The sequence below is a fragment of the Prionailurus bengalensis genome, chromosome F2 (assembly GCF_016509475.1).
Source record: "Prionailurus bengalensis isolate Pbe53 chromosome F2, Fcat_Pben_1.1_paternal_pri, whole genome shotgun sequence".
Classification (NCBI taxonomy): Eukaryota; Metazoa; Chordata; class Mammalia; order Carnivora; family Felidae; genus Prionailurus; species Prionailurus bengalensis.
This window is the reverse complement of record NC_057353.1, coordinates 48,835,284-48,907,372: the sequence shown is the minus strand read 5'-3', so window position 1 is coordinate 48,907,372 and position 72,089 is coordinate 48,835,284. Positions and strand designations below refer to the sequence as shown.

Genomic DNA, 72,089 nt, shown 5'->3' with positions numbered 1-72,089 from the left:
AGCCCGCAGCTGCCGCCCACATGCCCAAGAGAAAGGCCCAAGGAGACAAATGCCAAGGGAGAAAAGCACCAGGGCTCTGGTTAAATCTGCTCCTCTGAGAGGGAGGGGGGAGAGTCACCGAAAGGGAAACTCCTGTGGGTAACAGAGCAGCCATATCACTGCCCAGAGCGTGGAAGGTGCTGGAGAGCCCAAGCGATGTGATGCACTTTTAAAATAACTGATGATCGATGGGTAGTTTTTTTAAGTTTTTACTTTTAAAGTTATTTGAGAGAGAGAGAGAGCACGTGCATGGGAAAGGGGGCAGAGAGACAGAGGGAGAGAGAGAATCCCAAGCAGGTCCTATTACTCTGTCGGCGCAGAGCCCAACACGGGGCTTGATCTCACACACCGTGAGATCATGACCCAAGCTGAAATCAAGAGTCAGACGTTCACCGACTAAGCCACCCAGGCACCCCTAATAATAAATGTATGGTTTTGATGAAATAGTATTTTCCCAAGTTTTTAAAATGCAAATTTGTCATTAAGAACCCAGGCTCTCTCTTCTGCTATCTCAGAGGACTGGGTTTTTTCTAGGCTTCTCATCTCATTGATGCAGGATGGCTGCCACAGCTCCAAGCATCACATCCTCATGCAACTGCATCCAAACACATAATGAAAGGAGACAGGGAAGAAGGGCTCTTGTGCATATTTCTTTTTAGTAGGGAGGAAAATCTTTCCTACATGCTCTTCAGCAGATTTCCCTTTATATCTCATTGGTTAGACTGGGTCATATACCATCCCCTAGCTACAGTGGAGGCCAGAAATATCTGACATATTTAGTCTCTACTGTGGGTGGTGAGCCCTTCTAACAGGGTATGAAAGGAAAAGGAATCTGGACTACGCTGAGAGACAACCAACAGTGTATCCACAACCCTGTCTCTCTAATACCAGGATGCCCATCATCCATTGACCATCTTCCACCCACCATTAGACAGGGGGCACCTGTCTGTGCCCGAGAGTCAGTCTGTTTCCGACTTATGTTTTAATGTTCCAAACACACATAAAGCCTCTTCAAGGAGAGGAGGTCCCTAGACACCTCGAGGTGATGGCATTGGGGGAAGGACATATTTGACATTGTACACAGGCAGGGCTAACTGGAGGGTTTGCTTGGGACTCGACTCTTTGCTACCCCTTCAAGCCAAGACACAAGGGCACTCCCTAGCCACCCCCGCCCCCCATTATATTAGAACATGAAGGCTTTTAGCCACGCCAGGCCCTGCTCTCAGAATGGTCACTAGCAAAATACCATGAGAAGTGTGAATTCAAACCCACAGTTTTTCCAATCACCAGTCTAAGTGGAATATTCCAAGGAATAATATGGATTGGAAACAGAACTTGGGTCTGAGCATGCTGGCAGGTGGGACTTCTTTCAGTAGTAAATAAGGCAAGACTGGCTGCTGTTTTTCTATTTAGGACTCACCGCTTCTTAAAGCCAAACAGCAGAAGCACTGCTTCGTTGAGTAAAAATAGAAACAAATAACATGATCATCTATATCTAGGTCTATTTCCTTTTCTATTAAAGGGAAATACCCCAAACACTTGCAGCAAAATCAATAGTAGATAATTAGGCACACTAAGTAAGAATGCAATAGGTAAGTGAAAACAGAATACCAAACAGGACACTAAAAATTATTGTATTACACCACATGCGGGTGCACGTGCATGCACACACGTGCAAACACACACACACACACACACACACACACGCAGAGTAATGTGTTATAAAAATAACACAGTTATGTGGGATCATGAATTATTTAAGATCTTCTCTTTTTAGAAAACAGATAGGAAAGATAACTGAATTAATTTGGCTTTCGACATATTGGAGCAAGATCTTGTTCCCTCCCTCACACTGAGGCTCTCCCACACCCCAGTTATAAGTCACACAGTGCAGTGGATGCATCAAAGGCTAACTCGGGGTGCCCGGGTGGCTCAGTCGGTTAAGTGTGACTTTGGCTCAGGTCATGATCTCACAGCTCATGGGTTCGAGCCCCGTATAGGGCTCTGCACTGATGGTGCAGAACCCGCTTGGGATTCTCTCTCCCTCCCTCTCTCTCCCTGCCCCTCACCCACATGCACTCCCTCTCTCAAAAAAACAAATAAACAAATAAAACTTAAAAAAAAAAAAAAAGAGAGAGAAAAAAGAAAAGAGCTACCTTAGCTCCAAAAGCGGATGAGCAAAATGAGCTGGTTGGGATCAGGGAGACAAGCGAGAGGGGATAGTTAAGTCTCCATGTATAAATGTAGGTCATGTGCGTTGAGTTCAGAAATTTCTCTTATTAAACGTATTCTGTGTGTGTGCTTAATACCATGCGTTAGGTTTATAAGAACAAATATAACTATACTGTTGCACAGCAAAGACAAATTGTGTATCTATCCTAGACCCGTGACTTCAGAAAATTCACCTTCCAAATTCTTCCATGTGTGTGATAGGACTTCTTGATCCTTTATTCACAAATCTGAAATACTCATGATTCTAAATGTCTCTTTTTGATGTTTGGTAACAGGAAATCCAGGCTGACAGAGCAGTTATTTAGCTGCTGGTTAGTTTCCTCGTTAAGTTACAAAGGAATGCTGCGATTCGGAAGCCAGAAGCCTCTTGAACCTCATTTGGAAAGGCTCTTTACCCGTGCTAATGAGCACTTAGAAGGAGCAGACTACGTTTCTCTGTCACTTACAACTGCTCTCGGTTCTGCTCTTCCAAAAACTGAACTTAGTGAGAAAATGGCAAGAATGAATCTGCCGTGCCTGCTTCTCTTTTTCTTTAGTGTTTAATAATTCAAGACAACATACTCTGCAAATACACCAAAGGGGAAAAAAAATATTCAGGTTTGTTTAGCAGCCTCCCAAGAAGAAAATGGGTTAGTGATTTTTCAAACTTTTGAGGCCACAGGCCACAGCGAGAAATACATTTCACGTGACAAAGCTTCACAAAACAGTATTTAACCTTAACGCTTGTGAAGCACACAGTTTTGTTTTATTCGATTCTGTTCTGCTCTGTTGTCTCCTATTTTCTTTCTTTCCTTTTTTTTTTTTTTTTTTTAAGAAAGTGCTGATGGAAACCCTCTACCTGGGGTTCACCACCCTTGGATGAATCCTGGCCCACATCTTAAAAACACTGGATTAAATGGTGATTATAAATTAACAAGGATTAATACAAAGGATATTTTAAAAGTCACGTATAATACCGGGGCTGAGGGAATAAAACAAATCCCCATGTTACAGACCAGACTATAATAGCAGGCTTTTGTGGGATTTTATTACTTCTTCCTCTACTTAAGCCCCCTCCCCCCAAAAAAGAAAAAAAATCTGTTAATTAAAATAATACTGGGCTTGAATACAGTCTCACTGTAAAATTTGCACAACATAGAGCTAAAGTAAAAATCTTTGTGGGGCCCCTGGGTGGCTCAATCGGTTTGAGCATCCAACTTTGGCTCAGGTCATGATCTCATGGTTTGTGGGTTCAAGCCCCGCGTCAGGCCCCCTGCTGACAGCTTGGAGCCTGGAGCCTGTTTCAGATTCTGTGTCTCCTTCTTTCTCCGCCCCTTCCTGGCTGGCACGCTCTCTCTCTCTCTCTCAAAAATATTTTTTAAAAATAATAAAAAATAAAGTAAAAATCTTTGCAGGCCATTCCTCACTCCCCACCCTGAGCCTCCCCAGCAATAACTCTTTCCAGGCCTTTCCTAAGCATTTACTATATAGGTCTATATAAAAAAGTGGAGTTTTGCTTTCTGTTTTAATAATATAGTCACATATTATAATACTGTTCAACTTGCTTTTTTTCTCATTAGAATAGCTAATATCTATTTCATGTGTGTGCAAACTACTATACTAGGCACATTATATTAACATGCTTTTGGAGGATTTATTTTATTTTTATTTATTTTTTTAATATGTGAAATTTATTGTCAAATTGGTTTCCATACAACACCCAGCGCTCATCCCAAAAGATGCCCTCTTCAATGCCCATCACCTACCCCCCACTCCGTCCCACCCCCCATCACCCCTCAGTTTGTTCTCAGTTTTTAAGAGTCTCTTATGCTTTGGCTCTCTCCCACTCTAACTTCATTTTTTTTTTTCCTTCTCCTTGGAGGATTTATTAAAATGCTAAATTAAATTGAGGTAAATCATTTCTTAGAAACCAACCGACACCTTTTAGTGTTTAACCATACCTAAGATACCTAGCTTTTTGTCTATAAACATGAATCTTCGTATTATTTTTTCAAAAAGCCTTACTCCACTTGTCAGATTCATGTTTTCTTCCATGTTATTTTTTTCATTTGCTGGGTTTAGCGCCTCCCCGTTCAGCATGTTGGGTTTTCCTCAAATACTGGGGGATTCCTGGACGTACGCATGTGTTAGCGCTTGAGTGGCCTTCTAGGTCTGGCTGTGAGCGCTGCGTCTGTTGAGCAGACTGCCTCAGGGACAGGCCAGAGGGGAGCAGAGCAGACAGGGCTCCTTCCTTCCCTGGCTGGGTGTTATAGCCCCTCAAAGCCTGGCTGGCCTCATGGGTGCAAGTATTCACGGTCTTGCCAACATCTCCCTAGAAGCAGACATGCCTTCCTACTGCAGCTATATAGGCACAGAACTACTTACAATTTTTTAAACGAATAAGCAGCCACTGACACTAGATGTGTAACTAAAGAGAGCTTCTTCCACGAATTTGTGGGAGCAGTTGACCTTCACATAAATTCCAGAGAAACAGTAACAGGTCCCACAAGTAGTATAAGGTCTTTCAACAAAATCTCCATGAAGACCCAGAAGACAGAGCTACATTATCGGAACACATAAACCCTGTGATTCCACCTTCACTCACTGCCCGAGTCACGACACACGGTCATCACAAACCCAACCTGACCCCGCTAAGGCAAGGAAGAGAATTTATTGCTACATTAGAACTTAAAAGTTCAGGTGCACATCAGGCTTCAGAAAATTCTAAATCCAGGGGCTCAAACTAGGTCAGCACAAATCTATTGGTCTCCATTTTTTAGGTCTGCTTTGATTTTTCAGGTTGGCCTCATTCTCTGGCAGGCTCTTTCTTAGCCTGGTGAGGTCAAGAAAGCCACCTCCATCTCTGGGCTGCCATTCTATCCAGCAGTCTGTCCCACTGAAAGGAGAAAGGCCTCTTGTCCAACAGTTCCAGGAAAAGTCCCCGATCAATGTCTCAGTAGCCTGATGTCTGTCGGGTCCCCATTCCTGGCCCAATCACTCTTAAGCTGTGTGGTCACGGCCCACCACCGAGCTGGCCGACTGATTCAGCACCACCCCACTTACCCTGAGAACAGGGGCTGGAGGATCGGGGTACCATCACTCAGGGGAGGAGGACCAGTTCTGGGCTGCCAAAAACAACCAATAACCACGTCGCTCACCATGCCCAAGAAGAGGTGCTTGCTATTACAGAGACAAAGGATTCTTTGGAAGAAAATGACCACAGGATCATCAAGAAGGGGAAAAACATTTGTAATATTTCAGAGTTCAGAGAGAGGATAGGTGCAGCAGACAGAATAAGGGCCCCTCAAGATGTCTACGCTGTGGTCCCTGGAACCTGTGAATGTATTACCTCACATGGCAAAAGGGACTTTATGGATGTGATTAAGGTTATGGACCTTGAGATGGGGAAATTATCCTGGATTATCCAGGTGAGCCCGTTACAATCACACGGCAGAAGCAGAAACGGGTGTTGAGAGGTGGCCGAGTGAGAAGATTTGGTGCCCTGTGGCTGGCTCTAGCTCTAGGGAGCTCCACGCAAGGACCAGCGAGAGACGGCTACTCGCTAAGCATGGCCTCCAGCCAATAAGCCAGCAAGAAAACAGGAACCTCAGTCTTACAACCTTATGAAGTGAATTCTGCCAACAACCCAAACTGAGTGACGAGACGGATCTTCCCCTGGAGGCTCTAGGAAGGAACCTGCCAACACGTTGATTTTACCAAGTGAGATCGGGGGCAAACTGCTGACCTATCAGACCGTAGGATGGGAAATGTGTCATCCAAGCTACTGAGTTTGTGGTAACTGGTTCAGGCAGCAACAGAACACTGGAACAATAGGAATGGTGCTGGCAAGTGATGCTCAGAGGGGAAGGGGAAGGGGAAGGGAAGTGGAGAGCCCCCAGTGGCATTCTGCCCAACTATTCCCCACTGAGAACTCTATCAGGTGCCTTAATGATATGATCTCATCCGAGTCCGTGAGGCACATAGGGGAACCCAAACACTACTCATCCACAGCAGGGCGTGTGCCAACGTGCTCCCCCTCGGGGGTGGCTGAGTCACCATGCAGCCCGAGGGAAAAGGTGTCATGGGAAAAAGCCCGTGCCCTTTCCACCACATCACGCTCAGCAAGTGAAGGAGAAACTGGAAATCAGGTAGACAAAACACACACCAGAAGAGAGACACGCATCTCACAGTGGGAACAAGGACGGAAGGAGGTGCAGGGGAAAGACTCCAGAGAGAAAGAGAAGGAGGAGGAGAAGGAGGAGGAGGAGGAGGAGGAGGAGGAGGGGGAGGGGGAGGAGGAGGAGGAGGGGGAGGAGGAGAAAGGCATTTGAGCTGGCCTGGAAGGAGCAGGCACTTTCTAAGCAAAGGAGAAACATGGTGATGTGAGGTGGTGGGGACAGTGAATCTTTGAGAGAGAGAGAGAGAGAGAGAGGGCAAGCTGGGGGTTGGTGGTGAGCAGAGGAAGCAGGTTGACAGGAAGACAAGAGTTAAGGCTGGAAAACTGGGTTGGAATCAAAAGAGCCTTATAGGCCACACTAAGGAGTTTAACTGTATGTGCGACAGGGATCCATGAAGATTCCTAAGCAGAGAGTGGCCGGGCCAGGCTGTGTTTTAAAAAGCAAGGGGCAAGGATTGGGGCACAGAGATTGGAGGCTGGCAGGGGGCAGCTGCAGTGATCTAAGGCAGAAACCATCAGGCCCCTAGGGACAGCCGTTATTTGCTGAGTGCCCGTCTGTGTCAGGGAAAAGTGCTTGGACCTCACTGCTAATCCTCGCAATAACCCTGTGAAGGAATTCTTATCTTCTCTTTATGAAGATGCTGAGACTCAGAGAGGTTAGTTGGCTTGCCTAACGTCACACAGCTACTAAATGGCCCAATGAGGATTTTAATTGAACTCCTGCCAAGGAGCCGGATGTTAAAACCTGTGCTTTTTGGGGCGCCTGGGTGGCGCAGTCGGTTAAGCGTCCGACTTCAGCCAGGTCACGATCTCACGGTCCGGGAGTTTGAGCCCCGCGTCGGGCTCTGGGCTGATGGCTCGGAGCATGGAGCCTGTTTCCGATTCTGTGTCTCCCTCTCTCTCTGCCCCTCCCCCGTTCATGCTCTGTCTCTCTCTGTCCCAAAAATAAATAAACGTTGAAAAAAAAAAAAATTAAAAAAAAAAACAAACCTGTGCTTTTAACTCCAGAAGTAGTTAAAATCAAGGATTAAGAGCTGTTTTAGAACTAAGTGGATGGAATTGGTGACTAATTAAAAGGGAGGGAGGTTGAGGGAGAAGGGAGAGGTCTCTGCTTGATTGATGGGGTGTGTGCTAGGATACAGGAGGTGCAGGATGGGGGAGTCCAGTGCTTCTCAGCTGGGACGGCACCACACCCCCGGGGGCATTTGGAAATGTGCGGGAGCGGGGGGGGATGGGGAAGTGGGGGGTGTCTTGGTTGTTCCAGTGCTTAGGTGGGACCAAATATCCTGCAAGACACAGGACTGCCCCACTCAGCACAGAACTGTCACAACCCAAATGCCACTGAAGATAATCCCCAAGGACATCTCCCTGCCAGACCAGAGAGATGTGGAAATGAGAGACTGAGTTTCAGAAAATAAATGACACCAGAATCCATGAGATAGACAGGATGACACTAAGGAGAACTCACAATGAGAGAACATTCTGGAAAAACTGCAACGTCAGCATCGAGAGTGTGGTCTCTGGAGCGGCAGCGGCATCAGCGGAGTCCAGTTAGAGGCAAAACCCTTGGGCCCACCCTGGACCTGCTGAATCGGCAGTCCTGGGGTGGGGCCGGCAAGCCCTCGGGGCGATGTTCACGCACAGTCGCACAGTCGAGCGTGAGGACCACGGTGGAACAGCTGCACAGAAGACGGAGAGTGCCGCGCAAGAACCAGGAGGAACGAGAGTTCCTGGGGGAAGGAATGGTCAGCGGTGACAGATGCGACGGAGTCAAGCAGGGCGGCCGCTACATGAGACTGAACAGGATGCTCTCCGTGGCTTTGCCAAGAATAGTTTCAGTGGACGGGCAGATAGCAGCAGCTTGGGTCTCAGCAGGCTAAGGAGTTAGTGATGTGGAGTTAAAAATAAAGACTGGGGAATAAAAGGAAAAGAAGGGATCAGGAGCAGCTCAAGAGGGACACAGGGTCAAGGGAGAGCTTTTAGGATGAAAGAACAGAATTAGGTTTACATACCACGAATATAAAGGGGGAAAATAAGCAGGAAAGAAAATCATAGGAGCCAAGTGCCAGAGGCCTGTGCACCAAGGGCAGGTAGTGGACGCGAAGATCAGTGCAGTGTTGCGTGTGGAGGGTCAGGGAAATACTGGTTGCAGCCCTCCCAGAAATGGGAAGGACATAGGCATCAAGGTTAGAGGCATCGGGAAAACGAGAGCATTTAGCGCCTGGCTTGGTGCCTGGCTCCCAAGAGGCTCCCAGGACTGACAAGCCCAATCGCTCCAAATTAAATCCCAGTTTGACCATCCAATAGCCGTGTGATCTCAGGCCAGGTAACAGACCTGTCCAAGTCTCAGTTTCTCCCGTCTGCGGAAGAAGAGGCCAGATCTCAAGCAGAAAGCAAAGGGTCAGGGGTTAGGGAAAGATCTTAAAAAATTAGGACATCTGGAGCAATTCCTATGGTGAATGAGAAGCCATTGACCAATGACCAAGAAAAAGAGCACATACAAAACGTGGTAAGAGGGTCCATGACCAGAAGAGCAGAGCAGAGGGGCGTAAAACCTGCAAAATAAAGTCATAGCTCCGAACTGAGGTTTCAGTCCCTTTTCTCTGGGTTCAGCTCCTGTTCAAATCAAACAGCACACAACTCCAACTCCAGGCTACTGAGAAAGCAACAGCTGCCTGTGATGGTTAATTTTAGTGTCAATTTGATGGGGCCACCAGGTGCCCAGGTAGGTGGTCAAACATTATTCTGGGTGTTTCTGTGAGGGTGTTTCTGGATGAGATTAGCATTTAAATTGGTGGACTTGGGGGCGCCTGGGTGGCTCAGTTGGTTAAGCGTCCAACTTCGGCCCAGGTCATGACCTCGCAGTTCGTGGGTTCGAGCCCTGCGACGGGTTCTGTGCCGAGAGCTCAGAGCCTGGAGCCTGCTTCGGATTCTGTGTTTCCCTTTCTCTCTGTCCCTCCACCACTCGCACTCTGTCTCCCTCTGTCTCAAAAATAAACATTAAAAAAAAATTTTAATTGGTGGACTTGAGTAAAGCAGATAGCTCTCCCTAATGTGGATGGGTCTCACCTAATCAGTTGAAGGCCTGAATGGAACAAAAGGCTGACCTCCCCCACGTGAGCCAATTCTCCTGGCTCATGGCCTTCAAGCTAGGACATCAGCTCTTACTGGTTCTACAGCAGTTTTGGCCTCTGGACTCAAACTGGGGCACTGACTCTGGAGATTTTGTACTTTCCAGCCTCCATAATCCTATGAGCCAATTCATTATAAGAAGTCCTTTTTGTGCTCGCTTGCGCGCGTGTGCACGCGCACGCGCGCACACACACACACACACAGCTGACCCTTGAACAACACAGATTTGAACTGTATGGGTCTACTTACACACAGATTTTTTTATAGTACAGTATTATAAATGCATTTTCTCTTCCTTACAATTTTCTTTTTTTTTTTTTATTTTTTAAAAAAAAATTTTTTTTTTCAACGTTTATTTATTTTTGGGACAGAGAGAGACAGAGCATGAACGGGGGAGGGGCAGAGAGAGAGGGAGACACAGAATCAGAAACAGGCTCCAGGCTCTGAGCCATCAGCCCAGAGCCGGACGCGGGGCTCGAACTCACGGACCGTGAGATCGTGACCTGGCTGAAGTCGGACGCTTAACCGACTGCGCCACCCAGGCGCCCCTTCCTTACAATTTTCTTAGTACCACTTTCTCTAACTTGCTTCATTGTAAAGAATACAGTATATAATACATATAACATACAACATAAGTGTTAATCAACTGTTTATATTATCAGCAAGGCTTCTGGTCAACAGTAGACCAGAAGTTAAGTTATGGGATTTAATTTAGTCATGTGCTTGGAGAATCAGAAGTTATACCCGGATTTTCGACGGCATGGGACGGGGTGAAGGGGGGGCCTCTAACTCCCACGTTGTTCAAGGATCACACGTGTATCATACTGGTTGTGTTTCTCTGGAGACCCTGACGAATACGCTAAGTATTTTATTATCTTATCATTCATTCACTCAACTTAAGAAAGGTCATGCAATGGCTAGTGACATGAATTTCCAGGCAACTAGGTTTTCTTTTCAACTGCAATCCCTACAGGAGAAAAGCACGCTCACTGGAAAGGGGTTCTTAAATGAAGAAAGAAAAAAGGAAGAGGGACGCTTTGGTGGCTCAGTCGGTTAAGCGTCCAACTTCGGCTCAGGTCATGATCTTGCAGTTTGTGAGTTCAAGCACCACATCGGTCTCTGTGCTAAAAGCTCAGAACCTGGTGCCTGTTCCAGATTCTGTGTCTCCCTTTCTGTCTCTGTCCCTCCCCTGCTCATGCTCGTTCTCTCTCTCTCAAAAATAAATAATAACATTAAAATTTTTTAAAAAAAGAAAAAAGGAAGAAAGAATAAGCAGAACACCAAGGTGAAACAGTCAAAATGGAACCCGAATGTTAAAAGAAAGCCTTTGACCAAACAAAATTAAGAATAGGAGGTAAGACTAGGAAACAAAAAAAGGCAAAAAAGATACACAATGAATGGCATCGAAGCGGGGAACAAAAGAGGAGTCTAATACACGCTGCTGTTTCCTTACAAAGTTAGTGTGGGATTTAATGAGTTTCTGGAAGCTGATTAAACCAGGACAACACCATGTACCGGATTTCAGCTGCAGAGCTAACTTTCCCAGGCAGGAGGAACTGAAGCGCTATGTCTGCGTGTAAAGATAAGAGCGTTCCAAATCATTTATTTTAGAAAAGAAATTCTGACTCAGAGGCAAGCAGCCAACTAGATTCTGGAAAGCTCGGACTATGGAAAATTTGACACTTCCTTTCAGCGTAAGTACCTATGACACAGGCCCCATTCCAGAACCGACACTAACACTTCTCAAGCAGTCCATTCATACACCCCAGGGTTCGTGTCTCTCCAAAGCTCTAGTATTTCTCCTGGAAGAACGTTAGGGGTCCGTTACAGCAGAGCCAAATGAATGCCTCCAGTGACTTAAGAGGCAGAGGCCAGACAGAAGTTAGAGCGGCAGCAATTTGCGTGATACTTTTCACTTCCTGTATTAAGTTAGTGAGTGGGGATCACGGCCTCTTGTCTCCCAGCAGAAGGCTGGCAGTCTGAAGCAAAAAGACAACTTTCTCCTCTAAGGAGTGTGGAAGCGAGAAATTCAGACATATCAGAAAAATGAGGAAGAAACCAGAGTGTCCCTTCCATCCCCCAAAAGTCCCGTTGTCGTATGTTGGCTCTTATCAAAGGACTACTCTGTGACTAAATCAGATACAGCGTTAGCCAGTTATGTATCGAATGTGACTGAAAATGCCAGCTTACTTTACAAACACATGATAACCATGATCTTGAAGAAATCAGGGCAGTTGCAAAAAAAAACAAAAACAAAAACAAAAAAACATCAATAAGCTTATGAATGGTTAAATTCTGCCTGGATCTTCACGGACATTTGCAGGACAGCATGAAGTATGTTTGCAAAACACTTTTCAAAAGAGTGACAAGGTGCAGAGCTCTTGGCTGCAGAGTCGGCCACACTTCCTGGCATAGGGTACACTCCATTTGCCCATCCCCTGGATGAACCAGGAAGTGTGCTCGACTCACTACATTTCATGTACAGGAATCAGACAAGATGTGACCTTCGGGGTCTGGCTCCTTTCACTCAGCGCAATGTCCTCAAGGTTCAGCCAATGTGTTTGTGGCATTGATCGGGACTTTGTTCCTTTTTATGGCTGAGTATAATATTCCCTAGTGTGGACATATCATATTTTGTTTATCCATTCATTCATCATGACCACTTGGGTTGTTTCCACTTTTTGGCTACAATAAATAATGCTGCTCTAAACTTTTGTGTACAAGCCTCTGTGTGGATCCAGGTTTTCAATTCTCCTGGGTCTATAAACCTCGGAATCGCCAGTCCCATGATCCTGGTGGGTTTTTAATGAAGGAATTTGCCTTCTAAATAGATGTACCTAAAGGGAAACGAATTGCAATTCGCGTAAGCTGGAGGAGGACCAAAAAAGAAACGAAAACCAACTAGTATAAAAAAGAATACTAACAACCAAATGGCTGTTAGCACGTTGAACCCCCTCCTCTATCCATGTACTTTGCCAAAACTCTGAACATACCATGAGGTTTAAATGCTCACAATAATCCTACAGTGTTATCATAATTATCCCTCTTCTGCAGATGAAGAAATGGAGTCAGCCCCAGGGTGGCAGGCTGCCCAGGACCACACCCGGACCCAGCCCCGGCAGATGTGGCCAGGAGAGAATATACCACCAGAGTATTCGTAACAAACACCCATGGTCTAAATTCCCTCGTCAAAGAAACTCCAGACAAAAATCAAAACAAACCTAAAGCAATACCCCGCTTTCAAAAAACACACAGAAAGGCTAAATTAAAAAGAAGGAAAAGAATCCAATATGCAAAAGGGGGCTTTGTGAGTCCCGCTGTGATCAGGATTTGTGAGCAGAGACCGGACAGTCCTCTAGGGTGATCTGAAGGTGAGCGGAGAGAGGACAAAAAAGCCAGTTAGGAGGCTGTCAAAACAGACTGGGGAAAGGAAGGGCTGGAGACTAGGGGGCATGGGGAGAGAACCTCCAGAATGCCTGAGTGCCTGGCCGCAGAGGTGGGAGCACGGGGCTGGAGGGAGGGGCTTGCTTTCCGACTGCACTCTGTCCTCCCTCAGCCAGCTATCCTGCAAATGGTGCCACTGGGCTCAGGAACCAGGCAAGACCCAGGCCACCATACCGCTGATGAAAACAACCCGCAGACAGGTACTGTCCTCTCGTATATAACTCACCTCTTTCCCTGTACACTGTCCCTCTTCTTGCTAGAGACCTGGACCGCTTCACTGTTTTACGAACTTCTTAAATTCCTAAAGACAATCAACAGAGACAAGTAAGAGACAGGTTTCAAGAACCTGTGCTGAGCATCTCCTTGAGGTCTCCCTACAGAGCCTGGCATAGCGCATGCCCTGCACACAATGAGTGCTAAGTGAGCACTGACTGACAGAAGAAAGTAGGTCCCCATCAGAACCACACAGCTGTGTTTCCAATTCTGCTGATTCAATATTTCCCATCAGAAACAGCTTTTGGTCTTTCAATATTGCAACCAGTTTACCCTCATGCACGCACAGGCACAAAGTACACGTAGTTGTCTTTTGTGATCAAAGTGAAAGCTGTGTGTGTAGCCATCTGAGGCACATCAACAATGACTCAGAAAGCAATCCCTTCCTTGTTTCTCAAGCTGGCAGGGAAATTAAGTCTGGAAATAAGAGTGAATAGAAGCTAGGCTGGCTCTGCCAGTTATTGGAACAAAAAAAAAAGCCAAAGGACATGGGACACACTGGAAACTAAAAGGCAAAATGGCTCACTACCTGAGCCTGACCAACTGGGCCTGTGCTGGCTGATGCAGGAGCCACTAGCCACAGGTAGCTATTTACATTAACCAAGTAAGATTAAAAATACACTTCCTCGGGGCACCTGGGTGGCTTGGTCCGTTAAGCGTCCGACTTCGGCTCAGGTCACGATCTCACGGTCCGTGAGTTTGAGCCCCGCGTCGGGCTCTGTGCTGACAGCTCAGAGCCTGGAGCCTGTTTCGGATTCTGTGTCTCCCTCTCTCTCTGCCCCTCCCCTGTTCATGCTCTGTCTCTGTCTCAAAAATAAATAAACATTAAAAAAAAAATTAAAAAAAAATACACTTCCTCACTCACACCAGCCACATTTCAAGTGGACTACAGCTCACATGGGGGAGGCTACCAGCCTGGGTGGTACAGACACAGAATGTCCATCATAGAAATTTTTTGTGGACAGTGCTGAACCAGATTAACTGTGTGGTCATATTTGGAGGCAAAAAAAAAAAAAAATCTATTCTTCACTCACTGACTGATATTATATAGGTTGATAGGTTGACTTTTATGGACAGATCTCCTCAAGTATGTTTTCAGACTTTTGATTTCACAGATCAGTAATTACAATACTTTTTCTAATCTGGGGTTGTCAGTCTCAGTGCCTTTTTCCTGCCCAGCATCACATCCCTGGTACCTAAAACAATACCTGATTGACGGTATGTGCTAGAAAGCTGTCTGCTGAATAAATGAACATATGTGCACACAGGTGGACAGGCAGGTTGTATATATCCTTACTTTTTGCATTTTATCTTTGGTGAAAACTGTCACTGGCTGGCACTAGTCACCTCAAGGTATTTGGGTTCTAAACACTGGTTCTATGCACAAAGCGCCTCATACACACACACACAGGTTGGATTAAGTCACAAAATGAATACAAGTTGTCTAGAATTTTCCGAGACCTTTATATGAATAAATGCTTGTAACAAAATATTCCAAATCAGAACATTACCTAGTTTTTGCGGGCTTCTCTAAATTGACTGTATGTTTCGTAAACAAACCATGAAGGGGAGTTGGGGGTTAAACTACCTGTTTGCTTCTAGATGGCACCAGAGCGCCCTCTTGTGGTGAAATATAGTACCTGTGTAGTCACAATTTCTTTAAAACAAAAAACAAAAAAAAGTGACTTTCTGCTTCTCACCTTAAAAACTGGACTGACCTGTACCTACTCTGAGAATCAACCCAACTATGTACCAAGATAGTTAAGATCTGGCAAGTTGTGGTGGTGATAAAAGGTAATTTAAGAATGATTTGTCACAGAACCATCCAAAGAGGTCATCCACATACCTAGGAAACAGCAAAATACATCAAAGCTGCTCTCTGGATTTGATATTCTGGATAGTTTCTGTTCATCCTCTGGTTAAAAAAAAAATATTTTGAAGTTCAAATATATACAGTTTTTCCTTTTTCAGTCTGAAATCAACAATTATCTTTGCTGCACCCAACTGTTTTCACTTTTTTCTTAATATCCTCTTGTTTCCTCATACAAACCATTCTCTGAAAATCTGTTTTGGTTGTTCTTTTACACTCTTATAAGCAGTGATAAATCATTCCCAAAGTGGGTTTTCATATAAAGGATAGAAATGTGATTCTGGTCACTTTAGGTTATTTTTGCAAATTTCAATTTGATATTCTATGGCCTTGCCAGGGTAGAAGACACCTGCATTCATCAGTTTCTGCGGAGGCAGAACTTTCTGGTTCTGCTGATTAATAATAATGTAGAATGCTTCTTTAGGTGGCAGAGTAGCAAAGCTGATTTATCCTTAATGATCCTATTGAGTATTGTCTGTGAGAAAGAGAGAAGAATCACTATTTGAACGAGACCCCAACATGCTCCCAAATCCTAAATCAACAACCCTATCTGGGGGTTCAGAGGAAAGGTCTTCCAAAGGTGGTCTCACTTAGCTGGCTGATCACCAGCATCCGAGTCTCTTGGGTGTTTGTTAAAAATGTAGATTATTCGGGGCACCTGGGTGGCTCAGTCGGTTAAGCGGCCGACTTCGGCTCAGGTCATGATCTCATGGTCCATGAGCTTGAGCCCCGCGTCGGGCTCTGTGCTGGCAGCTCAGAGCCTGGAGCCAGTTTCAGATTCTGTGTCTCCCTCTCTCTGACCCTCCCCCGTTCATGCTCTGTCTCAAAAATAAATAAACGTTAAAATAAATAAATAAATAAAAATAAAAAAAATTTTTTTTTTAATGTAAATTATTCTTCGGACCTACGCAAGACTTACCACATCTCTGGGGAGTATGGCAATGAATCTGAATTCTTATTAAATTCCCCAAGTAACAACCATTACAGATCTAATCAATTTCACTATTAGGCAAACTGTCAGGAAATCTGTTTGTGTTTGCTCACTACTGCTTCATTTTAAACTTTCTTCTTCTTGCATTATCTTGACCATTCTTGGTGTGAAGTACGTTGTCGTTTCTCATCAGTTTCACTTTCTTCTCTAGCTAACCATCCCACGAGCTATCCCCTACTGCCGATCAGTTCCATGGCGTTACCTTGTTCCCTTTTTCTCCAAGTCACGGGGCCCGGATGAAAATCTGTTCTAAGGGTGAATCTGCTGGTAAATAAAATAGTTCTGGTGGGTTACATTTTCTAAAAAGGCCAGAATTACATTCATATTAATCTAAAGCTATCTAGGCTAGAAAAATAAAGACCCTAAACAAGTTTACATTACTGAAACGGTTAAACTTCAATTTACAGACAACTAAGTTACCATAGTTTTCAATGTACTTCCTCTAGAACATAATATTGTTACAGATCTTCTAGTAGAAACCATCTTTTACTGATGCTAATAGATAAAAACAACCATTTTTTTTTTTCTACAGAGCAAGGCTTTCATTATAGGCTATTCTATAATATGTGTATGTATGGTTTTTAACCTAGTGCATTTGTTATTTCTTTAAAAAAGGGGGGGGGGGAGGGTGCCTAAAGAGAATAAAGGAGAATAACCTCATATCTAGATCAATTTCTTGTTATCTTATTTCCAACATTTGGGACTATTTAATTTTGAAGTGAGAACAAAGGAAAGTTTACATTTGCTGAGTATTTGTGATGCACAAAGTTTTACTTGAAAGGTATTACTTGGTATGTCCTTATTTAAAAAGCTGCATGGGAGTCTGACCCATCCAGACCACATGGTGTCTGCCTAAGAACAACTTCAGCCGGTAGGAAAACCTTCCAGGTTGAATTACCTGAGCTGCTGAAATTAGCATACAACAGCTAGACACGTCATGACCCGTCACCAACGAAAATGTCTGGGCTCCCAAGTTCCTGCCAAACACCAGCGCAGTTTACTATCTCATGAACTACACTTAATTGCCTTTTCTATATCGTGACCTTTTGGGGTGAAGGTGAAGGAATATGTCGGGCTCACTCCTACAGGACCCAGTAGAGGGCGGGAGGCATGATATGGACAAAAGAGCCCAGCAGTCAGAAGTCTTCAAGACTTCTTCAAGAGCTCAAGTTCTGACTCCAACTCAAAATCTGTGAGATCTGAGAAACCACTACAGTGCTTTGCCCCTAAGCCTCCACAAGTAGAAAGGGGACCACCAGTCCTTCCAGCACAAACAACATAGGGAAGGGGTGAGGCAACAAGCGTCGAGAGCACCGGCGGAATGGTCTCTGACAGACACCCAACAAATGTCTAATGAATGTCAAAGTCACCTGAGCTCTGTCTCAGAGAACCAGCAGCCTCTGAAGCAAACAAGGCAAAACAGTAGGAAGAGTCCCTTCCCAGGAACAGTGGCTGCCATCACGGGTGTAAAAACTTCAATGCAGACTGAAGCTCAGAGACCCACACTGCTTTAACATTACGCTATGTACACAAACTCTACTCACCCCACCACACACACGCGCGCGCGCGCGCGCACACACTTCCTTCCATCTTCAGACTCCACAGTGTCACAAATCTTGAAATTCTCAGATTAAACATGGGTGAAAAGAAGCTACAGGCACTCATCTAGGATGGTGAGTCCGTGCATCTAATAAGCTCTCTCCCCAGCCACCATTCAAAGCACTCCGTGTGCAGGGGGGCATCTATTTCAGTCAGCACAGCAGCCCTATGAGGTGGGCACTCAGGTTGTCCCCAGTCTATGAAGGAGGGACCGGGGTGTGGAGATACAGGGCTCATTAGTAGCAGAGGTGGGCCTGGGCTCCACAGCTACACTCTCAGCCACTCTGCATCCCTGACAGAAATTATAGTGAAAGTTCCCAAGTTCCAAATGTACGCTGGGATTTTAAACTTGAAATAATCCCTACCTACATGGGTCAAAACATGTTATAGTCCAAGTAAAATCTTAAAGTCATCACGTAGGCCTACCAATCTTTTACTGTAATTGTCAAAACACGTCCCCGACCCCAGATTATGCCCATTGTACAGATACTAAGACTCAAAACGACGCCTGCAACAGAAGGCAGAGAACCAGAATTTTTCTGATATCAAAACCAAAAATTTTCAGCTGCCTCTTATCCAAAGGAAGATTGAAAATAAAATCTGCATTCTGAACGTGTCTTAAATTTAGAATTCTGACAGATAACTTGGCAGTTCGTGTCGAAACTTTAAATATACATACCTATGACCTGTGAACCCCAGTCCCAAGGTCTTGCATATGGAAATACCAATACAAGTAAACAAAGATATTAGAAGGATGTTTACTGCAGCAGTGTTTGTTAAGAGCAAAAGCAAAAAATAACCTGTATAGTCATCCAGTCAGCTATATTACGGCACAAATACATGATGGAAAACCATGCAGCCAGTTAAAAGAAACTGGCTCTAGACAGCATCTAGACAGATGGACCTGTAGCTATTCTGGATATTACTAGTAAGCAAAAAAGCAAGTGACAGAATATATGCAGTCTGATCCTACTTTTATTTAAAAATAAACTGTTGGCGTGTGTGTGATATACACCTTGTGGCAATCTAGTAAAAGGCCTGGAAGAATACACGAAAACTTCCTTAAGAAGAAATGTGAGAGGCAGGAAGGGTCATCTCTCATTGTTTACTTTACAAAAGTCTGAATTTGAAGTTAATTTCTCTTGGAATAACAATATAACTTTCTGAAGTAGAAAGTATTTGGAAGGTTAATTTCTAGAAGGAACAGAATAGGTTAGAAATGCCCTTACAACAGAAACTTCTCTCACCCAAGTGCAAGCCTGCGAGTGCACAGGAAGGCTCGCACTGCCACAAAACCCTCTTCTAAAAGTTCCTTCAGTGGGGCGCCTGGGTGGCGCAGCCGGTTAAGCGTCCGACTTCAGCCAGGTCACGATCTCGCGGTCCGGGAGTTCGAGCCCCGTGTCGGGCTCTGGGCTGATGGCTCGGAGCCTGGAGCCTGTTTCCGATTCTGTGTCTCCCTCTCTCTCTGCCCCTCCCCCGTTCATGCTCTGTCTCTCTCTGTCCCAAAAATAAATAAACGTTGGAAAAAAAAATTAAAAAAAAAAAAAAAAAAGTTCCTTCAGGATGTGAAACTAAGTCACACGATTTCAGAGATTTTTAAAACTAACACTGCCTCTTTTCAGACCATGTCATCAATGACATATATGTCAAAACGAAGACTTTTATCACAAATCTTAAGAAGGAAACCTGCAAAATAAGGACTTACACAACACAAATGACCGAAACCGCACAGTTTTGCTATACTTTATTCAAAGTTGGCCCTTCTCTTAATTTGAGCGAACTCAAAGTCTAGTGTCCAAATGTAAATATCCGTCATACGTTGAAAAATAATCTTTACATTTGTGCTGGGACCCAGATTTGGCACACTTAAATCACTTAAATCATACCCGAGTCAGACACAAACGGTCGACACTCCATACATAACAAAACCCTGCAAGTGGGACAGCAAGTTAGCTACAATATCATTTATCAAACTCACAAACTCAACTGTCACCTTCCAAAGTTACACACACCACAATGCACCTTTGCACAGGTCATTTTATTCTCTCCTGTGGGTGTCAACAGTGCTCACAGATTGTAATTTGAAACATTCAGAAAGCACATACCTGAATATTGTCACATTTCTTTACATCATGATTCAGTCACTATTAAACAGTTATGTCTACTAAATACAGTGAACAAAATGGTATAAACGTTTACCATTCCCTTGTAAACAAGGTTTTTGTGCACAACAGTAACAAATGGAATTAATGCATACCACAATGAGGAAAGACCTTGTCTTTAAATAAACTATTCTGTTTATAAATAAACTCTGATTTTTTTTTTAGTACACATTTACAGACCTGATCAATAAAAAGAAACAAGACATCTATTCTCCTTGAACAAGAAAATACTGAGAAATGGACCACTACAGAAGAACTCACCTAGGAGAGGGGGGGTCAGAAGCAAGCAAAGGACAATAGAGAGTTAAAAGTACTGTCATACTGTAACCTATTTCTGTTAGAATACACCAACACAAGGACAGGATTGTCTGGGAAGGAGCTCTTTTTTACTTGAATTCCAGCAAGTTGCAATCAATCTTGTAGTACACATAGGGGTAGTATTCCTGCTGACTCAGGTTTAAGCCTGGAATATCCATAGGAGCCTATGGAAAAAATCAGAATTATTCAATGAAATACTTACAGAAATCAAAAAAAGAAGAAACCAAGTATTACCATTCACCTTCCTATTGAACACCTACTGTGGGCTAAGTTTGTATGTTTACCCTAATTTAATCTGAGTTAGGCATTATTACTCCTATTTTGCCAATGAGGAAACACAGTAAGTAGTAAAGCCAGAGTTAAGCACTGACTCCAAAGCCTGTAGGTGTTTAACCATAATCCTACCAATGTATAAAATCTTTAAAAATTTTTAAATCTCAGGTTTGGGATATTGGGTTTATGGGACATATGGCTTATAAAATGTTGAACAGAAGTAAACCAAGCATAATTTTAATGATATCACTTACTATTTTAAATGTTTTAAAAATGTTTTTATTTATTTTTTTTTTTTTATTTTTTTTTAAAATTTTTTTTTTTTCAACGTTTATTTATTTTTGGGACAGAGAGAGACAGAGCATGAACGGGGGAGGGGCAGAGAGAGAGGGAGACACAGAATGGGAAACAGGCTCCAGGCTCCGAGCCATCAGCCCAGAGCCTGACTCGGGGCTCAAACTCACGGACCGCGAGATCGTGACCTGGCTGAAGTCGGACGCTCAACCGACTGCGCCACCCAGGCGCCCCATGTTTTTATTTATTTTTGAAGGAGACAGAGACAGAGCATGAGCGGGGGAAGACCAGAGAGAGAGAGAGAGAGAGAGAGAGAGAGAGAGAGAGAGAGGATGCGAAGCAGGCTCCAGGCTCTGAGCTGTCAGCACAGAGCCCTCCTTATGCGGGGCTCAAACTCACGAACTGTGAGATCATGACCTGAGCCAAAGTCAGTCGCTTAACTGACTGAGTCACCCAGGCACCCCTGATATCACTTACTATTTATGCATGTTTTAAGAATACACTGGTAGGAAATTATGTATCAAATAGTTGGACATCATTTTTTATTGATAATGTAGGAAGTAATTTCCTTCATTTTCTTCTATCAAGAAAAACTGACTTTCCATGGGTTCTAACTAATGCAAATGTGAGTGACATACTACCACCATCCTTAAAACGAAAAGAAAATCAACAAGGTATTTGAAATAAAAAATATGAAATAAAAGCCCACTACAATTTTAAACAGCAATAACAAAAACACACGTATGTTGTTTATATCCTCTGTTTAAAAGAAGATATAAAGACACCCGTTTAGAAAACTGACAGTTCCCTTTAAAATGCTCCTCTATTGACTTCGCTATTTCTACCAAATACAGTTAAAATAACTACTTATTTTCTTCTTCTCTGCCATTTATTAACTTTTGTAAACAAGTGTATCACTGGTTGCTTCTTTATTTCTACGGCTATGAACATCTGATCTATAGCAAGATAATGACTGGCTTACAAGCAAAGCACTGCTCTAACTAGTATAAAACGGTAAACAATGTAAATTACTTGCTATGTTTAGCTAACAAATTAATGGAGAATCTCAAAGCAATTAAAGATAGATTAAATAATAGGATATTTACTATCCCTTTTCTATCTCCTTCCAATAATTTTTTCTGAAATTAATTCCAGTTCCTACTCTAATAAAATACCGAATAAGTACTTACATCAATAATAGCTGCCGCACTGCTGTCTAGATGTTTATACAATTCATATAATACTTCTCTTAGTTTCTTCATTGTTTTCTTATTGGGCTGAAGGAGCATTGCTTGGAAGTTCACGGGCAAGCCATACCTTATCAGGAAGCAAACGTGTAGTGTGTAACACAAGTAAACATATAAACAGACTTTTGTTTCAAAGCAAATATTCTCATACTCTTCTTTAATCACAGTTAATAGAGAGAGGGTACCTCGTTTTAATGATCACCTTTGCAAGTTCAGCTAATTATACAAAGAAACTCAAATCTTCTCTGGTCCTCACTGTCCACTAGAAATCTTTCCTTAAAATGAGAGCCAATTGTCTACTAGGAATTATTTTTAATTAGTCTTCAGTTTCTAAGGTAATCTATGAATGCCCCCAGCAAATAGCAATAATATGTACACTTAGTAGACACCTTCATAATAATAAACATAATTACTCACATCTTGAAAAACCAATGAAATTTACAAAGAGTGAGCATGGCTACAGGCAAGTATTTTGAACTATTTCTAATATAAGCAAAATGTACAGAGGATCACAAGATGATTGAGATTTTTAAGTGTCTCAAAATAAAATATTTTAGGTTAATATGAAACAATGATTTCAAATAAGTCACCAATACACTGTGTACTAAACTACCTATAAAACATACAAAAGATCTTCTTTTAAGCAAACATTGGCTAAATAGTGTATAATTTACTTTTAGCTTAACTACACAAGAAAAGAATCAGGGAGTACAGCAGCATGGATCACTTTTTCTAATCCTGGTATTAAGGACAAGACTAACATGCACGTGTGATACTGCCGATCTCTCCCTCATAGCTGTCCCTTCGGTTTCTCGGCTGCAATTTCCCATCACTGGACTGTGTGTTATAACAAAGAGGCCAATGTAAAGGGACCTATGACCTCTTCAATTTCAAGTTTCTTAATTAACTTTCTTTACCTTAAGACAGACTCAACAAAAACTCTCAACGCTTTCACATGAATCCACGCAATAAACGCCTCACTGAAATTTACTTTCAGCCACCGTACAAGTGGTCCCTATAAAGAAGGAAAAAAAATTACCACAAATTTAGTATAGAAATGGCAATTAAAAATAGACAAATCAAATATTTTTATTTTATTTTTTTAAACATTTTTTTAATGTTTATTCTTTGAGAGAGAGAGAGCACACGAGGAGAGGGGCAGAGAGACAGAGACATAGAATCTGAAGAAGACTCCAGGCTCTGAGCGGTCAGCACAGAGCCCAACAAAGGGCTCAAACTCACGAACTAGGAGATCATGACCTGAGCTGAAGTCAGACGCTTAACCGACTGAGTCACCCAGGCGCCCAACAAATCAAATATTTTTAAAGGAGTGACTATCTAGTAAGAATCTACAAGAAAATCAAATCACATTATAATTCGTTTTTAAAAATGTTTCGTTATTCTCATTATCTTGGATGCTTCATCTTCAATAAAATTAAAGGGTTAGTCACTACTCTATTACCTCAGTAGACAATTCACAGAACCTACTCACTACACAGGAAAAGACATACATTTTAATGAAAGTAATTTAAACTGATACAGAATACAGATGTGCCCTATGCTTGAAAACCAAAATACAAAAACCTGGATATATTATGCAATACATTTCAGACATTTAAAATAGAACTCAATTTACAAACAACTTCTCAGGAACAAGGATAAAAAGTTATGCAATAAGTCTTTTTTTTTTTTTAAATGTTTGTTTATTTTTGAGACGGTGTGCAGAGAGGGAGACAGAGGATCTGAAGTGGGCTCTGTGCTGACAACAGAGAGCCCAAGGCGGGGATGAATTCATGAACCGTGAGACCATGAGCTGAGCTAAAGTCAGATGCTTAACCGAGTGAGCCACCAGGCACCCTGCAATAAATCATTTAATACCTATCCCTAGGTCTTAATTTTTTCTTTTGTAAAATCAGGGATGTTCATCTAGATCTCTTAAACCTCTGCACATTCCAAACTTTTAAAGATTCGATTACATTAAGTTCTTTTTGAACTTAAAGTATTCAGTATGATTTCCAGTATTAAATAAAAACACTTCTTCAAAGAAACAGCTTTCAAATAACTCAATACTGCCTCTCAATACTTAAAAGACATACACGATCAGTTCAGCTAAGTTATTTAGACAACATCATTAGACTCATTCAATGTACCAACCAATTAATTTAAGGAAAAAGGATCATAAGACAAAGTGAAAAATCTTTGGTTAAAATATCTGTTCTTTAAAAGGGTTTTGGTCCTTCCTAACAAGTTGGTTTTACTGGGCATTACTTGGTTAGGGTTAGTTTTATCCCAAATGAGATTATATGGTTTATAAAGTACCTAGGAATAATTTCAAATGGGATTTGCTTTTATTTCTTCTTGCATTTCAAGAGAAATCCATTTTCAGTCATTCTTCCCCTCCCAGACAAGCTTTTTGTCTTCACAATAATCCAGCACTTCAAAGATGGCAAGGAAGTTGACACCATCTTCCGTTTTCACAATTCTATCCCCCTTCCCCATTTTGCCCAGAACATACTAGAACTCTCCAGTGGTTTAAATACCAATTGCTTCAGTATAAGATTGCGGCATTAAAAAAATTTGCCTCAAGTCAAAATTCTTACTGAAAAAGAAAGAATACTATTTAATTAAAATAATCGCTCACTACAGAGGCATTAACACTGTATTTAAAATTAATTCCTGATAGGGATTTAGATGGAATAATTAAAGGTATGGATTTCAAGATAACTATTCATAGATCGAAGTTTGTTTAGAGATAATAACCAGGGGTGCCTGGGTGGCTCAGTGGTTAGCATATGACTCTTGATTTTAACTCAGGTCATGCTCCCACAGTTCATGAGTTTGAGCCCTGCGTCGGGCAATGCACTGACAGCGTGGAGCCTGCTTGGGAGTCAGTCTCTCTCTCTCTCTCTCTCTCTCTCAATAAATAAATAAACTTAAAAAAAAAAACTATCAAAATAGAAAAAATAACTAAAACCAAGTGTCTGAAAAGTAAAATCAGAGTTTTCTTTTAAATAAAAAGAAGAAAGCAGTGCTGCCCTCTTCTTTTGCTTAACACTGATAATACTGAATATTAACAACACATACAAACTGCTTTTTCTTGTCAGTAGAAAGCCTGTTCATTTCTTCTTTATCTGCTTTCATCTCCTCTTCATTATACTGGAAGTCACGAACGATGAATCTAAATTTTGGGGGGTGGGGAGAAAACCAAAATTGTCCACTCTGTGTATATAGGTAATCAACAAATTAAAAATCAAAAAATAATAATCTTACTTGTTTTCCCTGGCTTTGTGTCTGAAGTCATCAACTGCCTTCCTAAACAAGGTGACATTGCAAAGGTAACTGTCTTGGTCCTCTGAGAGTACACTATGGGGGAAAAAAAGTCCATTTAAAGTTTGATATTTATTCCTCTCTTTCACACTGAGGGCAGACTTCACAAACAGGAGGAGGAGGAACAGTAAAGGGCAGCAGCCCTTCTTCCCAAACCACCTCAATGCTAACCATCTGTGTTTACGATTTTTTATTTACAATGCCTTCACAGCCCTATGTTACATTTACCTGTCTCTAACCCAACAAAATCCAACATTAACTCAAGTGAAGTGTCCAAACTCTAAGGACCATGCTTTTCCATCTGTAACAGTGCCAGGCCGGCTGAGGCAAAACCAGGAGCCAGTTTATTTCCAGAGTTTCCCTGCTTTCTTGCAATAAGTACCTTCTTCTCTTCTGGAAAACAAATTCTCTCTCTCTCCAGCCCAACCCAGCCCACTGAGGCCTGGCCCACCCTCTCTGCATTGCCAGTACCTGCTACCACAGATCTTTCCTTTGTCTCCCTCCACATCTTAACTCAAAAACTGACAAATGCAATGGTCTAAACAACTTCTGACGCATCTCAGATTTTTTTAATGCATCTCAGGGCTTCCTTCTAGGCTCTAGAAGATCCCAGCAGCGAGATCAGAACTTCCTCCAGTCACAGTTCCCATGGACATCACTGGAATGACTTTTCTAGACATGATGGGGAAATTTTAACTACCACATACATCTGAAATGCCTGGGGGAAAGACCCACTGATTGGAAAGGCAAACTTCACAGTTCATGTATACTATGATCTTGATTTGGCTTTCAAAACTTACCTACAGCTACTTATGTACAGAATCCCATGTATGAGGTCTATGAAGCTATACACTGAATTGTTCCAACAGTGATGATGGTGGGGCAAGAGAATCACTTGGTGGTGGGTGGCGGGGCGGGGGGCGGGGGTCTCTTCTCCTTTCTATCTTTCCTGTATCGGGGTTTTTTTTTTGTTTTTTTTTTTTGTTTGTTTAGTTTTTGTTTACAACATGGTACTTCTAAAATCAGAAAAAAATGTTTTATAAGCCTGAGGGAGTGCTTGTGGAATTCAAAGATATTTTACTAAATAAGGGGGTGGGGAGGGGGGGAAAAGTTTAGTTTTTCCAGGAAGTCTAAGAACTGCCTGATTGGCAGTTAATTCAGGAGGCAACTACAATGCTTTAATGCAGAATGGCTAGAAGAACTGAAGCCACTGATTCTCAGTCTTCCTCTCCAGCAATAGGCCCAGCAGATGCCTCTGGGAGGAATGGCTACTGTCATCACTGACACAGACAGAAACTCAGCTACTGTGGATTTAGAACATTTAAACTTCCTTTTAAAAGGTGCCCTCTCTGGCTGGCTCAGTCGGCAGAGCGTGTGACTCTTGATCTTGGGGTTGTGAGATTTGGCCCCACACTGGATGCAGAGATTACTTTAAAATAAAATTTAAAAAAAAAAATTTTTTTTTTTTAAATGAAAGGTGCCCTCTCAAAACGATTACCCTTAGTTCCTGCCCCCAGTGACTATCAAATCCAAAGCAAGGCAGCTACCAAGTGGACAGAACTTAATACAAAACCTTTAATGATCTTCTGGTCTACCAGGCTTGACTCTAATATGCACACTGTGATCAAAAGAAATCCAAATCCAACCTGACAGGCTACTACAGACCCCTAACAATATCCCACCACTGTCACAGTGATCTTTTAAATTCATATGGTACTCTGCTGTTTTAAAGACCATTTCAAAAGCGCCTGATGTCTGACATGCTCTGAGACCATGAGCAGGGTGTCTATTACGCAGGCTCCTCTGTCATGTAGAGACCTAGGTCACGGCGAAGTTGTTTGGTGTACTTAAAATCCTTATGATGAAGGGAGCCAGGATAAAAATTCAGTCTTATTTTAGGACTAAATCCTGCTGTGCTACCTTATTAAGAAAAAAATAAATAGAAACCATTTATTTGCTTTTCCTTCCTATCCCCAGGAAAGAGATTTCTTAAAATCGTATAAAAAAAACCAACCACGTGTCCTTGGTACAATGGACTTTCAATCATTTAACATGTACTCAGCCTCAAAAACAAAACAAAAACCACACACCACCACCACCACAAAAGCACGTACAGGGTCTCTCTATAAATGTGCACAGCTCTTGCTACGTATTAGGAATAAAACTAGGGGGTGCCTGGGTGGCTCAGTCAGTTAAGTGTCCAACTCTTGATTTCGGCGCAGGTCAGGATCTCATGGTTTCAAGCCCCGTATCAGCCTGTGCACTGACAGTGTGGAGCCTGCTTGGGATTCTCTCTCTTTCCCTCTCTCTCTGTCCCCTCCCTCACTCGTGCTTTCTCTCTCAAAACTAAACTTAAAAAAAAAAAAAAAGGAACAAAACTAAGACAAAGTGGTTCTCTGACCTCAAGACATGGGTCTAATAAAGGAAACAGAAAGAAACAAGTAACACGATACAGAGTTGTCAGTGTATCAGAAGATATATGTGACATATTGGAGCAAAAAGGGAATTAATAACTTTATCTCAGGGGCACCTGGGTGGCTCGGCCAGTCAAGTGTCCCACTTCAGCTCAGCTGGGGATTGCACAGTTCATGAGTTCAAGCTCCACGTCGGGCTCTGTGCCGACAGCGTGGAGCCCGGAGCCTGTTTCGGATTCTGTCTCCCCCTCTCTCTGCCCCTCCCCCACTCATTCTCTCCCTCTCCCTCTCCCACTCTCTCAAATAAACATTAAAAAAATAATTTCAAAAACCAACTTTACCTCAGAGAACATTAAAGAGTTTCACAAAAGCAGTGATGCCAAGTGGAAGTCTGAAAGACAGGCAAAGAAGAGAACATGCCAGTAGAAGCCCACATGCAAACGCATATAGGTGTGGAATAGCATGGTGCATTTGGGGGAACTGCCAGAAAGAAGTGTAGCTGGAACACAGGATACGAAGGGTGTGTGTGTGTGTGTACACACACGTGCCAGTAACAGACTGGTACACCACAAAAATGAAAATGGCAGCAATGCAGGAGACTGATGAGAAGAAGAAAATATTGGAGATAAGGAGCCCAGATAATGGCAGTTACAATAGGCCAGGCAAGAGATGGGAGTCTAAACTAAAGCAGTATTAGTAGCTATGGGAGTGGGGGGGGGGGGGAGAGAGGGGGAGGAACAGCTTTAAGTTGGTGGACCCGTATGAACTGTTGGTATCTGACCACTTTTGACCTACAAAATAGCAATTTCCTATGGTTCAACCAAATGCTACGGATGGTAGAAATAACACAGCTGGTTAAATTGGGGTGGGGCGGGGGTGGGGGAGGGAGAGGGAAGAGTTCAAAATGAAGGACTCCCATGTTCTGGTTTGGTAACTAGGCAGGTCTTGCTCCCACACACACAAGGGAGATGGGCGACTGAGGCTGAGGTTGGGGGGACAATGTCCTATGGTAGTTACCGACGTACAGACATGTGCAGTGCCCGAGAAATCCAGGCGTGTAAGTCCGAAACTATGGGGATCACCAGGCCACAGACGGAGATTTCAGGGTCCCAAAGCCGCAGGCAGAGGCCAGAGCCCTGGGGGTGGTTGAAAAGGCGCTGACAGAAGAACAGGTTGTCCCACTAAGACAGAAGAGCCCAAGTCCACTAGCCAATACTCAGGGCTACCAGATTCCGTCTCACTCATGCAATTCAGGCATAGAAGCCAGGAGGCTGCATTACAGGCTAATGAGGGGAGGAAGTCAAGAAAGTCACAGGGTCCAGAGACGATGGTGCATGCAGGACAACAGTTAAAGTGATGACTTCAGAGTCCAGGTTCAGCAGGAGAAGCAGCATGACTGGAGGAAATCAACAATGTCAATGTAAAGGGGTGGACTTGAGATGTGGACAAGGTCAAAGAGCAGGTTCTGTCACAGTGAAAAAAAGAAACAGAAAGAAGGCTCTGGGTCAAGAGCTGGATTACAGGTTTAAGCCTTTCTAAAAGTAAAGCCTTTCTAGAAGTCAGGGATGTGGCAAGGGAAGAGCATGCAAAAATCAAGTGGAGTTGGAGATCTGTGAGTGGCAGGGATCAGGGAGCTGACAAGCCAGAAGCTGGAGGGATTTCAAACCAAGCCAAAACAAGCAGTGACCTTAAGTGATATATGAGACCAAGGTATAGAAACAAAATGAAAACCAGAAGGAGAGGAAAGAGGTAAGAAAGTACCATCTTTTCATGATTAAACATGGACGTAAACACTTCCCAGATGTGATGCTGGCTAGGAACTGGCCAGGAACAGCCTAAAAAGGAGCTCAGTTTGGCTTAACTCAGCTTGCCTAAGTTCTACTAGATTCAAATAAATGACCCAAACACACTCCCTTCTTTTAGTTCTATTACAGAGAAGTACCAGCACTATGTTCACACAGATGTAACCAGGCCTGAAGGAAACGTCAACATTTTCCAGGTGTTTCACGGCACTTTCAGTAACCCATGTGAGTGGCCGTGCTTCTGGAGCTCACTGAACTCTGCCTGCCACTTCTGATTTCTTAGTTCACTCCTAAGACTCAGACCTGCCATCTTCTCTGTCCCCTAACCAATCTTCCCATGTCACTGCAGGGGCATCTCTCCTGCTTTTCTTCATAAAAGTTATCTTTGCAAGCCCAGCTATACAACCCAAAGGAAACTTTTCTCTGCACAAGTTTTTTCTAGGCTTTCCTAGCTACGTTCCTCTAGCCCTCTGAACACCAATCTCAGTGAAGAACCAATGCATTTGTGGTACTGCTTCCAAAAACACAGAAAAGGCAAAAGCTAACTAGCAATTGGACCTGGTCAGACTATCTTCACAAGCGGAAGTACGTAAAAAAGAAAAGTGGTAACCCTAAGTACCACTTAGGTGGTGAAAAACACCTCTCTTTGAGCAGGCTTTCCAACAAGAAGCAGAACAGCAGCCAGCCTCCACTTCTTTGGCCGTAACTTTCCATGGCATTTACACACATCCATCCCTACACTTATCTACACAACAGTGGCATGGCTCAAAGTCTGCAATAATTTTAAGAGTTAAGTAGAAAATTTTGCAGATAGCAAGATTCTAAGGTTTTTTTTTTTAAGTGACATTGTTTCCTTCAGGTTTGAAGACAGTATTTTTCAATCCATTCTCCTACCTCACAATTCCACTCTCCTCTTCACTGCTCCCAAGTAAAGACTTACGTACCAAAAAGCGACAAGTGAATGCATTACTACTCACACATGACTTAAAAATAAAGCACTTAGAACAATTACTAGCACACAGCAGCTACTCAAAAATGTTAGTTACTATGATCAGCAAAAAAAACCAGCATCAAGTCCTAGAGTTCTTTCCCGAACAATGGACAAAATTCCAGACTAACCCACTACAGCCTGTCTGTCCCCCACGAGTGAATCATGCTATTCATGGTGCCGGCTGAGATGCTGCTGTTCTTGCGGATTAAATTTAAAAAGCTAAGCCTCACGGCAATGGTTCCAAATGTCTTTTGAACTGAGAAAAAGGTAGAACAGATGTTTCCACCGACTGGTGGTCAGGGAGTACTTATCTGTCATTCAGAAGACAGGTGTTGTCTACACTAAACCATTCCCACCTGGCATTTTTTCCTCTAAACTACTAAATTAATCTTCAAAAGATGTAACTCTCTGAAGTAATATTTTTAGAGTCCTTCTTTCAGAGTAAATCAGAAACATGTCTCCACACCACTCTTCTGGACCTTAGGCCTGGCATATATACAACTTGTGAGGACATTCCATATGCACTGGGTCCGTAGCCCCCTCCTTCCCCTGCCTCTTGGACACCAAGTCAACCTCTTTGGCTTTAATGGCCTATAGAGTACAAAGGTATATGCAGTTGTTATTTGTCAGCTACAGTGGAAAACTAATATGAAGACACCACCTTGGTCTTCAGTTTGCCATGCGAAGGGCTGGTGTGTGAACAGAAAGCATTCCCCGAAATAGGAAAAAAAAAAAAAAATTTGTGATGAGCAGAGGTTTGTGGTTTAGTTCTCAAAAAAATCAACATTCATGAAACTACGATAATCATATGACCTCATGTTTTGTATACCTTACCAAGCCTTAAAACAACCTCATAATGTGTACTGGGAAGGTGCTATGCTCTTTTTACAAAGAAAATGAGGCCCGGAGAAATTAAGCCTTACCCCAGGTCACACAGCAAGTTGGTAGCAGAACCAGCAATAGAACTCAAATCCCTGGGTCCAGTACTCTATTACACTAAGCCACCTCCCATATAAAAACTGGAAAAGCAAATACTTCATGGGCCCAATCTCACTAATACCACTTCTTTACTATCTGCTATACCTTCCTCTCACCACATGTTGCCACCTCTTGAGGGGTATCCATACAAAAGAATCCTTGGGGGATGCATATATACTGTATTTAATACTTCCTCGGAGAACATCTCACGTGGAATGATAGAACACAGGAAAAAATGACAAGGTAGTGTCAACAGTACGAGCCCTAATGTTAAAAAACCTGACTTTTAGTCCTAACTTTGTCACCGGACACTAATACAGCCAAATGCAGCCATATGCCTTAGATAACTATTTAATTCTTCTTGCATTTTTACTTCTTTATCCACAAGAGCGATAACTGCTCCAACTACTTCACAGAATTGTTGTAAATATCAAATTAGATAATGTATATTAATCTATACATTTAAAATGCAAAATTTTTAATGGAAAATACAGATTACACAGTCTCTATGCTCACTGGAAAGTGATGGTGAGTATTTACAGAACAACATGGTACTCTAGCAGCCATTTTGGTACATTTCCTTTGCAAGGAAGTGAATGGCAGACACATAGTAGGTATACAATAAATACCGGACAAAACATTTTCAGAAGGTGGCACAGCACAGCAGAAAAAGTACCACACCAGTGACCCAGGTTCTAATTCTAGCCCTGCCATTAATGAGATGTGCGACTCTGGGCAAATCACTTCACCTCTGCGGCCTCAAACTTCTACATCTATAAACATGAGTGAGTCGATCATATTGTACAAAATCCCCTTCAGGTCTATGATCGTGATAACTAGAGTTGGCGTAACTTATTTATGAGGTGAAAAAGATGGTTCTGAAACCATAAATTTACCACAAAGAAAAGGTAAAAAGATACTTCCTAACCCAACATCCCAACTATAAAAGGAATTCTAGGAAAGCAACAGGTTTTACAAAGACTACCACTTACTTGCTAGACCTTGGAACTACCATTTCAGCTAGTGTTTCATACTGCTTAATCCAGTCGTTGTGGTTTAACCTGCAAAAAAGGTACAGTAAGTAGTGGAAAAGAAAAACAAGTCTTACCTCCTGCCCTGTTGAGACAGAAAAAAATATGGGACATACAGGAAATTCAACTAAAGTATACTTCAAATCTATGTCACACACAAAATTCAAGTTTCCTACTGAGAATGAATTTCAAAGAGGGTGAGCAGTGAAGCAAGAAATACAGTTCACCACTCTCTTACATCCGGTAACTATTGCAAAAGAGGCACATCCTAGAACTAAGTTTGGAAAGGTAGTAAAGCAAAGTATACATTCTAAATTACCTTCAAACTTCAGAGTCAATAATGCATTACCTCATTAAAAATAAATAAATTCAAAGGCCATACTGAAATCACTATCATTTCTGTTCACTGGCCATTATGAAGGGCTGGATCAAACTATTTACCAAAAGCACAAAGTACCAGGAAGTATTGAGTAAATTAAGTGACAGTAAACCATGCTCCACAGAACATTGTGCAACAATTTTCTCTACAGACCAACGGATTTTGGGGGTGTGGGGAGAGAAGGTTATGTTTGCAATATAAAGAACTACAGGATTTATAGGTCAGGATAGTGACTAATTCATCATGGAAGGTGCCCCAGGTCCTAGGTTTCAATTATAGCGAAGAGAAAACTATAAAAACGTCTGATTTCAATTTTCAACAAATTTTCGATAAAAATAGAGACAAATCTTTTATCTGCACAAAGGTTATTTTCCTACATGCATAAAAACATAGACACACAGAAATTTATTATAAAAAATCAGTGCTCTATAGTATTCTGAAGTTAGGGGAGAAAAGCAGAAGTCAGATGATAGTGTAGCCACAGTAAATTCAACGGAGGTGCTTTCCCATCCTTTCCAGGAGGCATCATTTTCTAACACTCCCCATTTCGTAACCAGATAAAAAAAATGGAGAGCACAGCAAAGGAAGAATTCGTACACCGATACTGTGAAGAATCCCCAACTTTTCCACCTCAGTTTGGATCCTCCAAAGATTCCCTGATAGCAAGACTTCAGTTCAAGTCAGAAGTGAAATCATTAAGTGTTTCTCTCTCATAGACACACATGCACACAGAGTTCTAATTCTTCCTATGAGTATCGAAAGGCCTCATTTTATTAACAATGATCAAATGTTAGTTAACACAGAAGACCTAATCCAAAGATTTCAAAGGGTTATCTAACCCAGCAAACTATGCCGGGAGCCTGCAACTGTTTTTGTAAACAAAGTTTTACTGAAACAGAGCCACATCCATTCTGTAGGTATAGTGTATGGCTGCTTTCAGCTACAACCACGAAGTCGACATGGCAAAGGTGAGTACCTGTAACACAGACCCTATGGCTGGCAAAGTGTAAAATATTAACTATATGGCCCTTTACAGAAAAAATTTGCCAACCCCAGATCTAATCTATCCTTTGCTTCTTAAAGGGCTTAATTCATCCTAACCAATCATAAAGATTTTTCACAAGGGCCATCTGGCTGGCTCAGTTGGTTAGGCGTCCAACTCTTGATTTCAGCTGAGGTCACGATCTCACAGATTTGTGAGTCTGAGCCCCACGTTGGGCTCTTCAAGCTCCGTACTTTCTCTCCCCATCTCTGCCTCTCCTCCTCTCTCTCAAAATAAATAAATAAACTTAAAAAAAAAGAAAAGATTTTTCAGAAAAACAAAAGCTTCCTACTCCGAAAAATCTAAAATCTGTATTTTTTAAAAAATCTAATAATTTAGCATTATTTAATTTTTAAATAAGCCAACTCTACTAAGCTGCTAAATTTGATTTGGAATCTCAATTTATAATTGATGCCTCCATTATCAGATTATGAACTAAATTCTACTTACGTGCCACCTGAGTGCATGTTAGTTGATGGAATGAATGACAACGTAATAATATTCCCTTTACAATTGAGTTCTATGGAAAACTTCAAATTACAGTATCAGACACTAACATTTTTTTAATATTTTAACAAGCAAAAGTAATTAAAAGACATACTTGGGAACCACGACCAGTAATGTGACGAGATACTCTGAATCAAGAACAAAGTCATCCTTCTTCACAATTTCTGCTAAACTTCTAGTTAGCAAACTTCCTCTGAGGAGTAAGAAAAAAATAATCAGGCTGATCATGCCTCCATAACATAAGAAGTATCAGGCTAATTACATTCACATCTATTATGTGTACACCTCAAGAGACTGATTAGTCTTAGGTAACGTTTCTACTTTGTAAGAAGACTAAATTTAGCTGAGTATTTCCCACCCTCACTATCAAAGAAATGCTACCATTTATCAATATTTGCCTCTAGTATCTCCCCTTGTGTTTGCTTTAATTCTTATAATTCAACTCTTCTCCTGATTACATATCTAGTACCTTGACTGGGCAAGTGTTATTCATTGTATGCCAATTAAAACCTATTTCATCATAATTACAAAATTACATCACCTAAGGACAATCTCTGATCTTCCTCCCTCTCCCCAGGTATCATCTGATCCTAGGCAATTTTGGTTAGTTAACCCAATAATCAAATCAGTCTTCATTTGGTCTCCCAGTACATTTCATAATGAAAGTGACTTGTCCTGTTTGTACCACTGATAGTATCCAACCAACTTTCCCTCTGGAATATGAATGTGTAACTTGAATAGTTAAACATTTAAAGCTACACTTGCAGTGGTCATACTACAATGAGATCAAGAAAACAAACATGTCCTATTTTTGGAAAATCTAACATGTAAAAAAGCTAAACTTGGAAAACAGATAAACAGACAAATTACATTCTTTGATAGAACTATTCTTTGATAAAATTCAAATAGAATTCTTTGATAGAATTCTTTTAAGCAGCAGGTGATTGCTATGCAATTAAACTATGATTCGATTTGAAACAATTTTAGGCAATCTTTCAGTGAAAACACAAATGGATAAAGGGACAAATTAGGACCCAACTCACAAGTTTTATAAAACAAGAATAAATCAGCTTCATCTGTTTTGACTAGTCTGAATTAATAAATTTTTCTCCGTGATGTGAAAAAACACCATTTTAATTATAGAAATAGCATAAACTGGAATTCACTAAACCCCAACAATAGCTCATTCAGGACTTGCCCAATTCTTAATATTCACATATGCTTACGCATTCTTCCGTTCCAAATTCTGAAGATTCCCTTTCAAGTTATTATATGCGGATGCTCTAGATTTCAGGTCATTGTCAATCTGAGTCACTCCCTTTAAAAATGAAAAACAAAAATAAGCAAAATTTTTCTAACAGAAATAAAGTAGCTGTACCTGAACACTTCAAAAAACAAATACCACTAGTTGCTGATGTAACAACTATTATTTTAAAAGGACAACTTTTTTTTTTAATGTTTATTTAAATTTTAGTATATAGTGCAATATTGGTTTCAGGAATAGAATTGAGTGATTCATCACTTACGTACAACACCCAGTGCTGATCACAACAAGGGCCCTCCTTAACACCCATTACCCATCTAGCCCATCTCCCACCCACCTCCCTCCATCAACCCTCAGTTTGTTCTCTATTGTCAAGAGTCTCTTGTGGTTTGTTTCCCTCTCCTTTTTTCCCCCTTCCCGTATGTTCATCTGTTTTGTTTCTTAAATTCCACATGATTGAAATTATATGGTTTGGTCTTTGATTAACCTATTTTGCTTAGCATAATACATCCTAGCTCCATCCACATTGTTGCAAGTGGCAAGATTTCATTCTTTTTGATATAAAAGCACAATTTAAAAGATGATTAAAAAATAACTTCCTTCATTTTTAATAACCCTGGTAATTTCCATATGAATCTTTTCTACTAAAGATAGTGTTTTAGTCCACATATATTTTAATTACTGTTATGATACTACATCTTAAACCATAAATGGAATCTAAGCCACGGGGTGTAGAGATTATTAATTAAAAAGCTTTAAATTCACAAGGCTGAAGGATTAATTTCCAAAAGTAATGAAGCTACACAGAGTTTTATTGTTCATAATGCCACTGTTCTTACATAGAATATTTTTTCAATTAAATTAAAATTGTGGTTAGATGTATTTATAAATGTTACAGAAGCTGATTTTTCAAAAAGAGTCCTAAAACTACTAACAATGTAGGGAGAACATACAAATCAGCAGATTTAACATTTGAAGAATGAGTTTCAATTCAGCTCTACCATTATCAGTTGTGTGGCAATACGGTAAGTCAATTCACCTCTCTGAGCCTATTTCCTCATCTGTAATAGTATCAGAAAATGATGATTAAATCCTTGATAACTGGACCAAAATAAGGAGACTTCAGTCATAGTCAAAGCACCACTTTATATTATCAAACTACTCATTTTCATTATATTATGATTACCTCAGCTTTAAAATCCTTGATAATCTACTCATTTATATTTAACTATACAGCACTTACTCAAAGTCACTGAAAGCTAGGAAAAGGAAAGTCTGTCCAAGTAATTTAAACTACACTTTTCATCTCAGTCAGGTCAGAATGTTGACAAACAGTTAATAGATCCTTGTCTATCTGCCTTGTTTGGAGTTTCAGGTAAGACTTTTATATTTTCTCTCAAGTTCAATGACTATAATATAAAAGGAACTCTTAACTCGGTGAGTTCATGGATGAGCTTCAGGATCTGTGTACTCATTGAAACCGTACATAAAATCATGTGTACATGAATACAGGCATTTTTCTGTGTAGAGGGTCAATACTGAACGTCTGAAGGTGTCAGAAAACCCGTAAAGTTTAATGTCTGAAGCAGTACTGTATGTAAACATGCCAAAGTAATCATTATCACTAGCTGAATGACTCCTAAATCTTTAATAGATTCCAATTTCCTGTTCTACATAATCTCAGTTAACCCTTCAAATTTGTATCAGTAATAATTATAGGATTTTAAAGTTTTTTTTTCCTTAAACACCGTTCATGTAATATTTAAGTTAACCACTTAAGTAAGTAAACTACACAACTTGGATAATGTACACTGGAAAGTATAACACTTTTTAACATCTTTCTTTTTTGGTAAAGTTGTAGTAATGGTACCTCCTATTTATATCAGTCACATATAATTTAGTTGCTTTCTCAAAACCTAAACAGTATTTCACAGCTAAATACTTATAAAATCAATAAAGCCACTATGAATCAGTGTGTCCTACCTGTGTCATTTTTTATCTTACCTTGGCAATTATTTCAGAAATATTTTTCAGGGACTGCTTGATTGGATATTTAGCCATGTCCCACTGAAACCTTGTTATATAAGTAACCAAGTCAACTGAAATAGGGAAATAAATTAATTACTGAGAAGCAATAGAACGTTCATAGTTTGCTACACAGTAATAAATTTTAATGCTGAAATTTGCATCGAGAAAATCAGTAAAAACGTCATCACTGCTGGAGAGTCCGGATTTTTAAAATGTGGAACTATATTCAGTAATGGATTAATCAACATTTTTACTTTGTCATCTGACTGGATCTCTTCTTACTCAGAATTTTATATTTATAAATGCTCCTTCTAACGTGATGACTTAATAAATGGAATATGCTCATACCCATGATATACCTCATATGTAGGAGAAACAGACACAAAGATTAAGAAACTACTCCTCAATAAGTAGAATTTGATGCAAGTATGTTCTTTCTTTGCCAGCCTACCCAAATAAACTGAAAATAAACCTGTTAAAACCAGGTAACAACCGTTTCTAGGAGTCTATACAACAATCTTCAAAACACAGGCCCTTTCACATTCAAATGAAAAGAATAGAAAATGTAAAGGCAAAGAGACACTCAACAACTATTCCCTGGAAAGTTCAGTAATCAAGATGACTTTACTTCTCAAGCCTAATGGGATCAAGGTCAAGGAGACCAAATGGCTAACTGGCAAAAATAATTTACATCAAAATATCCTTCTCTCCTCAATTTCTTCCTACATTAATGTTAAGGGGTCAATATGGATGCGATTTCTAAAAGCAACTGCAGACGCAAGGCCACCCAGGTGGACTGTCAATCCCCATTCCACCTACTAGACTGCATGTCCTAGTTCATCAAATACCTACAAGATCAGTAAATGCATCCTAACTTAACATATCTACCTTCTATCCTTCTGCCCCGAACACAAATTAACAGAAATAGTAAACAACTAGGTCAGGATCCCTATTGTAACAAAGAGCAAGAATACATCACTAAATTTTTGTTTTACTAAGTATTTATTCAGCATCTATTATTTGCAAGGAGAAGAAATGAGGTTCGAGAAACACTAAATTAAAAATACAGTTAACTCTTGGCCGAGAAGAAACACTGCTGGAGATAACCGACTGTTAAGAGACCCGCGCAGTGTGGCATCAGGCCCTTGAGTGTGGCAGGAACCTTGAGAAAGCCACATCCCAGGCTTGTGGGGCGACTTTTCCACGACCGCCACATGTTCCAATTGCCAAAGAGATGGATGAAACTGTTGCCACGTTTATCATGAGGACCATCTTGAAAATCCCAATGACTGAAATGATGAAAATCCTCAAAGCCTGGGATTTTTTGTCTGCAAATCAACTGCAGACCGTAAACTTCCGGCAGAGAAAGGAATCTCTCGTTCAGGACTTGGTTCTGCTCTGTGAGAATAAGTGTGCAAGTCTCCACGACACAGCCCTTGTAGACATCATTTATACTCAATTTCATCGGCACCAGAAAGTTTGGGATGTTTTTCAAATGAGTAAAGAACCAGGTGAAGACGCTGACCTTTCTTGATATGGAACAATTCAAAAGTTCATTTGAGAAAATTCTTCGGAGAGCATTAAAAAATGTGAGGGTCAGCTTCAGAGACGCTGAGGAGAATGCAGTACGGATCTGAATTGACTGGGGAACGCAGCATAGAAAGTCAAACCAGTACAAACCTGTCTGTGTGCTGTATTACTCCCAGACTCCCTACGCCTTCACTTCCTTCTGCCACCTGAAGAGCAATATACCCCTTCTGGGTCAGGCACTGACAGTGGCTAGCAATCACCGTAAGGTTGTGAAAATGGACCTCAGAAGTCAGTATCTGGACTCTCTGAAGGCTATTGTTTTCAAACAGTATAGTCAGACCTTTGAAACTCACAACTCCACCAAACCTCTACAAGAAACCCTTGAGCTGGACATGCACAAGGATTCAGGGACCATTCATGAAAACAGAATCGAAAAAGAGAGAGTCCAGAGAGTGACTCAAGAAACTTTTGGAGACTATCCTCCACCAAGACTAGAATTTGCACACTATAAGCTTGAAACGAAATTCAAAAGTGACTTCCATGGGGGCATCTTGGCTGAGAGAAAAGAGCCCCTCCGGTGCCTAATGCAGTTCTCTAGCCTGCATCTTCTGGAAGCACTGAAATCCTTAGCACCAGCTGGTACTGCAGTCACACCACTTTCTCCATTGCTCACCCAATAAGGGAATGAATTATTTTAAAATCAGAGACAAATAAGATGTCTGTGGTTTTGTAAGCACGGTACTTCCTTGACTATATTGCATATGCATTTCAGTTAACAGCTAGCTGGAAAGCTTCTGTTTATGAACTTGTGTTTTAGAAATTCATTCTTAATATTGACAGTCCAGAAATGTTCAATATGCTTGTTGGGACTGATTCTTTCCTCCTCCAGTATGCATCCCGCTCCCCCATATCCTGCAAAGCATAGAAATTGAGGGCCTTTAAAAAGCGATAAGGTGTCCTTTTCCTCACTCCTATCTCTCCTTGATCCTGGAGAGACTGGGTTCTAATTGCTTGTTTCCAAGGATTTTGTTTGAAGCCTTGGATCATGGAAAGAAACAGCAAGAAACTATCCTCAACTCAAAACTTTCTAGGAAAATCATAAAATTGGTCCATTCAAAGGGTAGAGTTGGGTCCATTAAGTTATTGCAGGAAGTAGAATATCAGATGATTCAGTAATATAATAGTTTCAATGTAAGTATGATACTTTTCATAATCTGTTTTATCCTACATATGGCATTCAAACTCACCATACTACACTGATTTGTGAATAAAGATTTCAAAACTGGTACATCAGTTACGTCTGATGGCAATTCTTCAGTGATCATCACAATATAGCATGTCCTTTTTTTTTTTTTTTAATTTTTTTTTTCAACGTTTATTTATTTTTGGGACAGAGAGAGACAGAGCATGAACGGGGGAGGGGCAGAGAGAGAGGGAGACACAGAATCGGAAACAGGCTCCAGGCTCCGAGCCATCAGCCCAGAGCCTGACGCGGGGCTCGAACTCCCGGACCGCGAGATCGTGACCTGGCTGAAGTCGGACGCTTAACCGACTGCGCCACCCAGGTGCCCCAGCATGTCCTTTCTTAATAACATTTCGAAATCTACTTCCTATTGTGTTCCACAAAGGATTTGGGGTGTAAAAATGTACATTACAATTATGATAAAATTAAAAGGTGAGGCAGTCTTGGACAAATGGGAAAGCAAACGAAAAGCAAGGACCGAATAAAGGTAGAGATAAAACTGCCATGTAACAAGATACGAGTGCCTCCATCTGCTAGAAGATTGAAAAACTGGAGCGGAGTTAGCCAGTGGTCAAAGCAGAGAAGAAAACACCATTCGTGAATGAAGATATTTAAAAACTGGTGCATCAGGGGCACCTGGGTGGCTCAGTGGGTTAGGCATCCAACTCTTGGTTTCAGCTCAGGTCATAATCTCACGGTTTGTGAGATGGAGCCTTGCGCCAGGCTCTGCGCTGACAATAAAGGGCCTTCTTGGGATTCTCTCTCCCCCTCTCTCTCTGCCTCTCCCCTGCTTGCTCTCTTTCTCTCTCTCAAAATAGATACACATTTAAAACAAATGTTTTTAAATACAGTTAACTCTTACTCAAACTACTCCACACTGCTGCCTCGGCATCCATTTTGTGTGGCCAAGTGGCCCACAGGGAACTAGAAATTACAGAAGCCTTTTCCTTGGGAGCAGTTCTAGGTAAGAGCCTGCAGAGTGATAAGAAATGTGAGTTCCTGATAGACTCCCACTGATAAAACACTCTCCCCCACTGCCCAGGGCCTTCTCCCTAAGACAAGACCCCCTCAAAGTTTGCCAAAGCCCCACTCTTTTTGGTTTGAACTGAACAATCCCAACTTAGCCTGGGAACCCCAAAGCACTCCACCCGCAGACCCTAATAAAGGCATGTGCCCCAGGTCCTGCCACTCTCTGCCTGCACCTTGATCTCCCCGTATGGTGCCCCCTCCCACAGGACCCGTGAGTAATAAACTTCTCTATTTCACTTTCCCTTGAGGTCTTTTGCTGAATCATGGCTCAACATCCCATGATACTCCAGGACTCTCTACTCAACAAATGTTAATATAACAAAATCACAACAGTGACATTCATCACAGTAGGCAATACAGGACAGAATGAAAGAAAAGGGTTACTTCTTATTATAATGACATATCACTAAAGATGAGCCTAAATTAAAATAAAGTGTCATTTCATAAAGAACACCAAATACAAGTGCAAATGACAACAGTGAGGTCAAACTATCTTTACAAAGTCATTATTATACCAAGCAAACTATTAGCTTCCAGCTACAGAGAGGTCAGTAGCAGACTACTCCATGGCACTAAGGTAAAGAAATGCCATATTCAAATTTGAGGGGAAAGGCATTTCCCCTGCACTAAAATTAAAAATTTTTATTCCAAGGCTTTAGAAGTTGGATGCTATTAAATATAAAAGCTAGAGAAGACAAGTATTCAGCTGGAAAAATGCTGAGACACATAACCTAGAAACACTGTGAATGTGAGTTAACAACTGGCTCCAGGAAAGAACTCAGGTAAATCTTTATAATATTGCTTTCAGAAGGACGTGACATCTATGTCATAAGCTATATTATCTACTATGTATGTAAGACTGTCTTACACAAAATGTTAAGGGGGACAAGATGTAACTGGAATATCACCAAATTCAGTACTAATAATTATATCTTTAGTGGCTTTCTATTATATTTAATATCCTTATCTATAGATTTTTTTACATTCTTTTTTTGTTTTTATAGCTAAGTCATTCACCTTATACAAGTCAGTATCAAATCTTGAAACATTAGCTTACCTCCATTGGCCAACAGATTCTCCTGAACTTTATCTTTACTATCTTCCAATACATCAGCCATATATTGAGCCACTTTCTTAACCACCCTTGGGAGGGGAAAAAAAAATCAATAATCGTTTCCAGGAAAAAGACCTAAATTCCATGCTTTACAATGAACACACTACATACACACATGAATTGGACTATATATCCATTTACATGTATCTATTTAATACAGAACAAATGGGTTATAACTTCTTAAGTAATGTTTTAAGGATAGAAGGGACCAAGGTTTTGTAACATGCAAAGCTGAACTGAGTAACTGTAGACTTTTAACTATTTAACTATTTCTTAACTATTATTTAACTATTTAACTACTATTAACTATTAGGAACAATGCTAAAGAGAAACCATGGTGTCGTTAACTACTGAGGCACCTACACATCACCTTATCAATCCCTTCATTTTATATAAGTAAAGACACCAAAGTATAAAGAGAATAAATGACTTAGTCACAAAAGTCACAAAATCACAAAAGCAGCTAATGGCAGAGCTGAGACTAGAAACATAGTGTCTGGACTTTGGTGTTCTTTCTCTGGTTCCATGTCTGCCTCTAGGCCCTGGGGGTGGGATACAAAAGCATACAAGACAAAATATCGAGTTGAAAAGATACCAAAACATACAAATGACTAAATACAAAGCAATGTGTGGTTAAGTGCCAACTGAGATTACCAGGTTACAGAGAAGAGAAGCATAAAAGAAAAAGGGATCACTTTAAGATACTGGAATCAAAAAGTCATAATGACTCTGGGGCATCAGGGTGGCTTGGTCAGTTAAGTGTCCGACTCTCGATTTCGGCTCAGGTCATGATCTCACGGCTCATGGGTTTGAGCCCTGCATGGAGCTCTGTGCTGATAACGTGGAGCCTGCTTGGGGTTCTCTCTCTCTGCCCCTCCCCAGCTTGTGTGCTCTCTCTCAAAATAAATAAACTTTAGAAAGAAAAAAAAAGCACAATGACTCATGAGCAGGGCAATAAAGGATAGGAATGGTTTTGAAAGGATGATTAAGATGGGAAGAAAGTATACTCTTGCTACAGGGCACCCTCCGAGTCAGGATCAAGAGAGGCAGAAAAGCCAATGGGCCTTCACAGTGTTATGAGGAATCCAGGCTGCCCAGCGTGCTGAGAAGGGGAGAGGGGGAGGGGGGGGAGGAAGGTGGCCCAGAGCCAGACTGCAGATAGACAGCCTCTGGGGTCAGACTTTGCAGAGAAGTACAGTATAACACGGTCCAAACAGGGTTTTTGACAATTCATCTGAGGACCGTATGCTCAATGGCAGGGAGAGTAAACCGATAGACAAATTAAGAAACTCCATGCAATATGAACCAATAAGGCCCAGAAAAAATCCTGTGCTGAATGACCTCAAACCTAATCAAGCAGAACTGCAGAAAAAATGATAAAGCTGTTAAGTCTTCAACTCAGATTTGTACACACATTTGGCTATGTCTCCAAAATTCACTTATCGCTTCAAAGGCGACAAACCATTATTCCCATATAATTTCCCAAGCATCCTGTAAACAGAACCATTTGCTATGAATATGTAAAAATGGTCATATGTTTGCCACAGAAATAGTTCAAGAGTGTAGAACGGCCTGGTGTCAAGTTTATACACTTAATGTGTAATTGAGAACTTCACAATCTCCCTGTGCATCTCCACAAAAGTTATCTATGTCCGAGTACACATGGTAACCTTAAAAGCTGCTCTTATCATTAGATTACTTGGTAAGTAAAAACTGTAATTTACTCCACATTATCACAATGTTCAGACTTAAAAAGCTAACATCTGTCAATTCTACCAAGGCCTAACAACCACAGGATTTTTAAATTCTTCAAAGGTTTCAGGAAAACTGACGAAGACAAGTTGCATAACAGTGCAGAAGAGGAGACAAAATGCACAGGCAACTTTTAATTCCATGACCAAACAGACTGAATTTACCCTAAATACTTTCCAGATTCCTCCCCTAAAAAATGTGAACAAACCTTAAACTATATGCAGGACATCCCAATGACAATTTAAAGAAAGACCTATAGAGCCACCCAGGTGACTAACAAGAATCCAAGTAAGTGTTGATAATTACATTCTCAGGGACTTCCCTTCTTCAGATTTCTTTGGTTGTCACCACCTGAAACTGTAATGTGGGGATGGGACTGTAGGGAAGACCATCATCTCAGGAATGGCAACTACAAAGAGTTTTCCTCAACTAAAAATGTGTAATCCAGAAACCAAGAGATGATTCATACTATCAATCAGTCCGCTGAGAATATCATCAATAATTACTTTCACATTTGCCCTACCATGAATTACATGAAATCAGTAACCGTAAAGTACTGTTACTTTTTCTTTCATCCTTTTACTAATTCTTATGCCAAGTGTCTTGCCTCAGTTGAAGCTTGTAATATCTCTTGCCTAATCTACTTTAAACCTGTCTCCTAATTGGCCTCTTTGCCTCCAGTGTTAAAGACCATCAGTATATCTTCTGGTCTATTTACTTACTATATGTTGGTACGTTAAATCAATATAGAGAGGCAATATTTGCCTCTATTACCAGGAACATTGCATTATGGTGGTTCTATCAATTCAGAAAAGCCTAATAGCACACATGGGAAATCCTTCTACACAGACTTCAAGTTCCCTTAAAGCTTCAATCAAATACGCATTTCTAAGATTCTCCAAAATTCTGTATTTTACAAAATTGTACCTATTCACCTAAACCCTACCTATTTAAAAGCTCTGTATTCCAAGAGTCAAAGGGATTATAGACTGATTCTGCCAATTAATCAAACTGCAAAAAGCTATCAAGGACCCACACCCATCTTCGGCTAAAACACAAAGTAAATTTCAGAAGTAACTGAAAGTGGAGTTTAGAAACACCTACGCTCACGGATTAAAGACTTAATATTGGTAGGATGGCAACAATCCCCAAACTGACCTACAGATTCAACACAATCCCCCTCAAAATTCCAGCTGACTTCTTTGCAGAAATTTGACATGATCCTAAAATTCATATAAAAATGCAAAGAATCAGAATAGCCAAGACAACCTTGAAAATTTAGAAAAACACAGAGAATTCACACTTTCTGATTTCAAAGCTTACTACAAAGCTACAACAATCAAGACAATATGGTACTGGCATAAAGACAGAAATAAGGAATAGAAAGAAATATAAAATAAAACGGAGAGTCCAGAAATAAACCCTCACATTTATGTTGAATTGATTTTCAGCAAAGGTGCCAGGACAATTCAAAAAAAAAAAAAAAAAAAAAGTCTTTTCAACAAATGGTGTTAGGACAACTGGATATCCACATGCAAAAAAACCCCTGAAGTGGGGACTCCTACCTCACATCATATACAAAACTTAACTCAAAATGGATGTAAGACCTAAAATGTAAAAGCTAAAACTATAAAACTCTTACAAGAAAATATAGCTATAAAATTGTGTCACCTTGAATTAGGCAATGGTTTCTTAGACAAACAAAACACAAGCAACGAAAAATAGATACACTGGACATTAAAATGAAAAATTTTGTGCTTCACTCTCTCAGGTTTCCAAGATGACCAAGAAAGAAGGAATAATGGTCATGCCAAAAAGGGCCGTGGCCCCATGCAGCCTATTCTCTGCACTAACTGTGCCCGTACCATGCCCAAGAACAAGGCCATTAAGAAATTCGTTATTCTGGGGCACCTGGGTGGCTCAGTCAGTTGAGCGTCTGACTTCAGCTCGGGTCACGATCTCAAGATTTGTGACTTCCAGCCCCATGTTGGGTAGGCTCTGTGCCGACAGCTCAGAGCCTGGATCCTGCTTTGGATTCTGTGTCTCCCTCTCTCTCTGCCTCTCCTAGCTTCTGCTCTGTGTGTCTCTCTCTCAAACATAAACAAACATTTAAAAAAAAAAAAAAGAAGTTCGTTATTCAGAATATAGTAGAGGCTGCCGCAGTCAAGGACATTTCCGAAGTGAGTGTCGACGCCTAGGTGCTCCCCAAGCTGTATGTGAAACTACATTACTGTGTGAGTTGTGCCATTCACAAGGTAGTCAGGAATCGCTCTCACGAAGCACGGAAGGACCGAACACCATCGCCCCGATTTAGATCTGCTGCTGCTGCCCCACAACCTCCATCAAAGCCCACGTAAAGAGCTAAGTCCTTAAGGACTGAAGAAAAACTGTTCTCTGTTAAAAAAAAGTAAGACGGAGATTATACTTAAAAAAAATTTTTGTGTGTGTGTGTGCTTCAGAGGTGCCTGGCTGACTCAGTTGGTAAGGCATGTGACTCTTAATCTCAGGGTTGTGAGTTTGAGCCCCACATTGGATATAGAGATTATTTAAAAATAAAATCTTCAAAAAAAATTTTCTGCGTGTGCTTCAAAGGACACTATCAAGAAAGTGAAGACAATCCACAGAATGAAAGAAAATATGTGCAAGTCACGTTTTATGATAAGGGACTTGTATCTAGAATATATAAAGAACTCTCAGAATTCAATAATAAAAAGGCTAATAAGCCAATTTAAAAATGGGCAAAGAATCCAAATAGACATTTCTCAAAGAAACAGAAATGGCCAGTAAATGCATGAAAAAATGCTCAACACATCATTAATCATTAGGTAAATGCAAACTGAAAATGCAGAGAAAGGGGTCTCTGGGTGGCACAGTTGGTTAAGCGTCCAACTTCAGGTCAGGTCATGATCTCATGGTTCGTGAGTTTCAGCCCCGCGTCCGGCTCTGTACTGAGCCTGGAGCCTGTTTCAGATTCTCCGTCTCCCTCTTTCTTTGTCCTTCCCTCAACTCATGCTCTCTCAAAAATAAAATAAACGTTAAAAAATTTTTTACAAAAAGGAAAATGCAATGAAACACTATTTCATACCCACTAGAAAGACTATAATCAAACAGATGAATAGTAACAAGTTTGTCAAAAATGTGAAGCAATGAGAACCTCCATACTCTGTGCTGGTGGGTCTGTAAAACGGTGTAACCACTTTGGAAAACAGTCTGGCAGTTTCTCAAAATGTTAAAAATAGAGCTACCATATGACCCAGTAACCCCACTCCTAGGTACACATCCAAGAGAAATGAAAACATATGAGTATACAAAAACTTGTACACAAATATCCATACCAGTATTCTCAAAAAGTAGAAATAGCCTAAATGTCCACCATCTGATAAATGGATTAATAAAATATGGTACATCTATACAATGGAGTATTATTTGGTAACAAAAAGAAATGAAATATCAATACACGCTACAACATGGATGAATCGTGAAACATTATGCCAAGGAAGAGAAGCCAGTCACAAGAGATCACATATTAGAGGATTTCATTTACACGAAATGTCCAGAATAAGCAAATCTGTAGCGCCAGAGAGTGGGCAGGGGGAAGGGGGAGGCAAGGAATAGGATGTTTGTGATGGTGGTAGTGGGAGAGTGATGAAGATGCACCGTGACTGACTGTGGCGATGGCTGCACAACTCTACGACTATTCTAGAAATCACTACACTTAAAGGGTACACGTTGTACACTTTAAACAGGTGAATCGCATGGTATGTAAGTTATATCTCAATAAAAATATTAAAGATAGTCACCATTTTCATACTTCAAACAGGTATATTTTATTGTATATAAAATGTACTTTCATAAAGGTGATTTACAAAGAAAACAAAGAGTCATTTTCTTTTATTATTTTATTTATTTAAATAAATTACTTATTAGCATCAAATTAAATTATTATTTATTTATTTTTATTTATTTTGAGAGAAAGAGAGCACTAGCAGGGGAGAGTCAGAGAGAGGGAGAGAGAATCCCAAGCAGGCTCCACGCTGTCAGCGCAGAGCTCCACGTGGGGTTCAACCTCACGAACCGTGAGATGATGACCTGAGCTGAAATCAAGAGTCAGATGCTTAACTGACTGAGCCACCCAGGCGCCCAAGAGTCAGCATCTTCTAAAACCATTCCAATAAGTAGACTATACATGTGATAATAAACCCAATGTCCAGGTAGCCTGAGAACAGTGACTCATTTTGCTCTAGTCAATGCATATAAATACATTACCCTTCTACAAATGCATCCAGTTTAGCCAGTTCATCCGACAAACCAACCAAGACATCCAGTGTGCCAACCTAGAAGGGAAATACAGCATTTTACTACTTAGGTTTCATCCCCTGCCATTTTTTTTTTTTTTAACAAGGTGATACAACACCTTGATTTGAAGGGCCCATAAATCCTAAGTTCTCCGTATTTTATTCCATGATGTGCAGGTGTGGTTAAAAAAGTTTGCCAGACATCTCAAAGGTATTTATATGCACGGGATAATCCTCTAATTCATGGGTACAGCCAACATTTAAGAGGTGAAGATTCTGCAATGGCAGGCCTATGCGTCTGCTTCTACTGCCCAGTGATGGGTGGACCATTTGAAGTCATGGTTTACAGCAGCAGCTCTTAAATAGGGAGGGGTCCATGACTATCAGTGTCTCAAAGGAATTCGTAACTCCCAAAATACGAAGAACCGGTAATTTTAAGTTATTTCTTAAATGATTGCTCTATATAACTACCTGCTAAGTTACCCAGCAAAATAAAAATACTGTGATTTTTCCATTCTGTAAAATTACTGATAACCTGCTTCCCTTTGAGGCTGCTAGGCTACAGACCTTCAATAAATATTAAATAAATTAACCACATTAAATAACTAAGGTAGACCTGCAAAGTATGATTAAAGAGGTCTAATGGTAAAACGTTTGCGACATTACTGAAACTTGCATGAATTTAATAACAAAAAACTGGGTTTGCTGTGATATTGAAGTATATTACTAAGATTTTTCACTCCTGAAGATATATGTGAATGTAATGTATCAAATATTTTCATAACATTTCTCATTACAATTCAAATTACAATTTAGAAAAGCACAAAAGTTTAGAAAAATGTTATTCACTTTGGTAGTTTACTTCTAAAATCTCAAGTTCCTCATTATTTAAAATGTGAAGATTAGAGGGGCTCCCAGGTGGCTCAGTCAGTTAAGGGTCCAACTTCGGCTCAGGTCATGACCTCTCGGTCAGTGAGTTTGAGCCCCGTTTTGGGCTCTGCGCTGATAGCTCAGAGCCTGGAACCTGCTTCAGATTCTGTGTCTCCCTCACTCTCTGTCCCTCCCCCGTTCACTCCTCTGTCTCTTCTCTCTCTCTCAAAAGTAAATAAACATTAAAAAAATTTTAAACACCGAGAGAAAATCAAATTAAAAAACAAAATCTGAAGATTAGAAAGAACAAGATAAGTTTTCAATTAAGCCAATGGCTAGAAATGAGGTTTTTTTTTTTTTTTGAAGGAACCCAGATCTCTAATTTCTACCAAAATGTAAGCAAAGACAACTGTTCTCTTCACAATGAACTCATACACTACTTTGCACCATGCCGTTTTACCTTTAAGTCAGGAATGTTAAATTTTGAAGTAATAGCAAGATTATTGTTCTTTGTAGTTGCTGCATGCAATTTCTCCCATGTTTGCTGACATGTTTTCTCCCCAGGAGCAGATATAAGCCAGAACTCAGTCATATTTGTTACCAAGTGTTTCTTTCCAAATCAAAAGGGACTCTGAAAGGTAAAACGAAACAAACAAAAAATACCTTCAATGCCATTTGTTTCTAAAGTATTTCAGAGTCACAGGATAAGTGATAAATATTAACCTTTTTCAAAACGAATCCAGCATTGGCAGCTGATCCCAAGCAGAGTCAAATGTACCTACCTGAAGTAAATCCACATAAATGGTAAAAGGGGATTTATTTATGATACTAGGGGGAAAAAGATGATAAAAACCTAACACATGTAGTATCTAATTTTTTTTTAACTACAAAACATTCTAAAATGGGAATTATTCAAAGAGGTGCAGCTACGGAAAATACCAGCCACCAAACATTTCATTCCACAAAAGCAGTAGGAAGAATCACAAATTTACAGGCTAATCTTAAACTCTTAAAACAAAAAACCAAAACAGGAAATTTTAAAACATGCATAACTTTTACCTTTGAGAAGGAACTGAATCAATGCACTTGAACAGAAGCCACCAAATAAATTTGTCACATCTGGCTTAGCAAATCCTACAAAGTTAGCCAAATTAGTTATTAATTTTAACCCATATTCAACCTAAGGGAATCTCCTCACATCCCTGGCATATAGTTAGCTGCCATCAAACTTTACGAATTTGCAAAACAATCTTACCAATTGGCCTTACACTTAAAAATATAACAGGGCGGGGGCTGGGGGTGGTACACTATTGGATCTAAGTGAGAGGCTGTGGACCTCCCTCTCCAGGCAGTTCCATTAAGACACAACCAACCCTCTTATACAATCTCTCTCCTTCCCTCCCACGTGGAAAAATAAAAGTCCAGAGCCAAATATATTCAGAATCTAAGTTTAGGTAAAGCACACAAGCTCCTAAAAATGAAAATATTACCGCACCATTATCTCTACTTGAATATGTCTTCATCAGGACCACCATAAACTTTCTACTACCAGTCACTGTCTACACTCTCCCGAATAGAAAAGAACTACCTTACAAAGCTGTCCTGATAACAAAATCATGTAACGAACGTGAAACAACTTTGTAAACTTAAATTTACTTTAAAATATAAAGTATAATAATCATAATGGACTTTTATTAACTTCATAATTTCACTCATCCTATTTTTAGAATTGTAATTAAGGTAATCCTAGGCAATCATTACACAATTGAAAGTGAACACAGATGCCATTCTATATACTTTGCTATCTTTTTCCAATTTCTGTTTATACAGATCTACTACATACCAGGTACTGTTTTAAATGTTTTAGGGGCACCTGCGTGGCCCGGTCAGTTAAGCATCGGACTGCAGTTCAGGTCATGATCTCGTGGTTCGCGAGTTTTGAGTCCCACATTGGACTCTGTGCTGTCAGCTAAGAGCCTGGAGCTGGCTTAGGATTCTGTGTCTCCCTCTCTCTCTGTCCCTTGCCCACTCACATTCTGTCTCTCTCTCAAAAAAGAAGTATTAAAAAAACAAAAAAATAAAATAAAAATAAAAATGGGGTGGAGCACCCGGGTGGCTCAGTGGGTTGGGTGACCGACTTGATTTCAGTTCAGGTCACGATCACAGGGTCGTGGGATCGAGGTCCATGTCCGGCTCCACACATGGAGCCTCCTTGGGATTCTCTCTCTCTCTGCCCCTCCCCTGCTGGTGCTCTCTCTCAAAACAAATAAATATTTAAAAAAATAAAATAAAAATATCTAGGGAAAATATGGTACAACGTTAATAACTGTTAAATCTGGGTAGTAGGTACACGATGTCTGTTAATCTAAAGTATTTGAACTTTTCTGCATACTTGAAATATTTCAAAATTAAGTATTTTTAACTGTTACAAGAATGTAATTACTTTACAATAAAACAATGTTTAGCAAATTTATAAATTTTAATGGACTCTCAAACAGAATATCCAGGGAATAGTCTTGTTACTATGTTAATCCCCCAAGCACAACTTTTCTGTTTTAAAACTAGTCAAGATGCTTTCTAGTCTGTTCATACTGTGTTATGACCAAGTATAGTAATATATTGAACAAAAACCTTCCTGATGTCTTGGAATTTTTTGTCAAGAAATACTTCAGGGTCAACATATTCAGGAACTCTAACTGCATAATATTGTAAAGGTAAGAGCTTGGGCTACACTTGTATTAACTCCAGAGTCCATCTCAGTAAGTTGCTCTTTAAATTCCTGATGAAATGTTGTGGTTCTATCTCCTGCTTTCCTGTCTTCCCCTAACCCGAATCACCTCACCTAAGCTGCTCCAAACCTTGCTATCCTTTCATTTGCCTTTGGCAACTTTGGCTCTGGCTTTTCCCCTTCTCTGGTCTCCTCCATCTAATATTCTTGCACTTATCAAATCTAGTTTTTTTTTAGCCCAAACACCAGTCATAGCACTACCTTAAACTTTAAAATTCTAAGTTGACAAGAGAATTCATAACATCTTTAAACCTCTTTTAGTAATCCAGATCTTCTACATGATGGTAGTTTTTGGAAATCTGAGGTTTTATTATATTTATACAAGCAGTTTTGTTAAAGTGTATCTGATGACATTTTATACCTCCTCTCCCTTCCAAAATAGCAGGTGATTAAATCAATAAGTTCTTTCTGATATTTTAAAATTATCCAAAGTGCAGCTTCTTCAAAGACTGTAATAATATGAGCTATTACAGTAGATGTCACTATCATACCATTTAGAGTTCTAGAAAATCTTTTTTATCCAACAGGTTTCCAAAGTATTTCAAAAAATAAGAAAAAGAACCCCATTTTTCATCTATAAATAACTGCCCTATCCTATTTCACTGAGCTATTATCAGGACCAAATAAAATAATGTCACGATGATTCTAAGCAAAAGTAGAGTCTAGAAATGTCTAGGAAAGAGGTACCTGCTGGCTCAGTCAATGGAGCATGTAACTCTTGATCTCCAAGTCATAAGTTTGAGCCCCACACTTAGCCACCAGAAATCATAAGTTTGAGATTGGTTAAAAAAAAAAGAAAAGAAAAGAAAAGAAAAAGGAAATGTCTAGGAAACTTACAGAAAGTACTCTAATTCCATTTTAAACTGGAGCCCTCTCTAGGGCCTAATTGTTTGGATATGAGGAGGAAAAGGTGTTCTCTATGTTTGGTATTATGTTATACACATCTCATATGCTATCTCATTTAATTCTCACGACAGCCCTATGAGCTAGGTAGTAATACTTGGGAGAGGTTCTCATTTACCAAGGCCACATGAGTGGCAAGTGGGGTTCAAATACCACGGAGTTTGACTGTAAAAGGCTATGTACTCTCTATTGTGTCATACTAGAAGAAAATGTTCCGCACTCAGACCCACATGAGCTCCGCTATTTGAAGAATCCATGCGTAACCTTAAACCCTTTTGTCCTGCTTCCTTCTGGGCTCCAAGCAACCAGTAGGCCCAAGGAATTCTAAATAAATTGAGCTTCCCTTCCCTTTTCTTTTCATCTAAGATCATCAGAATGATGATGTTGATGTCTGGAACAGCAACGCCCAGCACCCCAACTATGCTAGCTCCTAGAAGGAACAATGATACCTCCAAACAGAAAGCAAAAAAAAAATAGTTTCAAGAGATATGGAGATAGAATTTAAATTTAATTAAATTTAAAAAGAGAAAAACAGCACAAACTTTAGAGTCCCATTAATAGTTAAACTCCTGACTCTATTCCCTCACTAGTTTCCTCATCTGTGGAATACTATAAATCTCTTCACACAACTGTTGGAAGGAATCAACAAAATGATGAACCTAAGAATTGCCTTTGAGAACAGCATCAGTAAGTCTTATGCAAAATTCCTTTTGTTCTGTTTTTGAACAATGTCCACTGTTACCCTGTGGACACAAGTCACATAAAAAAATTTCTCCTTGAGGGGCACCTGGCTGGCTCAGTTGGGAGAGCATGTGACTCTTGATCTTGGGGTCATTGAGTTCAAGCCCCACACTGGGAACAGAGCCTACTTAATTAAAAAAAAATTTTTTTTTTCCTTCAAATTTAAAAAACTTTAAGCTCAGCTCCATATAAAATTTATCTTTGCAGATGAATATACATATATCTTAAATGAAATTGTATTGTTAAACACATTTCCCCTTTTATCTCAGCTGCACTGAAACAGTCAAAACTGGGTGTCCACTGTTTATCTTCTCATCAAGAACCTAGACATTTCTATCTCCTCTGAACGCTTCAAATGACTTCTGTTTTTATTCCTAATCATTTCCCTTTTTTCATCTTGCATATTGGAAGTCAGGCATAAATACACACGAATCATATGTTTAACAAAAGGGAAAATTAAAAGGTACCCTAATCAAATGTTGGAATTCCTCAAGACTCAGACCTAGGTCTGACTCCCTCTGTTATATTTGGGTATAAACATGTGCATGCAATTTTTCTCTTGAGGATGTTATCTGTAACAAGACAATTCCAGGCTAGATGCTGAACTCTCTCAAATTTTTACCTCCAGCTCAGACTCCTCTGCTGCATCCAGAGCCATACCCAACAAGCCTCCTCAACTAACTACAAGACCTCTCCACTTGGAGGTCTCAAAAACATCTAAAACCCAGTGTTTTTAGTCAAATTCATGTCTTCCCCCAAACCTCTTCCTACTCCAGTGTTCCCTGGGTTATCACAAGTATACCCCTGCAACATTAGACAATTAGAACTGTCAAATGTCATCAAGATAACAGCCAATACTTACTGGGCACTTCCTATCTCCTAGCACCAATAAAAATACTTCATATATATTAACTCATTTAGTATGTTTAAAACAACCTTATCAGATGGGTAGTAGTTGCAAAGAAACCAAGGCACAGAAAGTACCTCATATGAGATATACCACAGAATGGATATCATACATTGTGACAGTATATATTATACGCTACAGATAAATATATTATATGCTCTCATAGCAGTTTCTTTTTAGTATTTCCCTGAGGGACACTTTTTATTCAAGTCTTTCTTCCAAATAAACTGCCCATTAGAGTTGGTGGAAACCATGATAATTTTTGCTCACAACTCAGTACCTGGCACAGAGGCCAGTATGTAGAACCTCAAAAAGTACCTACTGAATATTTGTGAATGAATAAATAACTGTGAGGGTTAAATGAGATAATCTAGTTAAAATATCTGGTTTATTACTGGTTAGCTCCCTTCACTTCCCCTATATTTTTAAAAATCAACTTTATGAGAATATAAAGTTTCATGAGTTGTTGACAAACGTATACACCTGTGTAACCACTACCACAACCAAGATTTAAAACATCTCTTTTGTCCCAAAGCCTTCCCCCACACCCAGTCCCAGTCAACTCCTACTGCACTGCCAGCCCTGGGCAGATGCTGATCTGCGGTCATACGACAGCTCTGCCTAATCCAGAAGTTCGCTGTGAATGAAAATACATCATGTACTCTCCGGTATCGGACTCCTTTTGCTCAGCAAGTCTTTGGTATTTGTCCATGTTGTATCAACAGCAGTACATTCTGTTTTACTGCTTATTAATTCATTGCATGAATGTACTACGGTTTGCTGACCTATTCGCATGTTGAGGGACATTTAGACTGTTTCTGCTTTGGACCCATTGACAACAAAGGTGCTATGAACATTCCACGACAAAGCTCTTTTTGAAAATATATTTTCATTTCTCTTAGATAAACATCAAGAAGTGGAATTCCAGAGCTGAATGATTAGCGTATGTTTAACTTCATAAGAAGCCGCCAAACTGTTTTCCCAAGCAGACAGGCCATCAGAAAGATATGCAAGCTCCAGGTGTTGTATGTGCTCACTCAGTGCTTTCAACTTATCAATTCTGATGTCTAATTTACCAACTTTTTCCCCATAATATATGCTTTCTGTGGCATAAGAAAAATTTGCCTATTCCATGGTCACAAGGATTTATCCAGCTTAGACTTCATTGAGCTTCCTGAATCTGTGTTTACTTTTCATCAAATGTGAAAAAATCCCATCCATCTTCTTCTTCAAATTTTTTTTCTGCTTCCCTTTCTCTTCTCTTGATACAAAAATCACACATTAAACCACCTAATACTGTCCCACAGGTCAAAAAGCTTCGATTCATTTTTTTTTTTTTTCAGTTGTTTTCTATGCTTCAGTTTGGGTATACTCTTGCTCTATCTTCTAGTTTGCTGAACTTTTCTTTAGAGTATCTGCTATTCATCTCACAAAGTGAATTTTTCTCTTTAGATGTATTTTTCAGCTAAGTTCCATTTTCAAAAGCCTTTCATTTTTATCCTCATTATGTTCCGTTTTCTGTTAGATCACTAATTCACAATGTTACATTGCCAATCACTGGATTTTGTCGTCTTATAAGAATGTTGTACTCTCTTCTGACAGGTACTTGAGAATTAGCATAATACACTGGAGGCTTATTTTTAAACTTTGTTAGAATGTGTCTAAAGCTAATTAAGCTCTACTACTAAGGTCTTTCTGGGGATTCTAGTGAATGCCCTAGGTATTCAAACACTTCCCAGCCCCATGTGCCCTGGACATTGTTCCACTTAAAGCTCTCTAGTCATTCTTTGCTGGTCCTCCTACAGAGACCTATATACAAATTTTGGGTGTTTTTTCTGTCTGCCTCCCTCCTTTCTGACAATATGATCTGCAACTTCCAGCCAGGTAAGTGTTCCCCAACTCCAGTCTCCTCAATTCAGCAAGACCAACATGCTCTACTTGGTTTTTCCTTCTGAGACCATGATCTAAAGAGTGACTCCAGACAGAAAGTAATTCCAAGTAGAAAGCAGAGGAACTATGGATCTCGCTTCATTTGTTTCCAGTCTCTCAGTTCAAATACTACCTGTTGTCCAATATTTGGAAGAATTTTTTCATACATTTTGTCCAGTTTCCTAGTTGTTCATGGTAAGAAAGCAAGTATGGTACCAGAAGATCCATCATGGCCAAAAACTGAAGTCTCATCTAGTTTTGTTGTATAGACTGTTCATCAGTTTTTGTTGTAAGTTATCTGACTGCTCTGTTTGTTTCTATGTAGGGATCCAGCCATAACCTTCCAGCCTCACTCAGCAGTGTTTTAACATTTAATAGAAAGCAGGAGTAACAACAATGAACCTGAGAAATGTTAACAAGTTTAAGCTGACTGTAGTAATACTGTGAACACAACAATGAAAATGTACTGCTTTAGTAATATGGGGAGAAATTGTTCATTTTTGTTAAAAAAAAAAAAAAGAACAGATGGGGCTTGAATTAATGTCCCACACATTCATACATGTTATTACTTCCAAAATGTATGGCATGCCGACATGATTGATAAAACAAATTCATTTAAAACCATTAAAAAGACATAATAACTTGCTATTAGTACTTTCTCCTCAATCTAAAATAACTATACAATACCTGAAAGACCAAAAAGTTTTGTGCTTAAAAAGAGACAATTTCTAGAAGGCAGTTTCAATATTTATCAAAAACCATAAAAATGTACACATGTCCCAGCTATCCCAACTTAAAGAAAGGAAAGGATGTATGTACATGTGAACATTAAATTATAAAGAAACTGTTAAAGATTACCTCTTGGGAGTGAATAATGAATGTTCTCATTCTTCCTATACATTCCTGTTTCCTAAGTTTTCAATAATGAAGTACTATATGTGAACACACACACGCGTGTGCATACACACACACACCCGACACAATTTACTTAAAAAGGCAGTATCCTCACACTTGAAATCATGTAAAAGTTTAGAGACCACTAAATGGCATGGTAACAATGAACCCTGGAGATAATACAAAAGGGCAATGCTGGTTAGTAATAGTTACGTCTGAAGCATGAGATCAAGGTTGGTAAGCAATCCTTTTATCTCACTGGAAATTACAGCCAGAGAAAACCCAAATGCCAACTTCAGGAAGCACAATGTAATGGCCAGAGCACTGCACTGAAAATATGAACACCTGAAATCTAATTCCAGTTCTGCTTATCATTGTCTGTGTAAGTTTCTTCATTTGTAAAATGAGAGGACTGGATACGATATCCAAGATCCCTTTCTCCTCCTCTATTCCATTAATCTATACAGGGTAAGATCCAAGAATTTTTTTTTTTTTTTAATATTCTTGCTACATCCCTCAGGTAATTCAGGTGATCACCCCGGTTTCAGAACCACTGTCCTAAAATAGGCATTTCCGTGATTAAGTAGTGGATTGCGTACTGATTATATGGTGAATGTTATTAAAAAAAATGGTAGATATTCTTTAATAAGATGGCTAAATGTCATATCATCAAGAATCATACAGTATTGCTAGTTCTATAATACAGAAATGGATTTTTGTTCTGTGGAGTTTAGAAACCCACTTTTTGGGGTGGGAGGGAGGAGAGGGTGGGTGATGGGTATTGAGGAGGGCACCTTTTGGGATGAGCACTGGGTGTTGTATGGAAATCAATTTGACAATAAATTTCATAAAAAAAAAAAAAAAAAAAAAGAAACCCACTTTTTGCATGCTTTCCATGGCAGGTTATAAGCTTAAAATGTGAAAAGCAATATGATACCAAGTACAGAACAAAACAAAATCTGAGTAAACTCTTACTTTGCTCAAGAAATGTGAACTTTTATTTAATTTATGAAGGACAGCATTCAGAGGATTTTAGACGCCCTACATAAAAGTCCCTTCCTTGACCACAGTGTAGAATCCAGATTCATTCCCAAAACTTCTCCTTAAAAATTTTTTCCAACTCTAAAAAAATTGCTGTAGACGATAGAAGGCTGACTAACTCACAAAAATGTCTGCCCCTACTTTGCTTCTTTCCTGGAAATAAAACTCAAATCTGCCAGTCTTCACTGTCATCACTACTGATGTCCTTGTCTGAGTTTTTCTACTTTATCTTCACAATCTTCCTGAACTCTACCAATCTTGTCTTCAGGCCTGCCTCCCTTTAGTCCTCTTTCTACTTGCCTCCGCTCAGTCCATTTTGCACAAAACAACTCCTTTCCTGTTTAAAACAACTCAAACTTCCCTTCACGAAAAGATTTCCCCAACTACACCCAACCATGCACTAGAACCATTATTATAATACCAAACCAGTATGTCCCCCTCAGTATGTTCTCCCTCAACCCATTTAGAACCATGTAATTAACTAACTGCATTAAAGCAGACATCTATTTTGTGTTTTGTCACATGTCTCTTGCTTGACTGTAATTGTTTTCAATTTAGGATCATATCATTTATCTCACCAAACGTTGTGGGTGCTTGAGTTTCCAGAACCGTAGTGGGATCTAAGAAGCAAAACAAATAAAATGAACTCCCTACCGTGAAGGAGCTTACAATTTTGAGCATGCAGGTCTGTATGAGTAGGTAGGTCTGTGTGTGTAGCTAGGGGTGGGAGGGAAATTTAATCCAGATGACAAGATAGAAAAGAAAAATCAAGGCAGCATCCAGTGGAAACACAAGAGAAACACTGATCAAATTTTTAAAATACTTCTATATTGTCTGACTGCAGTAAGTATGCTGCTTTTAAAAACAAACAAACAGTGGGGCGCCTGGCGGCTCAGTCAGTTGACTGACTGACTTCGGCTCAGGTCGTCATCTCACAGTTCATGGGTTCAAGCACCACATCAGGCTCTCTGTTGTCAGCAAAGAGCCAGCTTTGGAGCCTGTCTCCTTCTCTCTCTCCGCCCCTCCCCCTCTCTCAAAAATAAACATTAAAAAAAAAAAAGAGTAACAATTATTTTTCAAAATGGAAGAAAGGAGAGAAGAAAGGAAAACCTGGGTGCAAAGCTCTGAGACTATTTACTGTTACCAACCCACTGCTGGGAATCTGAAGGCCGTGGATTATTTTCCTACCACAATTCACTTGAAAATAAAACAAAAACAGTAAAGCAATAACTATCACAACATAAATGGTGGGGATAATAAGCTCAAACAGAGAGCTGCTAGCATTTCTTTTTGAAGGTATGAGCCGGACCCAACTTAGGGGCAATCACAGAAAATATAGCACCCCTGTAAGTGCTCCAACACTGAACTGACTTTAACTCTTTCAGAAAACAATACGTTAATCTTTGAAATGCAACCACCTTTCACAATAAATAAATTTTTGCAATGAGACTGAAGGGGGTCTACATGCAAAACCACCTCCTTTTCAGTCCTTGGGAATACAGGTTTACTAAATAAAGTGCCTATTTCAATAAGCACGAGAAGAAACACCTTGGATGTCAGAGAAATATCACATAGCCTTCCAACTGTGATTTAAAAAACTAATAAATTACTTAATAAAATTAAAAAAAAAATTTTAATGGGGGGCACCTGGATAGCTCAGTCGGTTAAGCATCTGACTTCAGCTCGGTCATGATCTCACAGTTTGTGGGTTTGAGCCCTGCATGGGGCTCTGTGCTGACAGCTCAGTCTGGAGCCTGCTTCAGATTCTACGTCTCCCTCTCTCTCTGTCCCTCCCCTGCTCACACACTCTCTCTCTCTCAAAAATAAACATTAAAAAAATTAAAAAGAAAAAAGAACAACTTTTTCCTCTTTGAATGTTAAAATTCTACTCTTCAAAACAGAACCATCTTGAGATTGTGGGAAGGGCTTGGCTTACTGGTATAAAACTTGTTTAAAAGTTTCTAGTAACTAAAAGGGGAATTTTACCTTTCAAGGAGTAGTCTCATGACTCATACAGAATGAAACTTAAAAACTGTCAGAACATATTTCTTTAAAAAAGCCTTAATTTTTGCTTTCTTCTGTTTTCAACTAAAGTATTTAAAATTGTTCTATAATCCCATTACAGACTACCTGAATTTCATGCCATAAATACATTTAAAGATGGAAGACAATTTCATCTTTAATAGACATAGTTTATAAATGATCATCATTTTTATTTCAGTTGGCTAGAAACAATTTGTAAAAGCCAAGCCTGGGGCACCTGGGTGTCTCAGAAGGTTGAGCACCCCACTCTTGATTTTGGCTCAGCTCATGATCTGAGGGTCATGGGATCAACCATGGGTCGTGGGTCACCTCATCTGTGTCAGGCTGAGCGTGGAGCCTCCTTGAGATTCTCTCTCCCCCTCTCCCCCTCAGCCCCTCTCTCCCACATGTGCTGTCTCTCTAAAAAATAAATTAATACTAAATTGGCAGCGCCTGGGTGGCTCAGTTGGTTACGGGTCCGACTTAAGGCTCAGGCCACGATCTTGTGGTTCATGAATTCAAGCCCCACATCAGGCTCCATCCTGACAGTGCATAGCCTGCTTGGAATTCTCTCTCTCCCTCTCTCTCAAAATAAAGATATAAATTTAAGAAGAGGAGCCAAGCCTTCCTTTTGCATAGATATCTGTCTTAAACACTGAAGGGTTAGGGAGGGGGGTGGTGTTAGGTTGTGTTAGGGAAAATTTCTTGTAATTTCTCGTAAGCTAGACATGGTAAGGAGGGCACTGTACACCTATTACTGAAAGTAATCATCGGACCTTCTGAGCTCCTAGAGACTTCCTCTCTGCCATATGCAACTCAGCAATGACCCAAGGAACAAACAATTCCTTCCAATCCAGGGGAATCCCTGAATCTACACTCATGGCTTCCAAAACGTTATTTCCCTTTTCTTTGGGGTGGGTTTTTTTTTTTAATTTTTATTTTAAGTAGGCTCCACACCCAATGCGGGGCTCAAACTCACACCCTGAGATCAAGAGTCACATGCTCCATGGACTGAACCAGCCAAGCAACCCTGGGCTGGTATTTTGTAACCGTGAATGGACCACAATACCACGTTCAGCCAGAAGATGCTTATGTCTACAACGTATCCTAGCCTGAAATTCATCAAGTTACAGACCTTCAACATGTTAGTTTTCTCCCATTCTTCACTCTAGAAGCTTGAGATTCTGTTTACTGGTAGTGACAACCACTTACTGAATATGCACTATGTGATAACCACTTCAGTATGCTAAGTAATTTTGTGCTTAACTCAAAGAAGATATTACTACCACCCCCACTAGAAAACGACAGAACAGTTAATGAAATTATCTGCCCAAGATCACACAGCTAGTGGCTATACACATTTTACATGCTAGCTTATTAAAATACTACTCTTAACTTCTAGATCCCCAATAACTAACAGAGCGCCTATCACTTAACAAGCACGCAAATATCTGCCCAACAAATAAATGGTAGCACCACATGTGTTTTGCAAGCAAATGGTACCTCTCTCCTCCAGGAGTCTGGAAATATACGGGAGCATTTTACATTCTCCCCGTATGGAGGCCAGACAACAGACAGTCCTGTCCAAAATGCCAGTAGCACTCATACAGGAACACTAAAGTATAGGCTGGTTCATAAAGAAAAGCTTTCATGGTAAAGTTAATCCACCTATTATCAGTTTTAATTTACAAGTAACTTTCTATTCACTGATAGCTTGCTTAAAATATCTTTTAAAAACACATCGGTTTCAGGGGGTGCCTGGGTGGCTCAGTCAGTTAAACATCTGACTTTGGCTGAGATCATGATCTCACAGTTTATGGGTTCAAGCCCCAATTGGGGCTCTCTGCTGGCAGCTCAGAGCCTGGAGCCTGCTTCAGATTCTGTGTCTCCCTCTCTCTCTGCCCCTTCCCTACTTGCTCTCTCTCTCTCTCTCTCTCAAAAATAGTAAACATTAAAAAAAGAAATTTAAAAAAAACAACAACAAAAGAATATAGTTTGCTGGGAATGCAAGCTGGTGCAGCCACTCTGGAAAACAGTATGGAGGTTCCTCAAAAAACTAAAACCAGAATTATCCTAAGACCCAGCCATTGCACTACCAGGCATTTATCCATGGGATACAGGTGTGCTGTTTCGAAGGGACACATACACCCCCATGTTTATAGCAGCACTATCAACAATAGCCAAAGGATGGAAAGAGCCCAAATGTCCATCAAGGGATGAATGGATAAAGAAGATGTGGTGTGTGTGTGTGTGTGTGTGTGTGTGTGTGTGTGTGTGTATACACACACACACACACACAATGGAGTATTACTCGGCAATCAAAAAGAATGAAATCTTGCCATTTGCAACTACGTGGATGGAACTGGAGGGTATTATGCTACGTGAAACTAGTCAGTCAGAGAAAGACAAATATCATATGACTTCACTCATATGAGGACTTTAAGATACAGAACAGATGAACATAAAGGAAGGGAAACAAAAATAATATAAAAACAGGGAGGGGGACAAAACAGAAGCGACTCATAAATATGGAGAACAAACAGAGGGTTACTGGAAGGGGTGTGGAAGGGGGGATGGGCTAAATGGGTAAGGGGCATCAAGGAATCTACTCCTGAAATCATTGTTGCACTATATGTTTATCTGGATGCAAACTTAAAAAAATAAAATTAAAAAAAAAAAGAATATAGTTCCAAAGGTCAGTCATCTCAATAAGATTTTAGAATGGTCTGGGTCATTGCCTGAGCTATCTTTCCAAGGGCACTATGCTAATGGTTTCTACTAGGTCTTAAAAACATTTATGAAATGGGAATCTAACATGAATTAGTTTATACATAAAATGGTATTAAATGTCACATCCAAAGGGTGAAAAAGACTTACTCCTGCAGACAGATCAGAATATGTACAAGAACAAAAACTGTAGCTACCCCTAAACAAACTCAAGTTCAATAGGAAGACTGCTCTGGAACCAGTGGACTACAAAGGAGATCCTGCCGTAAAGGTTTATTTCGGCATTCCAGTTTTGCTCTTTGGCCAATGGAATTATTTCACAAGTTGTGGAAATAATCATAGTATCCAACTTTTGAAGCCCAAAAGTTTCTTTTTAGGTTGTAAAAGCAAATGTAAATGAAGCTCCTAAGACTAACATGCCAAAAATTAAAAACGAGTATCTTCTATCCAGTTTTAAATGCAAAATTACACTATCTAGCTCTCAGCATTTACTTTAGTCAGATGCCAGGTACTGTTTCTTTAGATTTTATCTAGTCCCTGCAAGATATACCAAGAGAGAAAGATCCGGGAGCTCTGAGACACAACCCTGAGGCTCCGCTGCGTCTTCAGCACACCTTAAAACTTGCTTGTTGCCAAAGAACCGTGATTGACAACCTGAGCACTTTGAGCTCTACTTTGTTGCTCATTATCTCCTCCAGCCGCTGTGTACTGACTAGGTTTACCCAAGCTTACAGAAAAGCAGTTTTAAAAGCGCTGACCACCACTGCCAATCCTTTGACGGTGTCCTACTAGAAAAAGTTCACCAAAACTGCTGAATCAAAGATTACAATGTACTTTAGGAAACTCAGCCTTCTCTCTAGATATGATTGTGGTTAAGTATTATGTAGGTGTATCAGCAGGAACAATACCAGGAGTCAGTACACTCTGGAAGTTATGCCACACTGAGACAAAACTGTTTCTAGCTCCAAGGGTCTTATCAGGTTCCTACCTTTACAATGAATAGCATTTTCATCTACCTTCTCTCAAAGACCTGTGAGAACAAGATAAACATGAAAGGTAACTGAGTCCGCCCAGTTACTATTGTTCAATAAAAGGTATTCTGGAGAAGATAACATTACCAGAGGATAAGTCTGAGAGACCAAAGACAGATTTTTGCAAAAGAATCTGTAGTCAACTCCCAAACGATTCCCTGTGGACTTCAGGACTGCTTAGAGGGTAGTTAGAACTCCCCTCAGTGAAGGGTCAATACAGAATCTAATCACTCTTTCCCTTCCCTGACTCCTTAAGTCTTAAAAGTGAATACAGTTAAACCTTCTCAATTCCTTAGTGGAGAGAGAAGGTATCCTGACTTCAAACCCTTCAGTGGCTCTCCATTTCTTACAGGAGGAATCTATTAATTGCTTTGCCATCTCTTGGCAGGAATTACAATGTCCTCCCAAGGTGGTTTCCCCTCATTTACTTTTGCACCCTCCACTCTCTCAACAAAATTTTATTTTTTTTTTAATTTTTAATGTTTATGTTTGAGAAAGAGCATGAGTGAGGGAGGGGCAGAGAGAGAGAGGGAGACACAAATCTGAAGCAGGCTTCAGGCTCCGAGCTGTCAGCACAGAGCATGACATGGGTCTCGAACTCATGAGCTGTGAGATCATGACCTGAGCCGAAGTCAGACACTTAAGTGACTGAGCCACCCGGGCACCCCAACAAAATTTTATTTTTATTTTTTATTTATTTATTTTTTTTTTATTAAAAAATTTTTTTTTCAACGTTTATTTATTTTTGGGACAGAGAGAGACAGAGCATGAACGGGGGAGGGGCAGAGAGAGAGGGAGACACAGAATCGGAAACAGGCTCCAGGCTCTGAGCCATCAGCCCAGAGCCCGAGGCGGGGCTCGAACTCCCGGACCGAGAGATCGTGACCTGGCTGAAGTCGGACGCTTAACCGACTGCGCCACCCAGGCGTCCCCAAAATTTTATTTTTAAAAACCACGTCTAGGGGACCTGGGTGGCTCAGTCGGTTAAATGTCTGACTTCAGCTCAGGTCATGAACTCAGGGCTGGTGAGTTCAGGCCCCATGTCGGGCTCTCTGCTGTCAGCATGGAGCCCACTTTGGATCCTCTGTCCCCACCCTTCCACCCTTCCCCCACTTGTGTGTTCTCACTCTCTCTCTCTCAAAATAAATAAATATTAAAAAACAACAACACGTCTAACTCACTTTACTGACTATAATCTTCACTGGCTTCCCTTTACTTTTAGGATAAAAGCCCTGCTGGGCCTGATCCCAGCCTTCCTCTGCATGCCTCTCTCACATAGCTCCCTCCAGGTTTGGCCATGCTAGCCCTCCTACAACTTCTCAAAAGCTTTATTCCTCTTCACATCTCAGGGCACTGACATACATACGCTGTTCTTTCCACCTGGAACATTTTCAGTCACACCTTCTCCTCCTTTCTAGCCTCTTTTCAGCTATCAGTTTGAAAGTCACATGCTCCAAAAAGCCTCCTTTGTACTTTCTAAAAAGGCATCTCCTTTACAAACTCTTTCACACTACTCTGTTATTCCTTCCAAGCACATTTCACACTTGCACGATTATTTATTAAAACCCATCTCCTCCACTTGACTGTAAGCTCTACGAGAGAGATCCTGTTTTCTAAACCTTCATAGCAGCATAGTACTTGGCATATATATATATATATATATATATATATATATATATATATAGCTCAGTTGAATGAGTATCAGTTGAATGAATGAGTAAATATCATTCAGTAGTCTTCATTATCAGACCCCAACTTTATTTCTCACTTCTCTGTAATTCAAATCCACCACAAACCTGGATTTTTTACTCCCCTAGAAGCACTTTCTTCTCATCTTCAGGCCTTCAAATCCTGTGGATTTTCCTCACCTAGAAAGTTCTCATTTCTCTCCACTAGTTCAAATCCCACTGGCTTGCAAAGGCCCAGCCCCAGTTATCTTTCCTCCAGGACATTTCATGATAGTGTCGGTTCATATCTCCATCCCTACTTCACAATTCCAAAGCACTTAGCATTCTTTTTGATAATTTCTTGTAACTTCATAGTACTTCAATGTTTCAGGTGTGTGTGACTTCTCTCCCCAACACTGGTGGGAACTCCTAAGGCTGGACTGTTTACCCCCCACTCCCGCATTCCTAGAGCAGTGCTAAGTTCTGAGCTCTCGCTGAAATATTTCATTTTTCCCTAACATACCGGACTTTTCCTCTGAAAAGAGTATCAGCTTCTATTTACTCATTTTCAGGTGATTCAATTTGCCATACGTGACTCTCTCAAGTTCCTTTGCAGGGTTTCTTGCCTACCCTTCCCCCATTCTAATAAAAAATGGTTTGAGTTCTCTGGATTCTCACTCTTTCCCCTGCCTATAAAGATCCTGCATTCTGTGCGAGAGACCCCTGCCAGTAGTGAAGGGCTCGTAGACCCTTTAAACTGCCATCCCCCTACTCACAAGCACGTACACCCAGTGAAGGCTCTCGAGCTCGCTGTGACTTCACACAACACCACCCCAGATCCTCATCTGGGCCACTCTGTCACATTTCATCCCTCTCAATCAAGGGGCGTGGATTTGCTCCCCACCCTCAATGCAAGGAGAAATGTCCCAGACCCTCACTGTTTTCCCTTCCTGTCTCTGCTATTCCGTACCCCCTAGGGCCATTTCTTTTTCCCTGCTTCCTCTTCCTTAGAAACAGAACCTACGCCCAAGGTTTCAACGAACTGGCGCCGAGAAACCAGCCACAGCCACCCAGCCAGCTCCAACGCCACAGCTTCGGCCCCAGCGCCCGCCCCCATCCCTCCCAGACGGCGATCGCAGCGCAAGGTTCGGCCTGGCCAGGACTCCCCATCCGGGGTAACCATCGCTCACTGACCCAGGAAGATGTCAAACGACGAAGTGGCTGCACTAACAGGTACGGAGGCGGACAGCCCGGCAGACGCTAACGGCTCAGCGCTCCATCCCTCCCGGACCTAAGCTCCGGCCCCACGGCTTTCACGACCCCAGCGTCTACGGAGCAAGTCACGTGCCAGCCGGAGCAATCAGCTGACCGCGGCGCGCGCCGCTTCGCCTACGCGCGCGCCACTGCGCAGCCGCAGCTGCCGTCGCAGCAGCCACCTCCGAGGAGGGGCGGGGCTGGGATGCTGTCCCGGGAACCTGGAAGACCCGGGAGGGCAGGCGGCCGCTGTTCCGGGGTGGGTGGAGTTTGCCGCCTCTCCCAGAGTCCCGGCGCCGTCTGCTCCGCCCCCTGCGAACGTCACCACCGCCATCCCTAACGTTATTCCACTTCTTCAGGTGTCTGTGGGTCAGAATTTGTCTCCAGCCGCCCCCCATACGGGCTATTCCATTCGGGGTTTTCTTCAGACGGCCCCGTTTTCTAAGTAATATCCTTAATAGTTCTCTTCAAGTGGTTCACGTTTTCCTGCCATTCCACTTCCAGTTAATTCCATAAATGTTCGTGGAGCATTTACTGTGCACTAGGCGTTCTGCTAAGTTTTTAAGAATTTACCGGAGCGAATCCCTCCTTGCCACGAGAGCACGTTCTCTAGTTCAGGAGTATGTGTGGCGTGAGATAAACATCACAACAGTCGAAACCACATTAGATCATGGGAAACCGAGAAAGGTTTCAGGAAAAAGTATGGATGGGAGAAAGCATATCCTTAGGTAGCAAGGCGCTCTTCCAAACCCTGCATATTTCATTGGCTTGGGAAAATGGGGGGGGGGGTATTATTCTAATTTAGAACATAGTTTTAGAGATGGTAGAGAACTTTGGGATTTTCTAATTTAGTCCTTTTAGATTTGCAGATGAGGAAAGTGAAGAACCAGAGGTTTACAGGGGTACTTAACACATGAGCATAAAGGTATCTTGTTTTAGATCCTGGCTCTGCTACTATCTGTGTGACCTTAGGCCTCTAAAGTTCAGCTTCCTTACCTGTGAAATGGTGGCAACGATACACATCTTTTAGAGGTTTTGTGAGGATTGAAGGAAGTATGCATTCAGCACAGTGACTGGCACATAGGAAACACCCAGTGAATGGTCACCAGTCTTACTGGATATTACAGGACGGAAGTTTTCTGAGCTATCCTGGGCTTTTTCTGCTCTTGTGTCCCTGTAGAAGAAATTCACCACAGAATTTCTTAGAGCCTCAGTATTATATTGGACAGAAAGTAACAACCAACCAAACCATCCCCAACCTGATGCTTTTCACCAATTCTGGAGGAAGTTCAGGCAACTCCAACAACCAGTTCTGTTACACAGCTTTGGAAACTTGTCAGGAATTCCAAAAGCTTTATCTGGTATCACAAAAATGGCCCTGAAGGCAATATTCTGTTAGCTCTGCACTGTCCAATAAAACTTTCTTCGATGATGGAAATGTTACTCGGTGCTGTTAATACGATACCTACTAGCCTTATGTGGCTGTTGAACACTTGAAATGTGGCTAGTGTGGCCAAAACTGAATTTTAAAATTTATTTCACTTTAGTTAAAATTTAAATACGCACGGGAGGTTAGTAGCAATTGGTTTGGACAGTGCAATTTTAGGGTCTGCATTTAAAACCTTTCCGGGGTTTTTGTTTGTGTGTGGCCCTGAAGCAGAATTCTCATCCCAGTTTCTTAAATTTAAAAATTTTTTTTTCAACGTTTATTTATTTTTGGGACAGAGAGAGACAGAGCATGAACGGGGGAGGGGCAGAGAGAGAGGGAGACACAGAATCGGAAACAGGCTCCAGGCGCTGAGCCATCAGCCCAGAGCCTGACGCGGGGCTCGAACTCACAGACCTCGAGATCGTAACCTGGCTGAAGTCGGACGCTTAACCGACTGCGCCACCCAGGCGCCCCCCAGTTTCTTAAATTTTAAACTCAAGTGCATCCAATTCTGGCCTCCCGACACGTTTACATGGTTGTAAACACCATGTTATACTTGAGAGATCGTGTCATGTAGTGCTCGGTAAATGTTAGCTCTAATTATTACTAGGTCTGGCGTATGTCAATTAAAAATCTAGCAAGTGTTTATATAAGCAGGGAATGAGTGCTTTTAAGAGTAGGAGAATGTGTTTTACAAAAAGAGAGCAAGCTCACTTTTCTATACTACACGGAGGAGCATGCTTACTAAGTATGTCAGTGTGTATAACAGGCATGCCACACTTTTCCCTCCATTTCCAAATATATACTCCACACCAGGAAGTGCCTTCTAAGCTTAAAGGCACTGAAAAACTGCATAGAGAACACTTATTTTTTTTCTTACAATTTTTTCAAGGGGAAAAAGATAAATATTTTAATTAAACAAAGTGAGAAAAGTAGTTCAAGCTAATAGCACAATAGGAATCAAAATCATGTCACCTGGGGCACCTGAGGGGCTCTGTTGATTGAGCGTCCAACTCTTGATTTCAGGTCTAGTCATGATCCCAGGGTCGTGGGATTGAGCCTTTAGTCAGGCTCTGGGCTGAGTATGGAACCTGCTTAAGATTCTCTTTAGGGGCACCTAAAGAGAATGGATGGCTCAGTCCGTTATAGTGTCTGATTTGGGCTCAGGTCATGATCTCACAGGTCGTGAGTTCAAGCCCAGTCTTAGGTGCTATACTGACAGCTCAGAACCTGGAGCTTGCTTTGGATTCTGTGTCTCCCTTTCTGGTTGCCTTTCCCCCACTCATTCTCTGTGTCTCTCTCAAAAATAAATTTAAAAACATTTAAAAAAAGTTTTTTTTTCAAGATTCTCCTTTCTGCATTTCTCCCCCACTCATGCTCTCTCTCTCTCTCTCTCTCTCTCAAATAAAAATAAAAAAAAATGTTTGTTCATTTGATAACATTAGGGTGGAAGTAATCAAAAGACAGGAAAATATTTACACAAAATATGTCCATTATGTCATAATGTCTGTTTTCATCAACAGCAACATCAATTAAAGATTTAATTGAAGGACTAAGCCCCCTATAAAGGTGAAGTGTTGAAAATGATTTGAGGTTTATATCTTGAATGTTGAGTTTAATATGAATAATTAATTCATACATAATTAATGATTAATGATATATATATAATTAATAAATAGAATACACTAGACCAATGATTCTCAATCAGAGGACATTTGGCAATGTCTGAAGATGTTTTTGCTTGTCACAACCTGTGAGGAAAGGGATATTACAGGTGTCTAGGGGTAGAACCTAGGGCTGCTGCTGAATGTCCTACAATGCATAGGACAGCCCCCGTGACAAAGAATTTTCTGATCCAAAATGTCACTAATGCTGAGGCTGAGAACCCTAGACTAGATGCATGATATTCTCAGATTCCAAAGTTTTTATAACTTTTTTTTTTAAGTAATCTCTATGCCCAGTGTGGGGCTTGAACTCCCAACCCAGAGATTAAGAGTCACATGCTCTACCAACAGAGCCAGCCAGGCATCCCATTAGATCCCCAAATTCTTGATTACCAGTACGATATATAATACTCTGAGTTTTCGTCTATAAAATTGAGACGATAATATCTACCTCTATTGTTGCTGTAAGATTTAAATGGAATCAGGTAATATTATGGTCACATTGCCATTTTGGGTTGTCAGCCAGACTCACTTACTAGCGAAGAGATTGGTTTCCATATGCCACCCTCCTAGTGAATTCTGGACTCATCGTAGTCACAAATTTCTGCATATTATAGTCCTTGCTTGAGAAGAATAGAAACACAATTTTTTTTATCAATAAATGCCAACTGTTTAATGAATAATGGCGTTTTAAAACAGGGTTTCATTTATTCCTAATATAACAAATAATAGATATTAATTATTAGTAATTAGAAAGTATAGACAAGCACAAATAAGAAAGTAAACGTCACCTGTCATTCCACGACTCAGGGAAAATCAATTGGGTACATCCTTCATGAATATTTCAATTCAGATGTATGCACATATGCAACCTTTGCCCTAGGCTCAGAGCAGCAGGTGTGGAATGTCTTTGTCTAGCCTTCCCCAGAGCAAGAGCCAAGGACATCCATGTTTCTAGGGCCTCAGCTGGGCTGTCAGAAAAGGGATGTCTAACATTGTCTCCATTCCATTCCCTGCTGTTAACCAGGATCACCTGTAGTGACTTCTCATTCATAAAGGGTTTTTTTGTTTGTTTGTTTTTTTCTTCTGAGCTCCACAATCATACATATAACAACAGCAAATACAGCTGGACTTCTAAAGCACTTAGCTTTGTGCCCAGCACTGTTCCATGTGCTTTGAATATATTAACTCATTTAATCCTCAAAACGACTCTTTGAGACAAGTATTATTATCCCTATTTTACATATGAGGAAACTGAGGAATGATGGGATAATGTCATTTGACTAATTAGTAAGCAGCAGATCTGAGTTCTGAACCCAGGCTGTTTCCCGAGTCCCTGCTCTTAGCCTCTGCTACATAAAGCTTCTCTTTGCACTCTGAGACACACTCCTTTTCTACTCTGAATTCTCACGGCATTCTTAGGGCATTTCATTTCACTTGCATTACAATTTATCAGCCTAACCAAG

At 40.7% G+C, this 72,089-nt stretch overlaps 1 protein-coding gene and 1 pseudogene across 1 annotated transcript; one reads left to right on the top strand and one right to left on the bottom strand.

Annotated features, from left to right (window-relative positions):
• Positions 1-19,755: 19,755 nt before the first annotated feature.
• On the bottom strand, positions 19,756-67,673 carry ATP6V1C1 (ATPase H+ transporting V1 subunit C1). The gene is made up of 13 exons (XM_043601518.1): positions 67,471-67,673; positions 50,087-50,257; positions 48,728-48,795; positions 42,653-42,738; positions 37,770-37,864; positions 35,728-35,819; positions 34,596-34,694; positions 32,535-32,603; positions 25,301-25,393; positions 25,115-25,208; positions 22,948-23,045; positions 21,974-22,100; positions 19,756-20,380 (listed from the first exon to the last, which is right to left on the bottom strand). Exons 2-13 carry the CDS (start codon positions 50,216-50,218, stop codon positions 20,285-20,287), a joined length of 1,149 nt encoding a protein of 382 aa, XP_043457453.1. The 5' UTR covers positions 50,219-50,257; positions 67,471-67,673; the 3' UTR covers positions 19,756-20,284.
• LOC122495690 lies at positions 39,028-40,037 on the top strand (annotated as a pseudogene).
• Positions 67,674-72,089: the final 4,416 nt, after the last annotated feature.

Excerpts from the sequence above, each read along its gene's own strand:
- ATP6V1C1 (XM_043601518.1), bottom strand. The coding sequence starts at position 50,218 with ATGACTGAGTTCTGGCTTATATCTGCTCCTGGGGAGAAAACATGTCAG. Across the intron at positions 35,820-37,769 it reads TTTCTGAAATAATTGCCAAG|GGAGTGACTCAGATTGACAA; the intron begins GTAAGATAAAAA and ends TCATTTTTAAAG. Across the intron at positions 34,695-35,727 it reads AATTTGGAACGGAAGAATGC|AGGAAGTTTGCTAACTAGAA; the intron begins GTAAGCATATGT and ends CTTACTCCTCAG.